Below are 72,089 nucleotides of genomic sequence, written 5' to 3'. Positions count from 1 at the left end.
CTAGGTTGCAGTCAAGGATGTCTTCATCCCACTAATGGCAGTGTGGATGTCTCCAGGGAGTCTACATGGATAGTGCAGCCTCGGACGACTCCTGCACCAAGAGCAAGTAAATCTTCAAGACAATATTGAGAACACAAAACCAGATTCCTTAATCTTTGTCTTCAACTATAGCTAAAGTTATCACATTCTTTAATGTTTTTTTCATTGACAGTATTGCCCATCACACTGAACAACAGCTGGGAATCACTGAGATGCATTATGCTCCTTGCCTCTCACCTGTTTCCTGGACTCCTTTCCCAAAATATGACATAAGACAGGCCCTTTATCAAAATATTTCCTGTAATGTAATGCTGAAGATACTTGAGATCTTTGTGGTTGGGAAAGGGTTTGACCTAAATAAGTGGGAAAGTTCTTTAAATATTAAGAGCCACAGCTGTTTTCCAAACCAATTTCCTGCTGGTCACAATTCTTCTGTCAAAAAAAAAAAGTTTCCTGTGGACTCACAGGAATTCAGAGTACTTACATGCTGTGTGTTTGTGAACTGAATTGCTTGTTCCTGGGAGAAATTCTTTTCTTTGGCAGGCAAGGAAATATACAATCAAACCCTTTTAAAGTCAAAGGGCTACTACAGTGAAATGAAAAACAAAGAGGGATTAATTAAATGTAGCTCTGCTAATTTATCTTTTTTTTTGTTTTGTTTCCTAAGCCATTTATTACATAACATTTAAAAGAATAAGCCTCTTCAGAGCATACAGAATACCACTTTCTTGTACTTGATAAGATTAATGTTTCATCATTGCACAGACTTATACTGAATTATCTATCCCCCCTGTAAAATAAAGAGGTATACTGGTTCCATTCTCTGAGATTTTTTTATCTTGTTTCTGTATATAAATTCCAGCATGTAATTCAAAATAGAAGATGATTAATATAATTTGTGTATATTTGAGACATTCATTCCTGCATGTAAAAATGTGAGAGAAAATCAATCTTGCAGTTATATTGCAGAGAAATTATGTATCTATATATATAAGAGTGCAATAGTGATACCAAGGGTAAGAATATTTTTGAAAAAGAGAAAAAAAAAAGAATGAATGACATGATATTCAGGGAAGTGGCCGAGTAGAAAAAGTCTTTTGACAGATGTTACATAATTAGAAGAACATCTCTTTAATGGTGATACTGGAAGTATATTTAATAACTATAGTCTGTTCTACTTTTTCCTATGAGACCTCCATTAAGTGGGTTCCTGGAAGATAAGGCTAAGATCGGAGAGTTCCTGAAAATATAAAATTGGGCATTTCAGAAAGAGCAGCCTATTGTACTTCAGATATTTGTACCAAAGCAAAGGTTCGATCTTTTCACATAACAGATCCACTAGGATGGATTTTGTGACCTCCACAGGAACAAGGAAAGATTTGGAAACCTATTTCATTTCATCACCTGTCTCTCTCGATAAAGAAAGAATGTGTAAAGGAACATTTTACGTTTATGTATTAATTTCCTTTGTCTTTTCCAGTGTTAGGCCCAAACTGGCATAATTCTTCCAGTATTCTTTCATTTTCTGCACAAAAGTAGTCTCAGTTTTAAAATTAACATAGTGAGACTAACTTATTACAGCTGTTTCTATTTCACCACCTTTTATAATCAGAAATAATAATGTTGCTTTTCATATTCTGATACCTACCAATCCAGGTAAGTCTATGGCATAACTCTCCCTATAGGAGACCGCATCTGGTTGGGTTCTAATGTAACTCACATCTTTCTTCATCATATTAAAAGCTTTGATCTCAGCTTACTGCAAAATTTGAACAATGAAACCCAAACAGACTGCTACTCTAATAGTAACTGCAATGTATTTTCCATGTTACTACTTAAATGCTTTTTGCAAAATTTAAAAGATTCTGCACCAGCTGAAGTAAACCAGAATTTAAAGTTGTTTTTTCTGGTCCATGTCTTACCCATCTTTCACATGGATACTAAAACACTGGTATCCTTCTTCCCTCTACACCATGGAAATGTTGGTACCACTATAAATAAATCCTGTCAAGAGGGAGAGATAAGCAAACACTTTGAAATTCACAAGTCCATGATTGTTTGGCTTGTTAAATCTTAATTTAAACAAATTCAAAAACCAAACCCCTGCACTTTAGAAAACTCTCTGCAGTGTATTTTTTTTTAACCCTAGAACTCCTGTTTTTATACTAAGCAAAAAATACTCCAAAGGGGATTGCTCACTTTAAAAAAATCTATCCCATAGCTGTACTATAAGGGAACCAACACTTCTGGTCTCATTTCCATATTAATGTCTGTGAGAACTGTTTCCTTGATAAATCAACAACATTTGTGTCATAAATTGATATTCTGGACAGGTAGAAAATAACTGTTATTTACTGGTTTCCCTAGATGCAAGTGTGCGAATGTGAACAGGAAGAGCTTGGGTGTGGCAGTAAAAGATGACACAGCGGATGAGAAGCTTATGTTTTGATGTGGCATTTCGGAGCTGCTTTTCCTGCAAACCCCTTGCAAACTCACATGGTGCCTTTATCATCCTTGGGCCCAAGCTGTGCTCACTACAACTGAAGAAACAAATTGATTAACACATTTTCTTTTAAAGGTGATAATTCCTAGTGGTATTTTCAATTAAGACAGAATTCAGTTCAGTGTGTAAATCACAGCAGTACCCAGGGCTTTCTTTGGGAGGCAGATCACCTTTTAAGTCACTATTAGCTCACTATTAGTCACTTCCCTCTGCTTTTCAGGATCATGATCTCATCAGATAAACATAAACACACACACACAGAATAAAGTAAATTTCAATGAACACAAAGGAAATATTAATAGAAAAACTACATGAAGGATTATGCTATTAATTTAATGGGTTTTTATTTTCTAAACAAATTAGAGTATACAATGTAATACAGAAAAATGCTTGACTGTATAGTATCAGTCGCAGAGCATATTATTCTACTCAAAATGGAGGTAATGACAGAGAAGAGAAAATTACATATCCAAGTTTCCCTTAATAGGTAAGAAATTAATGTAGACCTTTATTAACTTTGAGAAAAGACAAAGAACTATTTTCTGTTATATCTGTAAAATGTATCCAATTTAGGAGTAAAGTTTATGTTTCCTAAAATATTTCTGTATCTTCAAATAGTTTTCTTTCATTTTTATTTGCATTTTTTGTTGTTGTTGCTTTTACTCCTGTGCTACTTTTCTTTTTCACTCCTTATATTTTGCATTCCAGCTGTCAAATTCAGAACACAGCTTTTAACTTCAACATATTTAAAAATAACAAAAGAAAGCCTAAATGCATGATGATTGAAAAGTCTGGAACGACCTCACATTTGCTGAGCTTACTTCAGTTTGTGAACTAAAGAGGTCTATAAGATATAACTGCTCATTCTCAGCAGTTGCTCATCCAGCATGTAGAGAAACTGAAGTGCTAATGTTTTAAAATTAAAAAAAAAACGAAACAAAAACAAAAACACCCAACAAAACAATATGCAAAAAGAGAGAGAATACAAAGCTTCAGAATATTTACGTTTCACTAAGTTAAGGACTTTGTTAGATTGATTTCATAAAGGTCTTTACCATTTCCTAAATTCTACAAATTTATACATATAAAAACTGACTGGAAATTAAGGCTTAAGTCCTAGTCTTGTTGAAAGCAGAGGAAATACTTCTACTGACTAAGTCAGTGAGAAACCTGTCAGTTTTCTCAAAGTTTTCTGACAAAATTGTTCTTCCATACCATGCAAAATTCTTTGTAAGTGAACTGAAAAAATTTGCATTCAGTACGTACCTAATAGCAGAAAATAAAATATCCTGTGCCTCTGAGTAGGAAGGTGTTTCAGTTCAGGTTTTGTACATGTCTAAGAAATAAGAATAATAACTGTATTTTTCTTTCTGTTACTTGAAAAATGGAAATCTGTTCAACAAGCATGCTGCATGGTTGAACTTCTTTTATGAAACAGATAAGGAGGAAACTGTAATTGTAGGAGATCTGCATTTGAATTTCAGACATTGTGTTACTGAGACTGACTGAGACAAAACAATGAAGTGATAAATTTTCTATATTCACTTACCTACTGAATTGAAGTCTTAAAATTGAGATGTATTTTGTAAGGCAAACTGAAAAACAAGGGAAAAATGTCTTTCAGTGCCTAAAATGGGATTGCCAGGGGATTTAAGAATTGTGTCAATTTGGATATAGTTTTTCAATAAAAAACTTGGCAATTATTTCATTGTTCTTGTTCTTCAATGGTGTTAGAGTTTGGTTAGTGAAGGATTTAGCTCTGTTAACTGGCACTAGATAAGGACCACTTCAAACTAAAAACTATGAAAAGAGGATGGACTTTACAAAATTATTTATGAGATCTCTGTTAGTACACTAAGACAGCAAAGACTGATGTTACCAGGTAAATTTTCTGTTCTTCCACCCAGTAGAAGTAAGCAAAGATCTATTCCAGTAATTCAAAAAGACCACTGAGTAGTCTCATTTAGGAGGATAACGAGTCCAAGAGAAAACGTCTGGAGGGAGTCCTCACTGAAGCTACTCCAAAGCCCACTGCTTGCTTTCCACTGTCTTTCCATTCATTGATTTTCCTCACAGCCTGGAGTCCTGGACAGGGGTTTCACTGCCACCCAAAAATCTCAGTATTTGCAACCAGAGCAGAAGCAGTGAGTGTAAAGTCAGCTGGTTTTAATCAGAACTGGTGACTGTGAAATAATTTTCTGCACAAAACCTCTCCATAACCTTCCCACTGGAAAATTGCTCATTTTTTCTTTTCTCTTTCTCCTCCTCTTTTCCCTATCTCTTTCTCCCTCTGCAGCCTCCGATCTTCTTTATTCATACACTCTAGCAAATACACAGTTCTATTGCAATGTTTGATATGACAGTGTTTTAGCCAGTTGAGAATTTTCTGCTTTCAAGATTACAGTACAATAGTTTCTAAAACACACAAAGGAGACAGAGTGGCTCTCTATTGGTACTAATGAGCAGTCTACAGGGTTGTGTTATGCCACTGGCAAGCTTCTCACAATGCAGATATTCTGATTCACTTTAAGTTGACTTGACGGATTACTTTTATTTCATGTGCTGGGGTTTTTTGTTTGTTGGCTTGTTCGTTTTTTGTTTTCACAGATCTGACTTAGACCAGGGCATCACCTGTCATGAATATTTCCCCTTAACATCAGATAGCATAGGTAATACATGTGAGTGGAAAGGAGGGAGACAGAGAATTGGGGAGGTTTTCAAGAATATATTTTTCTTCACTGAGGCATGATATCTATTTCATCTTTGCACTTAGTGATTGCTATCAAACTTCAAATGCTACATCTTTCTTCCTTACCTATAGAATATTCAATTGTGTAATATTAAGATTTAACTCTATAAGAGTTTGGAACAGTCACTTTAATCCTTAGCAAAAGCAAAGCAAGGCATCCCAGGAGGAAACCAGGTGAAAATTTCAGAGCATGCTTCCTTATCACATTCTGCAGTAATACATATATCACAGAAAGGCCATTTTAGGTACAGATTGTTCCATATGCTACAGGGTACTATATTTTGGACTGTGTATTTCTATCACTTATTTCAAGGTAAAATTGGGAAAGATACCATGATACCTGTAATATTTCTGAGTGGATTTCGTTGTTGGGATTTTGGTGGTTTTTTTTAGAGATATAGAAAATTCTATTTGGTTTTATTCTGCTTGGTGTATGCCCCCAAAATGAATCATTACCAAAGCATATAGTGATTTGATGACTAATAACATATTCAAGGATAATTCCCACTGGAATCAGCACCTTTAAAATTGACTGCTTCACATTACATCTCTGCAGTGTGACAGTATTTAAATAGCAAAAAAATAGATACAGCAAGTATATACATACATACATACATATATATATATATATACTTGAAAACACAGGAAAGCTTTAAGTGTTATTTTTACATGCTTTTTAAAATCTATTCTATTAATTGAATTTTTCAGTACAAAAAATGTTTTGGGATGAAATGAGGAATATTTCTTCCTGAAAATTTCATGCAACAATAACAAATAATATTTAAATTTTTTTTATTTAGAAATTCCTTATGGCTAGTTCTCATTTCTAAATAAACTATCTTACCCATGGACAGGAGATATGAAGTCCTAACTTATCCAAATTACAAGACTTGAAAATTATAACTCATCTATTTTCAGAAGACATTTCTTATTCACATTTCAGACAAAATGCAGATTTTATTTAAAGAATTTTGCATTTCCAAGGGTTTCTCTCCTAATTTATAATGACCATGTCTCCTAGTGAAAGTGGTTACCTTTTTATTTACAGCCAGGAAGAACTTAGAGTAAATTTTCCACCTACATGGACAGAGTTCTATGTGTGCTTCACATAATAAATAACAAGCAAATCGCCTTTGGATAAAGGCATATACAAAGAAAAGAAAGCAAAGCAACAATATGTCATTGTTTTCGTCCAGGTTTCAATAAACAGGGCTAGTCAGTCCAGGTAATTGACATTAAATTCTATTAATTAAAATGTTAATTAATTCCTAGTTATTTAAGTTGAATCTCTGTGGAAAGACTATGAGTTGTTATAAGTCATACAAACTCAGTGCACCTACTTTTGGGTCAGCTTCAGAAGAAGTAGATTGCATAAAAAGCAAAGCTTGTGCAAGCAAAAATAAATATTTATGAGGTTATCAGAAATTGATGTTAAGAAAATGGTATAAATCTTAGAGCATCAAAATGAACTTAAATAGTCAGAGAACAATTTAGGCTTCCTGCTTCCTCTGCTTAAAAAGATTTTACGACTTCATGCGCCATTGTCCTTTGTTGCTACAAAAAGTTGCATATAATGTCATTGCCCTCTCACACAACACAGCACAGGGAATATTAGCACTGGGGGGAAGGGAATACAGAGGTGTGTGTGGGATGTGAAACTATTATTGTTGCAGATACATGAAAAACATCCATGTTGGTCTTAGACAAGGAATAGGCTGTCATTATTGTAGAGTAATCAAAGTGGGGGATTTGGAAACTGATTATTAAAGCTCCTTTCATGTTTATATATGAAGAGGAGTAAGTTCTCTAGGAATATTGAATATGGATGTAATATTAATCTTATCGAATATTAAGATTAAATGGGAGGTTTAGAAGCTTGCAAATGATCATTCTTCAGTTATACTGTTGTAGCCACGGCACAGCACATTAGTAAACACAGAAAACAATTTTTTTGTTATAGTTCTTCTAGGTGAAAAGCAAAACAACAATAAACCAAACTTCAACAACATTATCACCTAGTAATTAAATGATGACAGTACTCCCAAGGGTACACAATTTTTCAAGATAGAGGACTTCTGCCAAGAATGCCTTTAGAGGCTTTTATAGCTTGATCAGTGTTGTTTGCCAAGCTGATGTGGTCTTTCACTGAACTTTTTCATTAATTTGATGTTTGAGAAATAAATATTTGCTGCGCAGTTATCTGGAGATTATTATGGTCTAATGGAACTTCCCCACAGAAACAGATGCTCAGCCCTATGCATGCATAAAAAGTACACCACACTTGGTAGACAGAATAAAGCAGAATAAAGAAAATACTGTTGAAGACATTTAATTGGGGAACAAAATTGATGCACATGTAATAGTTTTGTATTTGCTGAACTGAAGCAGAAAAGACAAAAATAATAGTTACCTTGTGTGCAGGTATGATATATGTTAAAGCCATACTGGTACAGCCAGCAAAATTAACAAGCATTTTATAGAAATCACATGTCCAAAGTCTCATAGTATTTTATAAAACAAATTATGTCACTACATATTATGATAAACGGCAAGAAGGAAATAACTGAAAAATATTGGCTGAAAATCACAGTACTTAATAGCCAAGCCATTTTTTGAATGACATAGCAAAATAAATATATATATTTACTGTATTATCTAGACTGCAAACCACTGGAAAAAGAAGTTTGACTCTTGCACCTACTTGTCAACTGGGGGATTTAGTACTTTTGGTGATAGTATAATACAAAGCCCATTATTTAAAGGCTATGAAGCTTTAAACTAAAATAAGTAACTAAGTAAATAGATAAAAAATTTAGCTAGTTAGTAGGTAATTAAGGGGGAGCCCTGGATGTAGCTTCTACTAACACTGCATTTTAGAACCAGCACATTTATAAGAAGACTAATGCAACTTACTCAAAGTGGAAATGCATGAATAAAACTGACTGAGAAAATGTCAAGCAGATAAATTGTAATTAATTCTAACTCTAAAATATATAGAAATGTTCAGTCTACATCAAGGTATTTTAGGCATTCAGTTAGGACTTATGGTTCACCTTTTAAATTCTCCACACACCATTCTGTATTTTACATTCATTTGGGTAGTTATGCTAAGTGTGGATAAAGAAGGAGAAACTGTGCATCCAATTCAAGCAAAATAAAGTCAGAACAAAGGTAGCATTGAATCTTCCTAAATATTTTCCTTCAATAGTATGAAACATAAACATTTAAACCAAAATCTAAATATATGCATCTAAATACAAGTCTATATATATAAATAGACATAGATAATATATGTGTTAAAATGAAAATGTTTTGGAATATTTAATTTCTGAAACTTTTCCAAATGTCTCCATCTTTTTTCAGGCCAGGCACTATCACAGGAAGCTCCTTGAAAGTCTCTAGATCCAACAACATATAATCCTTACCATAGAAAGAGAGCTCAAACATCATAGTATAATGCAGCCAGAAAAGAGATACAAAAGTACCTATCCCATAATTTTTGAGAATTATTTTTGCCTGAAAACTCCCTTGTTAGTGCTGTAGGGAAAGTTAAAATGCCAAGCTATGTTAAAATATCAAACTTATTAGGTCTAGATCTGAATGTCAGAGGTGACATAATTCATAAGGCAATTAGAGGTGCCAGTTTTCAAACTTCTGGTAATCTTGCAGCAAGACTTTCCAGTTCTAAATGCTTAAAATTCTTTATTCCTGTTTTTTTTTTTTTTTTCAGTGAGGCCCTGTTGCTTACCTGCTCTGGAATTGTAAGCAACATGCATGCCTCGGGGTACATGTCCAGAGCTTCCTGGGGAGAAGCTCCTTTCCTGGCATTAGCCTAATTTATTCTTAGTCCTGAACTGAGGTCATCTGCAGGACTGAGGCTGGTTTTCAGCTACACAGGAAGTCAGAGGTGACAAAACAGTGAAATCATCCCACAAAACTAAATACTGAGGTAAGACATCATCGAGACCTAGGTGGGTGACAACAACCCAGCCAGGGTTTTATTGTCCCTGGGAGTGCCCATTCAGTTTTGTTGATGTTTCTGAAACAAATCAGGATTACCACACTGAACCTGAGCACAAGGTAAGGTCCAGCACTGAGCAGGAAAGTTGTTGATTCCTGGGTTAGATTTCTGTGGAGACACAAAAGGCCTGATTCACCTTGACATTAAAATAAAGCAGTAATGTCTCTCTGTAGTTTCTTTAGCTCCTCCACAATCAGAATCTTACCCTGAATTGCCTTGCAGAGCAAACAGCAACTTCACAGGAAAGCTCCCTTATGCAAATTATGCAGCAGAGGTACAAGGATATGCAAATCTTAGAGGGCACCTGTGTCTGAAACTGTTCTTGCTGAAAAGGAGAAACAGAAGATTAATTTGCTATGGTATTTGCCACAAAATATTACAGTTTATAACTGATAACTGAACATCTTCAATAAAAAAGATAAAAGAGCTAATAGATAAAGTAGAGCAGATATTATATAGGTGTTAAGAAACATAATGATTCCCCTATAATAGTATTCTGCCATATGACACAATGAAAGCCTTTGTGATGTTACTCATTATGATGAAGTAGCCACAAAACCAATGCTGCCACTTAGGAAAAGAGCCATTCTTCTCCCTGGCTTTTTAAAAGAACCTGTCCTGCCAACCATGAAAACAATTAGCTGACCAATTGACCCTGCCTTTCTTTGAAAACTAAATTCTAAAAACCAGATAGATATTTAATGAAAAATAAGACTGCATACCTAACTGTATTTGAAAAATTTGTTAACTCTTTTCCAGTTTTATTATTGCAGAGAAAGATGGAAAACATAGAAAGACACTTTAAAACATTAAGTCTGCCCTTACTACACAGCACAGACACAGACATTTAAAACTCTATTTGCTACTTTCTTCAGCGGTGGGATCTGGTAATTTCAAAATTTCCCATCACTCTCCATCATGCATAACACACTTCACAATCCTCTCACTTTACTTTCCTTCTACTTCTCCTTTCCTCTATTTTTTCTGCTCTCTACTTCTGGCCCCTCTCCCTCTCCCTCTCTCTCTCCCTCATCTTCTCCTACTTCCTTTACTTTTACCTCCATAGAAAATACACTTTCTAAAGACAAGATCAGAAAAGTAAAGTAGGAATTTTTCACATAGATAATTTTTTGCACTTCAATTAAGCTTCTACTTTTGCAGCACACATGCATCTACAATGAAGTCTAAAATTAAAGACTCTCGGGCAACAAACACCTTTTAACACCACAGAATACAATCACGTGGCAGGAAAAATGTTCAAGATTTTGTCATTCAGAAGTCATTAAATCCATCTGTATTCACAATGCCTCTGAACCATTTTTTTAAATATAAAAATCATAGTGCCTCCTTGACACTTTGACATACCTCCCATCAAATGACGCTGGGGCTTATATTATTTGACTAGAAATCAATAGTCTCATCCTGAGACTACCTGTACTGGTTATCATTCTGCTGATAAAGATTTTTAGACATATACTTAAAGAAAACTATTATGAACAGTATCTGCAAATTGACTTCTAAATGCATAAACCAAACAGAAAGATAGTTTGGTGAATCGCTTGTTATTTATCATATATTTTCATTAAAAGGCCCTTCCGCACTGAACTAACCACAGAGCTAAATAAGCTTTGTCTTATGTCAACAAGACTGTACTAATGCTGACAGGGGCTGATCTGACCTCTGGTTATTAGGATCTGACAGCTGGGTTAGATACCATCTGCCATCATTTAGGGATGTCACCTGAGAGTGACGTTACTGATGTGTCACGAGGGCCAATCGCTGCTGTTTTAGCAACACTTCGGTTCAGCAAATGGAGGCAGAATGTGAATGAACAAATCCTTCAGCTACTGCACCTACTGCAGAAAACATGGCTCCTTGCGGCGTGGGTTTTCGCTCTCCCCGGCTGCACGCAGCTCTTGGGAGCCCGGCTGTGGCGTAGCTTCCACGTGCTGCCGGGGTTTGCTGCCGCGGGTTCCCGGACACGGCTCCGTGTCTCGGGCGCGTGGGCCGGCCAGTCTCTGTTACCGTGCGCTAGGGACCCGGCAAAGAGGAAGGAATTTGTCCATTTACTCCGTGCTTGGCAGGAACGGTTTATTGGTCACGTGGCGCGGATCGATGGAAAGACACGACCGCTCCCGCCACTCGCATGGGAGCAAATGGCGCCTGACTGCCGGCGGGATAGGGCTTTATAGAGGGGCGGGGCGAGAGGATCCACGGCCTGCCGGCCAATAGGGACGGCTGCCGTGACGGTGACGCCAGCAACAGCGACCAACCAGAGAACCCCGCAGGGGCGGGCACCGAGCCAGAGCGGGCTGAGCGGGATCGTGTGGCTCGGGGCGGCCAGCACGGGGTTTCCCGGGGCCGGACGGCAGGGTGCTTACAGGAGCGGCACAGGGGTAAGAGCCGGCAACAGGCAGCGTGGGGCCAGAAACCGCGGGGGGGAACAACGCGGGGGAAACGCGGGATTACAGAACTTGGCTTATTTTAACATAAATTAAAAACCCTAATCTAAACCCAAACTCCGGGATGCAACAGCTCCTTATGTGTAAAGTAAAAGTTCCTAAAATTCTCACATTTGTCATGTGAGAAGAAAATTTAATTCAAGTTTCAAATACAAAAATTTAACTGTTTCATTTATCACTACAGTAACAAATTAAAGTACTATGGCTATAAAATAACGACTTCTAAGGATTTCCTGTAACTCCTGTATCTTCCTGAAAGTACCAGCCTTTTCCCTTACATTCAGTGCTCTGTCTTACAACATGGACATCTACTTTTTTACTATTTCTTCTTTACTGCTATAAGTAAATGGCCATTTATTAAATACAGTTCCTGCAGTACTCAGCAATGATGTTTCAGGAGCTTAAACATTACAATTTACCTGTAATGTTAACAGATTTAAACTTCCTACATATAATATGCTATAATTGCTAATTTAACAGTCTCCTCCCATCCCACAAAAATAAAACCAGCAAAACCCAAATAAAACAGTTCAATAACTAAAAAAAAAAAAAAAAAAAAAATAAAACCAAGAAACAAAAAAACCCTGAGGAATTTTACATAGCTAAAAGACTCAGTGACAGTGTTGGGGCTGCTGGAGAACTGGCTTTTGTGAAAAGCCAGACTTAGCCTGCTTCTACCTGAACACCTTCACAACTTTGTTGAAGTAGAGGCTACCTATAATCTTCAGATGTCTTTGTGACACTAAAATGACAACACACCAAGAACATGAAAATGTTTCTCTCTGACTTTGTATAAGTAAATGAGAGGATGCAGTTGCTGGTCTAACACCCCTTGGGAATCTACAGAATGAAAATAGAAAAAAAAATCACCCCTCTCACTTTACAAAAGGTAAATTAAGATTCAAATTTTAAATGGTTCAGTAAAGATTATGTACTAATTTTTGCTTACTTATTTGCTTATGATGAAATATTTGTATATGCCCTCCACAGCTAATTATCAACATTTCTACAACACGAAACTGATTAAATGAACAAAAAAAAATTAGATGTTTCAGTAAGTATAAACCTCTGGATATAATTCAATATACATGGTAAATAAAAGAAATTAAACAATGCAATGCATTTAGATTATCACAATCTAAATATAGTATATGTGTTAGAACTGTTTCAAAGTGTGAATTGAAGTTGCATGTTGTTAATACTAGGTTTGTTTATATTTTCAAAAATCAATATAATTTAAAAGCTAATTATGTAAGAGACCAGAATAAGAGAACTATGCGCAATTCCATTATTTTTCTCACATTTGATTGCTCAAACAGGACATAATGATCATATAAAAAGTACAAAATGCAATTGAAACAGAGGGGAAAGATGAGGGAAACAGAAATTATAGATTGTCTACATTCACCTTTTCCAATTTCCTCAATCATCCTTCACATGATTACCTGACTTTCTACGGAACAGATAACTCTATTATTAATTGCTATTGAAAAGAATTTCAATAATGCTCAAACTTCCTTTTCAAAAGCAGGATTTGAAAACTCAAAAGAATCTTTGCCTTATCTTCTGAAGCATAAAGAAAAAAACAGATGCTGACAGTGATTTTCTACTTGTGGAAAATGTATGTGTGCTCCTCATAGAACAGAGAGGTATCATTACAGACATATAAAACTTCATCATTACTTCTTCATTCCAGATTCACCCAGTATGACTGCCCTCAAAGGTTCAAAAATTGTATCAACTCTGATTCTGAAACTATCTGCCTACTCTAAAACTAGCCAATATCACATAACAGAGTTTTGGATATTCAGATTTCTGGTGGATGGAAACCCCACTAGACTAGCAGTAGAAAACATCCATTTTCCTGTGGATTTTTGCTAGTCTTAAAAAAGCAAACAAGCAAACCAATTAAAGGAAAAAAAATCCCAACCAACAAAAATCCCCCACATTAAGAGAGCAAATGAAAAAGGCCAAATTTTATGTCTCCAGTCACTACCAGTGATTTAACACACAGCATTTTCACTGTTTCAGTTTGACAGTGTAACACATAAAACAACTGCTGTGTAAAGTAACAACCAACTACTCTGCAGTTCAATCTCATGTGTGTATAAGAATTTGAATTGCCACTCTTGCTATCCCATCTGTTTCTCTGATTGCTGCTGGCTTCTCCACAGGGATAGAAAACAGTCATTTAGTTGCTTCACTGTTAACACCTGTGATTGTTGCTGGCTGAGAACAAATACGCTGGGCTGCTGAAAAAGCCGTACTAGCTTTAAGGTCCTTACTCTTAGATGATCATTAATTGCTGGATGAAGGTAAAAGGTGGCCAGAACTGTAATGTAGATAAAGTTATTAAAGTAAGAGACAAAGGCAGGCTGGGGATTGGAACTAGTTGATCTCCAAGGTTCCTTCCAACCCTAACCATTCTATGATTCTATAATATAAGCCTCTGTATATCACCCTGTTAGGTATTGTTAGGAATCAGAGTCTTTATTCTCATACAGTAAAGCAATCCTCATCAGGTAAAGAACATCTGCATCTGTAAAGAACATTTATGACTTTAACAGGAAATGTTCTGTCTGGGAGCTGTAGACTGAGGATCACTGATACGTAAATGAGTTTGGGTTTTTGCATTTATCTTTAGGATGATCCCTTCCTCTTTTTTAAAATTTAACATTTCCTTCCTCTATCTCCCCTCTTTGAGTTCTTTATTTCCATGCATGAAATATACTTTTTGTAGAGACAGAAGCCCATGGCTTGATACACAAGGGGTAGAATATCTAAATACTAGAATAATGTGAGGGGACTTTGAAGGGCACAAACACAGGGCTTTCTAAGAATGGTTGTCTTGTTATATATTCATCCATCAACACTGACAGAAACACTAGAAAAACTATCAATACTTCAAGGAACAGAGTCATATTTCAGACTTATATCCTGCACCTCAAGTATTTTTTGAAGTTAATGGCAATTAAAAAAAATATTAAAACTTTTAGGGAGTGCTAGGTAATGAAATTGCTTTCTATTGAAAGGGGTAAATTATCATATTCCATCAAAGGAATTGCTCCAAAGAGAGTGAATATGTCTCAAGGTGAAACCGATAAACAGAAAGATCTCATAGTATTTTTATTCTTCCTGCCAACAGATGAAGAACACATACATTAGGCTTGATAAGTGGGTACTTTTGATATGAGAAAGCACCTGTTGACTTGGCAGTGAACACAGCTACTTCAGAAAAGGCTTTGTCTTTTCTGTTTCAAAGGACAGTTCTGGTAAAAATTTCTTTTGTATCTTATGTAAGGACTGACTTATACCTCACTTGGTCTTTTCTCTGACCAGCTGGACTGTGAGGTGTAAGAGTATCTGCTCCAGAGTTTTAACTGTGGTGGCAGCATTCATGAGACTGAAAGACTGTTACAAGGATTCTCACAGTAAAGTTTCTGCAATTTGAAAAGGTAAATTACACTTCCAGATCTGGGGATCTCCATTTTAAATGCAGAAGAGACCCAAGGGAAAAAAGATGGAGAAAAAACAACAAAGGGAGGGTGTTTTGACTCTATAATAGCTTGATTTGTACTGTGTTCTGATGCTTTGTGAAATGCAAAATTTCACCTTGGTAAGCTGAGGCGAGACTGGAGACTGTAGTTTTTATTTCTTAAGCAAGTGCTGTAAAACATCAGGAAAAAACATGTTCATCATAGATTTTTTGAGGCAGTTCAGAGCTGACCACGCACATTGAGAATACTCTGAATGCATATCAAGGACTGGGTCTCTACATGCAATCTTAGAGGATTATATAAGATTAGTAAAACTATGGAATTATGAGTTTCAGGTATCTCCAGGATCAGAATGTTGAACCACTATGCCAGTTTCGGTAGAAATATTTTGATTCATGCAGCCTAGTAGAATTTAGTGCCACTAGCCAGGTTGAGTGGTTTGTTAGATTTAACAACTGTTTTGGATCTCTCTGTGCTGGATTCTAGAAAAGAACCCCCAGGAAGACTTAAGACATCTCAATATATTGTGGATTCCTATGAGCAGGTCAGCTGAAGTGTCTCATAGATTCCCTTACGTGCAGTGCCAGCATCTCCATTGACTGTGGTGGCTACTCAAATACCCTGTACACATGCAGACAGCAAAATGAAGGAGTTTTAGTCTAAGCTTGTTCCATGCCTTCTCAGAGAATATGGAAGAAGCCTCCAGAATGTGGAAGCATGCTTCATCTAGAGGGAACAGCATGTAGATGTGTCCACAGAGAGAAATTAACTGGTGACAGGTTCTACATGGTCTGTGTGGAAAGTATCATATTCCTTATCTCCATCTATTCTGATTAAACCAGCAGCTACGATTCCACCCAGTAATGTTCATTAACAATCAGTTTTCTTACTTGCATAAGATTTATTTTTAAAATTCAATTAAAGTATTTTCTTCTGATGATCTTTGTTTAAACAGTAACTAGTTTTTAATTTATCAGTAACGTGGGGTAGCTGACTTACTAAGAAGCAACTCACTCTAATTTCCAAGCTGCAGATCCACTACTCAAATGCACTACTGGCATCTCTATCCATACCTGCTCCTCACAGAATGGTCTGGGCTGGAAGGGACCTTAAAGTTCATCTAGTTCCAACCCCCCTGCCATAGACAGGGACACCTTTCATTAGACCAGGCTGCTCAGAGCTCTATCCAATTCAGCCATAAACACTTCCAGGGATGAAGCAACTTATGAAGGGAACATTGCATAAATTTGGTTTGCAGATTTCAAATGAATTAAGGGCATTTTTAATTCACAATGGTTAGTAAAGAGATGTATACACTTGGTAGATAGTCTTGTGTTGATGGCATACTCTCTCTTGGCTATAAAAGTTAGAAACTGCTAAATAATTAAAATAAGCTTGTAAATTTGGTCAAGTAAGACTACATGCTTTTCCATATCTCATCTGTGTTTTCATCCATTTTCTCTCACAGCTGGAATGTAGGTTACCATTAGAGTATTTCCTTTTCCCTTCTGAATTTCATTTATACTCCTGTATTGTCCTGTTTTTCATTGAAAAGGATTGTGTAGTGACTTCAACTTCTTACTAGCAATGTGTTGTTATGGAGACACCCAGCAGGAGCTTTCATCCTTGTCTTTAACTGGGGAACCTGCAGGTTTGCTCTGAAGTTTTCAAGAACAGTCCCTGGTCATAAAGCAGCTTTGGAGTTAGGTAGGTTCTCTCAGTCTGTGTTATTGCTGCAACTCTCTCTCACCTTGTACACCCGAGTAGAAAACACAGAGAAATCCTGAGGCCATACACACTCAGGAGTAACAAATCACATCCTCAATCGTCAGGCAGTGCTGGATCCACAACATCTGTGTCATTTTTGCCTCATTTTTCTCAAATGTCTCCAGGATCACCAGAGCAGCTATTCCAGAGGTCTGCTGTTTTTCACCATTAGGAAGATTTTACTGTGTTTGCCTGCTTTGTTGGACACTATAATAAATAAACAATAAACTGAATGCAAGTTATGCTATTTGTTTAACATATGCTAAGGAGATGCCTATTTTAAGTTGTTCTATATTGTAAAGTAGCTGTTTTGGGGTAGTTGTCAAACTATAAGGCAGTTTTATTTCATAAAGCCACATTCACCTCCACTTTTAAAGACTTCATAAAACGCTTGATTACTTCTCACAGACAAATACCTCCAAATGAGGATTGGTAAAGGATACTGCTGTCTGAGACTGACTCATTACATCTTGTTATCCTTTTTCTCTGCATCATTTGGTAATTAGCACAGCATTTATTTTCTCATATCTTGGTGATACTGTTATCAAAACAAACTATGTATGTGTTTTTCATTTAGCCACTACATAACCATGCCACTCCTCCACACTGCAACCACAGAGCAGTGAGGCAGACACTCAGTTACATTCTCAACTATCACATAAGTCTTAGCATAGGAAAATAATGCTGATAATGGAGGGGCTACAGTCTATTCATTACATACATCCGTGTTTTTCTCCAGTCCTGTGGAATGACAATAATCAGGTGGAATTAAGGCCGTTTTAGTATGTATTGACATTTTTTATAAGTCTATATCTAATCCTTCTTTCAGTAGAAAATTAAAACTATACTTTTCAGATAAACAAACTCAAATTTCTAAATTACCTGGAATTACAGTTGAAGCCAGAATAAGAAACCACACAAGGACTGACATGACAGAAAATCTAATTGTGATTGTATTTATATGTTAGCATGTCTTTAATCCAATTTTTATTTTCACCATCGTGAGTTGGTCCTGAAATACATCTATGCACTGATCCCCTGATCCTTAGGTATCTCAAAGTTATGCATTTATTTTAAAGATTTTTAATGTCTTTGCCCATTTCCTAACATGTTGGAAGTTTCAAATCTTAAAATCTTGTCTGTCAGATGTTTAATGCACAGGGAAAATATAAAATATTTAAAGATTAATATCACTTCTGTGGTAGAGAGTAAAAGTAGTTTTTATTCAAGGGCATTTAATAGTTTCTCTTCTATGCCATAAAAGAGCTTTTTTACATTTCATCTTATTTAAACTCTTCTCTACTTCAAATCTGTCATCATGTTTTCTCAGCCACAAGTTTCACTTGCATAGCAATGAAAAGTAATTCTGTAATCTGATTTTTCTTCCTGAATGTGCTTATGCCACATGCTTATCACTCCTATGGGACACAGCTTCTCCTCAAGTATCTTTAATGAATAGAAAAAGAGCTAAGCACAAGTTTGTCTGTAAGTATGAACACAGATCCTGGTGAGCCAAACCTCAAGGTGATGGCAGAATTTCAGTTCATTAGTAGGAGTAACGTTTTTGGATTTTCTTTTGTATTTTAGAAAGATAATACCTACTTTTTGCCTTGTATACCAATAACAAAGAAACTTCAAGCAATTAAAATAGAAATTTTTAATTGTTTAGGTAGTCACAACTGTAGGTAAGCCTTTCTATTTTCTGAATATTCAGCCAATAAACAAATATTTATTTATAGCCTGCAATTCTACTCAGTAGTATAGTTCAACACCATTGCAATTACATATTATTAAGACCATGTTAAACTTTATCACAACCAAATTAATTGAATCAAGATACTAAGCTAAACACTGAGTTAGAATATAAAATAACTTCATTGCTATATCATTAATTAAATTAATTTTCAGGATAAACAAAACAAAACAAAAAAAACACCCTGCTTGTTCTGATACAGATTAGCTGCTTAAATGCACATGTGAATCCCAGACTAGCTTCATTAATTTATTTATGCTTGTTTTTGATCAGTTTTCTTTTCTTTCCTATTCACGTCAGTATCTTAAAGGGCTTTCATCACTGTTTTTCAAAAGATTAAAGATAAAAGTAGAGTGTTATCTGAGGAGTTACTGTCTAATAAGAGGAAATTTGCTGGTTTGCACTTCCTTTTGTTTCTCTATTTAACCTGATTAGTTTCAGATATGATGAATAAAAAGCATAACCGATTAGATATTCTTATATTCAAATGTTGGTAGAAATAATTAAATATATTTATCTGCTGATAACAAAATGAGGTAACACAATTAGTTTTTTTTTCCCCTGGGATGTCTTTGAATGAGTGTAAATTGAAAGAATGTAATTCTTTAAGACAGAAGTGCAAATTATTATTAGAGTATATAATCAGTGATAGAAGATCAGTTTAACAAAACACCTCTGAAAGTTACCACTGAAGAGACATCCTTAAATAGCATCTACTGGTAAGCTGAAGGGTTTGATTGTAGCCTTAATTTTATTTAAGGAATGTGCAATATTCCTGTACCACATAAGAAAGCAGTCATACTGAAAAGATATATTCCAAATAGAAAATCAGTTGACAGGGAATTCCCAGTAGGACTCTGTGGAGGAATATTCTTGAAACTATAAACAAAATGGAGGGAAAAAAATAGAAATTAGATTTATAATCCTGAAAAAAAGTGGTTTTAAAGGAATCCAGCTTTAAAACACAACAGTTGCAATAAATTTTGGTTTTTTTTTTTTTTTTTCAAATAGTATCAGAAAATTATCCTATATAATGTATAAGTATCACCTTAACAAAAAGTGAGGGTGGGTACTAAAGGGCTATAGAGGAGATGCAAAGCCATTTCAGTGATGAGAAGCTGAGGACAGAGCTCAGAATGCAAATTAAGGCACATCCATTCGTGGTGACAGTGACTATTCGTGGTGACAGTGACTAGTCATTGCAGCAGCTGACCATTCAGTGTGTTGACTCTCTATCTTTCAAAGCTTTCAGATCAAAACTGGATATTCCCAAGGAAGTTATCTCTTGGCCAAACCCAAGCATTTAAATCTGTAGGCAGTGAGGCTGGGTAACAAGTTTTAATTAAGCTGAGGAGTAACGTTTTTGGATGAAATTTAATAGTCTATATATAGAAGATGCTACAAGGGCATTAACTAACCTAGTGGGGTCCTGTAAATTCAGAAGGTGTATATTAGGAGGTTAAATACATTGCCCTCTTTGCCATTGTATAGTTTTTGGCAGCTAATGTCCTGGACTGCAGGATGATAATTAGACATTCAGCATCATTTCAGCAAAGAGAAATAATGTTCCCTCTGAATCATTCCTGTAGTACATTTGACTTCTCTCATTGGATCAATACTAGATAAAGCAAAGTCATCATGTGGTGTTTAAGGTGTAAGTGGAACTTTGAGGAAAAGCATCAGAAACTAGGTGTCTATTGCAAATTTTGTTGTGTTACATCATAGGCACTGCTCCCAACCTTAGAGGGTTCTAGCTTTTTATTTTTTTTTTTTTGAGATGGGCAGCTTTCAGAAAATCTGCTATACGAAACCAATCCTATTCCTAGTCATTTGAAGAAAATTCTCAGAATGGAAAAATAATCCCAGTGCCCAGTGGAGTTATATCTGAAACTATATTAGAAGCTAATATGTTGCAATGTCCCAGATGTCTGATGGTACATAGGGAAATAGTTACAGTGAATGAAACCACAAGAACCTCCCCTTAAAAACAAGATTAAAAACATGTTTTTACCACAGCTTGAATTTACTTTTCAGGTACTTTCTGAAAGCTGTCTTATCAATAGCTTCAGCCAAGGTTTTAAAATCTCTGCATTAGCAATCCCAAGAAAATGATGCAATTTGCTATATTAATTATGACAATTTAGTTCACTCACTTTGCTGGTAAGAAGGGATTTTTTATCTTTATTTTAGCCCAGAATCCACCAAGCCCTAAGTGATTGAGGAAGGGAATACTAATTTAATAATCAAGGATGAAAATGTCATTTGCTCAGTTTTACTCCTTAAATTCTTCAAACTGCTGTTTTATGAAGGAAAGAAAAAATAAGAAGGGGCAAAAATGTATTAAAATACTTAAAGAGTAGATAAAAATTAAAAGTGGATCTGAAACAAAATTAAAATTATATCTGAATGAAAAAGTAGAAAATGTGGATTCATATCTATGTTGGTATTTTTATAATTAGTTGAACTCAACAATATATTATTTCAGGGTTTTTATAAAACTGTGTCTTGGAGAACTTTTAAAAGTGTATATAGTCACTTAAACCAAAGAACTTAAAAGAAAAAAAAAGGTTTTTTTTATGGCCTGATAAAAATGCAAAAGATATATCACATATGAGCCATTTTTTTCCCTTCACAAAGTTACCTACCTCTCCCTCATTCAACTGAGATGAGACTGGTTTTCTACAGGCAGTGAAATATTGCTATTGATGTGCTGATGTTTTAAGATATTCACTTTTTGCCCAAATTAAAAGTGAGAACCAGAATTTTTTCTGGATTGTTATTATTATTTTAAAAGGTGTTTCATATTAGCTTTCAGGAATCTCTTTCAACGAAGACCCATAATTTCTGAAAACTCATTTCTTAGTAATTATGCTCAAATTACATGCCTTTTAAAGGGCATGTAGTGATACGACAAGGGGTGACAGTTCTAAATGGAAAGAGGTAAGAGTGGATACTGAAAACAAGTATTTTACAATGATGGTGGTGGAGCACTGTAACTGGTTGTCCAGAGGAGCTGTGGCTGCCCCATCCCTGAAAGCATTCAAGGCCATGTTGGATGGGGCTTTGAGCAACCTGATCTAGTGGAGGTGTCCCTGCCCACGGAAGGAGGTTTGAACTAGATGAATTTTTAAGTCCCTTCCAACCCAAATCATTCTATGATACTATGAAATGACAAAAAAGTCTAAAAAGAATGATTGTATAAAAACAGGAGTAACCAGACATTTAAAAAATATTATTATGTTCTTATATATTTGAACAAAGTTTTATCTGCTCTCAGTAATGACTTTCCAATTTCTTAAACTGCATATAAAAATGCATATGCAAGCCTTAACAGACAAACCTATTCCTTTCAAAAGTAATTTTACAAATACAAGGACATTTACAATGGAAATCTGGTTTTGTGGCTTCTCGTAAGGTTGTAGCAAAACTGTTATTTGCTTCACTGGAGCGTACCTTTCACTGTAGATGCCTGTAGCTGTGGCTCTGTACATCCATGTATTGGCCACACCCATGGGCTCCTTTGGCCAAGACCACCCTGCTGAGGAGAGATTCCTCTGTTTACTTGCATGTGCTTTATTTACACCCCCAGCCAGCAGCAGGCCACAGCTTTCGGTCATGCAACACCCTGAAAATGCCAGCGTGCTCCTCAACTCCACGGTGTGGATGCTCTGTGTGTTTGAGTACCCCAGTGAGGAGAACAAGGAGCCAGGGGTGCACTGGAGGAAAGGTCCTGAGTGGTTTGACTAAAGCAGATCAGCATGAAAGAAGCCTTTTTTTAAAATAGCATTATCTACTATTGCAGTTCATGTTGGAAGCTATCCTCTGTACAAGTGAGAATGAAAGTGGGCGAGGCACAGGTTACAAAGGTAACTTCTTTCAGTTTTACGTGCAAAAATGCTATCCTAAGGTCTGGCAGTCATGCAAGCTATCCTGTCTATCACTGCCACTGTATACAGAACCTCACGCATTTAGAAACAAATGCTGCTCTAAAGTGAATGTAAAGTGCTTCACATCAGTCTTTTTTATTTCTTTCACTATCAATAACAGTAATAAAATAATTCAATCCCTGCACATGATTCCTAGCTACATATTAATATAAATCTGGTGGTTACTAGGCTTTCAAACAGCTATAAAAGATTTTTTTCTTAGTCACAGATTTTTCAGTTTTTCAAAACTCTAAAATTTCATACATGCTTTTAGAAATACATGTTTTTAGAAATTCTAAAATTTCATACATCCTTGATTCAACCTCCAATTTTAACTTTTTTTTTTTAACTTATTAATAAATCAACTTAAGCCCCACACTGATAAACCAAACACTTTGCTTTTACATAAACAGTTGCAGATTTTAACATCTGGGCACTGAGGCTGGAAATCCTGAACTTAAGGTAGTCAATACCACATGAATGTTAAAATAATAAGGTATGTGAATCTGAGTTCATTCCCCACTGACTCTCATCAACTACTCTCCAGTAGACTGATAGTAGATAATCAGATCATTACAGCATCCCAAGACACTTGTAAATAAACTCTTGACAGAAGTTTCAAGAAAATATATTTATTCAGTTTTGGCAGAGGAAGAGAAAACATAATAAATATGACAATTTTTACACCCTTCTTTACAAGTTATTTTTATATCACATTTCTGCTAAAAATTTCAGGTAGTATTTAAAATTTTAAAAGAAGACATTCACTGAAGAAAGAACTTTTAACATGAAAAAAATACGTAAGAGTGCAAATGTTTTATCGTCTTGTGTCTAGTACTTAATTTTCAAGTCCTTTAAAACAGTGCAAGTTACATTTTAGTTCAATAACACTGCAAGCATCCAATTAATATGCAGAACTAATACACAGAATTCTGTTACTTGAATAATACAGATGGTAATTTTTCATTATATAACATCAATTCTCCTCTTAATTAACACTGAAAAAAAACTTTCCAAATTTCTGTAATTATGACACTTTTTACAAGCTTTTTACAAATCTCATACTCAAGTCCCCATCTGAAGCAAAATGAATCTAAGTGGAACCTCCTTAAAACAAGACATCCACCAGGCACGTCCAGCTCCTGTTCTGACATGTTTATACAGCTCTGTGGAGCGCAACTGATACTTTCTCAGCAGAAGCAGACACAAGTCCATTGGGATGTTTATTTTCAGGAAAAGGAACTGGGGAGCAATCCCTGAGATTCTCTAGGATGCCTGTAGGTGTGTTTTGACATCCCTCATGTTTTGCTAATTTTCTATGAGCTGTCTACTCAAACCAGTTTTCTTTCAATAAAAAGCGTACAGCATCGTCAAAGCCATTTTGGTACAACGATTCCATTTTCTCCTGGTCTGGTGGGAACAAAGCTTGATTAAGCCTTACTAGGTTGGCCAGAGACAGCTGCAACAGAGCAAGAAGCTGTAAATTAGTTTATTAATGCAACTCATCTAGATGTGACTGTTCTGTCATCTGTTTCATGGAGCATATGTAAAATGAAAAGACTGGCATGGCTGTGTCTCCACCAGGAAAAAACCACGTCCAGGTCACTGCTGAGTGCCAGGACAAACTGGCACAGTCCACACACACAGAGTTAAACTCACAGCATCCAAGACAGACTGACTGTAAAACTGTCCAAAGTTTCTGAAACACTTTAGCTTTGGAAACACTCCCAAAACCATCTCGCAGAGTGGTTGTTGGCACATGTTAAACTTGTGCAAGGAAATATTTTGACAATTTACTAGTGCAAACAACCACATTCTTGGGAACATTCCCAGGAAATGTTTAACATATAAGTATAAACGTAGCTTCTACTACCAACAAATTAAAAACTACTCAGCATCTTAAGTGGACACTCTGATCATGTAAAAGGATTTTGGAGCTTTATTCTTGAATAGAGATTTTATTAAATTGTTTACAACAAGCTAAAAACATAATTATATTTAATAATGTTCTGAACAATTTCTTTATATAATTAGTACTTAGCCACATTATTATAAACAATTTTACAAAACAATATCAGAATCATCTTCATTATTTGAAGTAAGCAATTATTCAAATTCTGACACCAGGAGATGGAGAGACAGAAAACTATTCACATTCGCATAGAGATAAATGAAGATGTACAACTCTTCAATTTATGCAGATTAAAATATTGCTGAAATGAAATTATTCTTAGTCATCATTTTTACAGCCCTAAAAGCAGAGGCACTTCAATTTGAATAGTTTTAAATGTTGCCTGGGATTCTGCACAAGTCTGCACATGACCCCAGAAGTAATGTAACTGTTCAATTAATTTTCTGTCTCTAAACTAAACTAATCACCAGCTCATTTTTCATCCTCTAGACACAAAACACAACCAAGAAATATACAATGATTGCATATATTTCCAAGATACATGAGATCAATAATTTCATACTTTATGATCTTTACCAAGTACTACCATGCTTAGTATCTCTCTGTGAAATATTATAAAGATTCAAAAACTGGTCCAATTGAGAAAGGCATTACATAACAGTAATTTTAGTAAAATTAAGAAAACATTAAAAACTGCCTAGAAAGAAAGTTCTACACTAATTATTATTGTTAATCTTTCTTTCTAATGAAATATCGTTGACCACTAGGTCAATCACTATTCAATATTTTCTTTCAGCATGTTGAAGAAAGGAAAACTGTGGTTGAAAGTTTGTGAGACAAAGGTTGCAAAGACAGAAATGAAAATGATGAAAAGGAGGCAATAAAAAAAATCAGTCTCATATTTCAATATACAGCAATGTTTTTGCAACTTATAACAAAGCTTCTGGAAAAGCATTGTAGTCACAAATGTTCACAAGTTCTCTTGTGCAATGCAGTGACAAGTCACTGTATATACCATTTTAAATATACAACTTAAATTTGTATTTTAAATTCAGTTAGAGCAATTGATTTCAGTAAGTATGAGGAAATGTCATGCAGCTGTCCTCTCCTGAGGTATTCTACCTTATTTTTTTCTATAAACATCTTGCATAGTCAAAGACACCTGGTATTTAAAGCAAACCTAGTATTACTTACACTGAACAGCCTGATGTAATTTGCTCTATTTTGTACTGGATCAATGCTTTTCAAACTTTCTTCCTTCTTCTACATTCTCCTTATCTCGTGTTTAAGAAAAGGTTTAATCTCCATTTGCAAAACAGAAAATGCCAAAACTTTACATAAGCTAATATATGAGCACAAAATAGATACTTAAATATGAACATAACTGCAGAAGTACTTTTTAGTGTTTTTAAGTTAATAAACAAGCAACTTACCATCATATCTTGCTTTGCTAATTTAACATACAGGTCCACACGCCCTTTATCTTGTGGACAGATATCTAATCGACCGCTGAAAGGGGAGATTGTCACCGTTCTTCCAACAGGCAAGATAGGAAGGCCATTGGTAAGGCCACCATCAACCCACTTCTATAGGAAAACAGAAATATTTTCAAAGTAACACCAGTACAGTATGATCACAATGCAATACTTTACCCTTATTGACCCTGCCTCCTTCACTCTCAAGAAAACTTACAAGCTTCCCTCTAAGAATACAATGAAAAACTTCAGTTATGTGTCAAATATCAAGGAACTGACAATGTAAACACAGAGATTTTAATCAATGAGCATTTAACATAATGTACAAATTTGCATGTAAGGTATTTATCAAGCTACTTATAAAGACTTTTTTAGTTAATTAAAAAATAAAATGCTGCATATGGAATTTTTCTCAATGCATACATGTAAAGACAAGACTGTTAATGCTACACATAATGTATCAGATATTCATCAGATGATGTATACTCCTCTATAACATTACTCTGATTGACAATAGGAGCTGTACAATCTGTATGTGCAGGTACTCCGACTGCAGAAGCTAAATCACAAATGAATCCTCTCCTCTTCTGTCATTCTTCTTCCAGAGCCTCATTTCTTCTTACATACACTACACAAGACAGCAGTAGTTGGAAAGTGGAAGGTTAAGGTGGGAAGGAGCTGAACAACTATGACATAAGAGGGAGCAGACCTAACTCTGCCGCAGGACTTGAGCATAGTGAAGAATGAGATCTGGGCGCCAAATTCCATTCCAATATAAACAGGATAACTGTGACATTGTTGCATCGCTCTGGGGAATGGTTTTCCCCACCGCCAGAGACCACTGTAGCTGTAACCATGTTAGTTTAACCCTTCCTTCCTTTCTGGACCCAATTGGCTGGGAGACAATTGTCCTTTCGTGAGCAGGAGGCTAGAAAAGGCCATGCTCTTCCATTGTTTGCTCTCTTTCCCTCTTCCTCCCATGGAATAAACGTCTTGGACCACATCAGGGGTTAGAGCCTCTTTTGGAATCTTTTGCTTTAACCCTGAAATATTTCCCCCAAAGCTCTCTCAGATCTGGGCTAGCCTAATAACTCCAGGGGGCTGTGGGGGTAAGTATTTCATGACATCTCTTGTTAATGTATTTATACCTTCCTATTTCTTTCTGTGTTACAGGCATAGCCCAAAATTCAGCATGGGTCTGCTGGCTAAATGGATTCACTAACATCATACATGAGGTCTGTTGAAAAGATGCATCACACTGATCAGCTGATATGTATTGCTGTATCTATAATTCTAAAGCTGACAAGCTTTCTGATATAATGACTACCTAGCTAGCAGCAAATACATATGACTTTGTGGGACTTTTTAGCAGGGGATCTGTGAAAGTTATAAACGTTCTAGAGGCATAATTCGTATGAGTGGAGAACTAAAGTATCATGTATTTCTCATAAGAAGAAATAGCCATTTTCATGCTTTTAAAATTTTTCTTAAAGTGTTAATATATTTATGTAACAAAGACAAAAAAGTTGTAGGAGCTAGGTTGAATAAAGACAACTGTAAAAAGGTTTTCTTATAAGAAATACAAAATATAGTACTGAAGTTGCTTTCCCTTAAGATGAAATAGTTACACGATAAATGAAAACATATAAAAAGAAATGAAAAATTACCTGTCCTTTAAATTCCACTGGCTTAATTCCTGCATACAATGGTATAAAACTACTTGCTAGCAGGACCTGGAAAGAAAAAAGCAGAAAGAATAGGGAAAAAAAAAAAAAATGGCAACAAAGTAATTTAGAACCAATACGTATTTCCATACATATCTACCAGTCAATATACTAGTTTTACATAAATCTATTGTCATCCCAAAATGTCTTCTTGTTTTGGTATGTCAAAATGTGATTAAAATTATTCAAAAGGGTTTGTTTTTTTATGACTTGGCAGTGACAACTCTCAAAATAAAATATCAAAAATTAACTCAATGATTAATGTGATTCAAGATTATGAACTTAGTTTTGCACAATGTAAAGTAAATCTATAGTTTCCAAGAAATTAAATATGCCTATGATGAAAAAAAACCAGTTTATTGTCAAAGAAGAAGCTGACCAAGTCATTCTGTTAGCATATTAATACAGTGTTTACTTTTCTAATCAGATTTTCAAAGTTTCAAAAATACCATGAACATCCTGGTAATACACATATGTATACCTTTACCAATGTTTGTATTTATACATTCAAGTATCAACAAACTACTGTTTCCCCTACTATAAGGCTTCGTTGCTGTCTAGAGCCATTCTTGATTTTTATTTCAATATTTTTTAGCCCAGGACACCTCTTCTGTCATGTATAACTGTGCACATATATATACCTTTCCATCCATTCATAGCAACACCTATGAGACAGTGTGGGTATCTCTATACCTGTGTATCTACCCATACGCATTTAAGCAAGCAGCATACAGCATTTCCAGGAGAAAAGGTAAATGCAGTATGTCAGAATTTTTCATACAGCTAAATACGGTGGATATGCACACACTTGTGTGGTGGCATGGACAACCAATCTGGGGAACTGAAGCAGGTCACAAACTGGTGCATACACTGTGTGAAAGATGAACAGGTGCAGAAAAAAAAAAATCACAATCCATAGATATTATGAAAATAGAGAAAATGCCTGAGCTTTTTTGGCTGGAATTACATTTGCTTTTAAAAATGTTAAGCTATTTAGTGTTAAGCCCTTCTGTTTCCCTAACAAATTTTAATGAAGACTGTATATGTACATGAAGTCTTCAACTTCCACTTTGAGAACTGTTTTCCTGCTTATTTCTCTTCCTAGTCATGTAGAGATTTGTCTGAGCTCAGATAAAAAGGCTTTCTCAGTTTTCTAAAGTGAAACTGCAGCTATTTCTCTACCAAACAGGCCTTTCACTCACAACAGTCTAAAACAAGATACCCAAGTTCCCAACACCAGCTTCTTGCTGAGCCCTGCTCCTTTTCTCCTCTCTTCCTCAACTCCATCTCATTGACTTTGGCCCTTCTACACTAAGAGAAATGCAGAAAAAAGATTTAGTGGAGTCAAACCCAGGTGACTCCTGCAAAGTTTGAGTTCTTTTCAAGAGTACTGAAGAAAGCAGTTGCTCTTCTTATAAAGTCACTGAGATCTCCTGAGTGAGGAGAGGCAGGACAAGTTTGATGAACAAACACTTTCAGTATTTTCTACCACTAACAGACCAGTGGACCAGTGTGGACTTCTAGGCACTACCTTACTATCCCAAATATACCAGTGTTCTGTGCCTTGCTCACTCACAAACACAAATAGCGCCTCTCTCTCCACTCAACTCCAGTCTGGGAACTGCAACTCTACAAATGCTGATACAAGATGATTGTCTTCACATATGGCAAGACTAGTTCAAAAATGGGAGATTATTACCTGCCTTTTCAAGTCCACAGGGAATAGAAAAAAAGATAAAAGCTTAACATTGTAGCAACACACATTGAGTTTAGCCATTACGAAAAACTTTGGAACCGTAAGGCTTGGTTGTTAAGCATTGAAGTTGAAAGATATCTGGCAGGGGTTACAGATGTTTTGCTGTTTATAAAATAATCTGCCTAGCAGTACCTTTATCCATGCCTTGGCTGTAGGTCATGCCTAGGCATGATACAATAAAATAACCTAACAAGCTCTACCCTCCCTGCTCCTGTGGCAGCCACCAGCACTCAGCTGCACTCATGATACAGGCAGAGCTGAAGGCATGCACAAAACCAGCTATTAGGAGCTGGACTGAAAGATCAGACAATATGAATATATTCCAGTGAGCAGTTATGTGTAATTTTATTACTATTATTCCAAACCAACCGACTGCTACCATAGAGAACAAAAGAATAGAACAATGGCTAAATCAATGAAAAAACTATTGAAATACTAGTAAAATGTACATATTTCCAAGGTCATCCTGATGCTTCTTACTGTCTCCAGGTTAGAAGATTTCACTGCAAAAACACAAAGAATAGAAATCTCCATGCTTGCTACCATTGCATACTATAGCTAGAAACAACAGTGCATAACTTGAGCTAAACTCTTCACGTAATTATATTTGCATGACAAAGTCCTGTAAATTTTGAGACTGTCCATGTAGAATATAATGGGGTCAAAATTTTAAAAAAATATACTTTGAAGGCAAACTCCCAATGCACACTTTGAAGGTTTTGTTAACAAGTGTCATTTTTTAAAGTGATAACTATAAAGAATTTGCTCTAAGCATCCACAAGGATAGAGAAAGGAGTTCCTTCTTACACTATTTCCTCCTCTATATTGATACATCTTATTATGTCTTCCACTAAGATACAATCAGTTACTAGAAAGAACATCTGCTTCACATGCATCTGAATTGCTCCTACCAGCTCTTACCAGCTTATGCATACAATCCTGATCCAAATTTAAAATGTGGCATTCAGATAAAGAGAAGTACAGTGAAAGATCTATTTTCCAGCTACAGTTAAAATGCAGCTTATATACAGTACTTAGGATTACATTATAACTAGTACCCATAAGCACCTGTAGGAATTGCTCCATTTTTTTTAAACTTCCTTTACTTTCTTTTGTGATGCAAAAATCGTATCAGTGAACTAAGAGATGCAAACATTTTTACAACATTTTGAGATTCTCTACTGTGTTCTCATATACTGCAACAATTAGTTACTTGTTACTATTAGAAACACTTTGCCTACAAGGTAGAACTTGAATAACCAGTGAAGGAAACACACACAAACACCTGGTAAATTTTGGCAAAATTTGTGAAGCTATAGGATCAAATTCTGCTTTAAACTTTGTTTATATTACAGCTGTAGCATCACTGGGAGTAGACATGGTTACCTGAATAAACAAGTGATTTTACTGTACAATTAATAATATACTCTTAAGCCCTGAAGAAACTTCAGAGTTTTTATTTACAACTGACATATTCAATACGATTACCTTAATGAGGTCCTCCCTGGAGGCAAAATTTGAAACCAAGTGATTTTCCCCACTCTTGGAGTTCGTGACTGACACATATAGCCGGTTCTCAGCTATCTCATGAACATCAGAAGGAAGAATAGACTCTATGCCCTCCCTAGAGGAAAGAAAACGCTCAGCATTACTCACCACTATTATTTAAAAACCTTGCAAGTGCATTAGGGGTGAGCACCCCACAGCATCACAGAAATATGCACCCTCTCCATTTGCATTTGGAGAGCTTTCTAACACAAAAATGATCTTACAGAAGCATTAAGATAGGTACCTAAGTGTTTTCATAAAATCATAACCAGGTGTTACAGCACCAAAGTTCAGTCTTCTGACTTCCTCTGCAAATCCATAGGCAAAGTGCTTACATTTCTGGAAATAAAAAGCATTAACCATTAAGGATGTTTAAGTGATTTAACTGCAGTACCTAAAATATAGTAGAGGCTAAAGCTTTAATAAAAGAGTTATTATATCAAACTGAAGGATTTTCCCATATGTGCTTGGTTTGTAACAAGACATGCATAACAAAATGTTGATCCTTTCCTAACGATTAATTTGTAAGGAAAAAAAAATCCTTAATGTAAAAAAAAATATATAAACTCTGATGATACCACTCCAACAACCAAGCAAAGTTAAAGGCTATTTTTCTATATACTATCACTGCTAAATAATCAGTTCCCTAGATCATGCCATTACAAGAACAATCATTAAGTTCAAAGTCTAAAGCCACCTTTTATTTTAAGGTCTACTTCAGAACTTAAACCAGACACAAGTACCTTAAGATATTTATAAGCAGTGAGAAAAATAAAAATTACAACAATTTCTTCTCACTAAAGCAAAAAACAAGCTACTAACAAATACACATATTTAATTAATAAAATATTATGGAAGTATTTAATTAATGGAAAACTATGATGGGTGACGTAAGAAGAAGATACACATCAGAAGACCAGTTAACAGATCCCTGTACAGAGAATCTTTTACACAAGCTGAAATGCCCAGCATTAATGACTGCAAAAAAATAGCTTGAAGTGTGAGTCACAAGAACTCCAAAGGGACAGTAACGGAATTGGTATAATTTGTTTTTCAGCCATAACATTCTGAAACAATGAATTATGATCCTAAGTGCTTAAGACTCACTATTCAATATTTGTAATCCTTTTTTTATCCTTTCATGCAGGCTTTTCTAATGATTTTAGGGACTACGGAAAAAAGCTAAATTCAATCTTATGCAACCTTCTGAAATTGGTACTTTATAAATTCACCCACATTCACCCATATAACCACATGAATAAAAGACAGTTCGGGTTTCCTGGATTATTAGGTCTGTGCATAAAGAACAAATATGTTGCTAGTAACAAAATCAACGAGTGAGTGACTAAGTAAAAGAAAGAGAAAAAAAAAAAAAAAGGAGAGACATGAATATATCCCATTGAGGTGGAGAATACAGAATCCATTGAAAGGCAAACAAGGAAGGAGGTAGGGTGAGGATTAACATGAGATCAGAGCCAGCTAACTGAAGGAGTTAAACTTCCTCACATCACTCCTATGACAAAGCACTCATCTAAGCAAAAGACAGAAATGTAGCTCTTGCATCCACTTTCTTTATATGGCCTTTGAATAAATGTATCCAAAAGTCCACTCAGAGGTTCATACCTTTTAAAGAAACAATTATTTGTGCTACTTAGCTTCACATTGGTTACATTTGCACCTTTACCCCATGAGATACCTGCCATTGCCAGCTTGAAGACAATTAAAATACATACGGCACATTCAGACACTTCTTTCTATAAATGCAGAATAAATCCACAAAACCCTACACAGAAGCACCTCACAACAACTTTCTCTACTTAATGTTATGGGGAGCTAAGAGTACCAAACTAGGGAAATGACAGAAAACTACTTTCCATATTACTAAGAATGGACTGTACAATTTCTGCTCTCAAAAGGGACAACTTCTTACAGCTATGAATTGTTTTAGAATCTGAGTGCTAGAAGCTTTAAACAATACATCTACATTTTAAATAATGACTGAGGCCATGTTTAGAAATTGTAACTGCTTGTATTGAGTTAAGCAAATTTGATATCAAATATAACCAAGGTAATTTTAAAATAGTTATTTACCTACATAGTTAAAAAAATAGTTATTTACCTATTTACCTATAGTTAAATAAGCCAACTTAGAATTCTCAAGTCCCACACCTTTACAGACAGTGACAAAAATCCAGTATATGACAGAAAAACATTTGGAAACTGCCTTAGAACAGCAACAGTCAAAACAATACATCTTCAATGTTACTTTCTCTCCAAGATAAGGACAGGTTGCATTACAGCTTTGAGACTAGGAGATGCAGAAAGTCCTAATTATGGCTTACCTAATATTGCCATCTCTGGGGGGAAGGGGGGTGGGGGCGAGGGGGGAAGAATTAAAAAATAATTAACTGATTAGGAGCTACATTTGTGGATATAAAATATTTCAAGCTAGAAACACAGTAAAGATAATAATATAATTATCCTGATATGAAAAGTTAATTCTATTCAGTACAGAACACTGCCTTTACTTAAATTCCATGAGATTTAGAATTATTCCCACTGACAAAAGAACTCCCAATTTTCCATTTAAACACTGTAACAGAATCACTAAAAAGTACACAAAAAATGAAAGGACTAGAAAGTTTATGAAGCTTTCTTTAACTTGTAATAGTATGACAAATACAACAGACTCAATGTAATATAGACTTAGATTCCACAAACAAAAACTAAAAACTGTTCTAATATTTTTACTTAGAAAGATCTTTGTAAGTTGGACCAAGCTGAGAACAAGGGCTCATACCCAGGGTCTGCAATAAGCAGAAAAATTTCCCTGGGCTAACAAAGGGCTGCCATGCTCACCACAGAGGAAATCAAAGTCAGAGGTACACATTATACCAGGCAAACTTGAAACTGAACTACCAGTCAGAGGTGACAGAAGGGGAGTAATGCCTGCACAGAATACAATGAGGTTCTCTCCACAAGAGAGAGGAACTTGTGTAATACCAAGTCATATAAAGAATGCTTGCAGGGGTGTGGGATGGGAGAAAGAAGCCAGGGAAAAAACAACTGCTGAAAGCAACAGAACTATAGTTAATGCTGCAAGCTGAGTTCATATCCCAGCAGAAACAACCAACAAACAAACAGAAAGATCAGTGGCAAAGTGGGGTTTGGCTGGGACTATTATTTGAATCAAATGAAATGAAATAAGCAAGGCCTAGAGGAATTATCAAATGCTCACTTGGAACAAAATGTAAGTGTAACTCAGATGAAAAATCTAACATCCTGTATTCCCCACAATAATTAAAAATAGTAAAGAAATCCTAACATTTTGGCAATGTCCGGTCCTCTACATTTATTAAGGTAAAGTTGCTACGGACAGTTCAGGAGGGCAAAGCACTGTTAACCTGTGGGGAAAACCAAGCAAACAGACACCAAATTTGTATTTACACAGCTTAAAATATAAGGTTCATATGAAATATTTTTATCGTTAACATTTTTGCTCATGAGTCACAGATGTGGTTAATGAAAATACGATACAAGAGTCCTGTTCCCAGCGAGTAACAAGAAGAAAAAAAACAAGACACAAAACATTTTAATAAACTTAATGGAAGATGATTATGTAAAAAAATGTCCTTTGAAAATTATCATGGCCTATACCTATGAGTTTATTAAATTACCTCTATATTTTCTGGCACTGCTAACAAGACAGCGGCAGCCAGAGATCCCGCAGAAGCTCCCGCAAAAGCTTTCACATCTCTCAGTAACTTCTTACCATGCCTGTGAAAAGCAGCTGCTGCCCCCAAGTGGTATATGCCCAGAAAGCCACAAGCTGCAAAGGACAGGTTGATGTGTCTCATTTGGGCTGTGGAAATAGTGTGTCACAGTCAGTCTTTTGCCATTTGTCTTACAGTATACATTTTTTTTTTTTTTTTGCATAACATACTCTAACTATATAAAAAACCCGCAAGTTATTTGAGACCAGTAGAAGCTTTTGATTACTAAATACATCAAACAATCAGCAGTTAGTTTAGTATCACCAAAACTGAAAACAACTCTAAAATAATCCTTAGTGCAAATCCCATTTTAAATCAATCAAAAATATATATTTTATATATAACATAACTACATATTTTTATCTGATTTGTCAAAGAGTAGCTACACAAAAGTGATGAAAGAATACCTTGGAAAAACATTCTTAGCCACCTTTATCAAAAAATCAAATTAATTATAAAACTGCTGGTTATTGTCTCATCATGTAGTGACAGGACTGGGAAAATGGATTCAAATGGAGAGAAAGTTAAGATTGGATATTAGGAATGAATTCTTTACTGTGAGGGTGGTGAGGCACTGCAACAGGCTGCCCAGAGATGCTGTGGATACCCCATCTCTTCAAGTGTTCAGGGATGGAGCTCTGAGCAACCTGGCCTAGTGGGAGGTGTACCTGCCCATGGCAGGGGAGTTGGAATGAGATGATCTTTAAGGTTCCTCACAGCCCAGGGCATTCTGTGATTCTCTGATCATCCTCCCCCTTACACAAGCAGAGCCTTGAATCCATTATAATTCTCTAAGAGAGGATTTTTTTTTTTCTGTCATCTTGGAAACTTGTTTGCTTACTAGAATTATTAATAGGCAAATTTTTAAAGTAATTACTAGTTAATTAGTAAGAAAAACAAAAACGTATTTTTGCTACTATTAAAATAAGAAGGAATAATAAAAAAACAAAGTAAAATACAAAGACTAAATGTAGGAAAACACACACTCCAAAGGTGTCTAGGGTAGAAATTTTAAATTAACAAAAAAAAAACCACAAATGGGAAGCATAAATTCAGATTATTAGGGATAGTTAATTAAATACACAAAACAGAATGCTGTGCAATTTATTAGCTCTTCCGTTTCTGCAAATAACTACATCATGAAAGCAAGGTATCCTGCAGATTGTATTTTACAGATGTAAGAGATATTGTACACATAATCTTAGTATTGAATTAAAAATAACCCCCTACTGTACTTGGGTTCATCTCAATATGAATGGGAATAAAAGACAGAAACTGTTATGTCAGTCCTGATGAAGAGAGGCAAACACATACAGCATGACATTTTTGTTAAAGATAGCTCTTCATCTCTGAAATGGGAAGGCCAGGAAAGATGAGGATAAGAAACAGCTTTCAAAACCATTAGATAAGAAGACATGCTAAACCCAACTGCTTTACCCACAGCATGATTAATATCAGACCACATGATCTGACCAGGTTTGCTATTTTACTGAGAGAGCATCTCATAGTGCCAGGAAATATTAGGTGCACCAGTCAGTCTGCTAAAACACGTAGTTTATCAACTATGCTGGAAACGTTTCCATACCCACTTGTAAGCAGGAATACTTGTAACAAATCTAACACATTTGTCCTGATAGAAAGTACTAGAGGTTGGCTCTTGATGTGTCAATAGGAGAGAAAGACATTTAGAAGGAAGAAAGTGATAAATTGATTTACTATTTTTGTAAAAAAGGATCTTTTAATTTAAACAAAAGTCCTGTGTACTGAATAGAAGGTAAAAAAAAATATTCAAGATGCTACTGGAAAACAACAAACACAACTCTACTTTGGTTTTTTTTTAATAGAGTAGAAGAAAACTAAAACAGTCTTTGAAGTATGATGCCAGGATATGCTTCCTTTCAGGATAGTTAAACTCTTGGGAGTTTAACCAGATGCTGCAGCTGTCTCCATACATTCTACAAATTAGGAGCAAAGATGCATTTGCATCACAGGCCACTTTGACAAAAAGGTGAAGCTCGTTAAAGCAACTGCATTATTACATAGGAATGGAAGAATCAACTCCCATTTCTGTGCAAAATAGATCTCAAGATCAAGATGCTACTAATATGGAGCACTATATGAAATAAAGATTATGTTTACATAGCTTATTGGTCAAGAAGTACGCAAAGTACCAGTTCACAAATCCAAAGAATTACACCTAAGGAAATTATGAAATGTAACTAAGAAATGCAAGTGTAAGATAATAAGATTATGTAAATCAAAATAAGTATATGGATGCTTACGTACATGTATACACACATTTCAACCTTCTACAAGGCTCTTACTCCAAAAAGTATCTATCTCTGTAGGAAAATAATTAAATGTTCATAAATAAAAAAAAAAAGATGAGAACTACAAAGTGTATCTAAAGTGTGGTTACGTAAAAAACTTTAGATTAAAAGGTTTTTTTAAAAAGAAAAATTCCTTACAAATGTGGGAGAAAATATCACACTTAACTGTATAAACAGTTCCTGGTACATTTTCTCTAAAGCAAGAACAGAAAAGGAGGTTATGTGAACAGAGGAAACTATTTGAATCTCAGAATCAAAGCTACTGAACATATCCCACTAAAGTCAGATATCCATACCTTCTCTTACACACCTTCATGAGGAAATTGTAGTCTCTTAGACAAGCTTTAGTCCTATCTAATTTTCAGCTACTGGGAGTAACCACTATTCTCTATTCAGTGCCTGGATACACGACATTCACTCTTTCATGTGAGTTAATTTCTTAACACTTAGATCCCACACTTTTCTGAGTCCTTCATTTCCCTACCCAAGAGACAGAAAGAGAGATTATTGAATGAGTATTCACATCAGTTACTTGACTGACAAAAGGATTCAGTGAGAGAAGAACAGACAAGAATAAAAAAACAGCACAAAGATTTCAAGTCAAGGAATACTGTTCAAGAATGCTGCTAGTCTGTGAATGCTGTGAAGAGCAGACTAATTTCAAGTCAAAAAAGATTACATTAATACAATGTAAAAATAAGGTTAATTTTTTTTACTTTTAGTGAACAGAAGTACTTGACCCACTGGATTTGTATGGCTTGCAATACAATACACTGTTTTACAGATTCCCCAAGAGAACCTCAAATTAAGAGTAGCAATAGCATAGCTGTGTTACCCAGACACTACATTTTTATTAATTAGTATCAATTCCCAGGTATACATTAAGAATTTGTCATATACACAAAAAAAATTAAAATTCCTCATTACAAATGTTAATTGGCAGATGACATTCAAGCTCAAATGACCCACTGGTTACATCTAGTTTCATGACTGAGAAATGGGGTATGCATATATACCCAGCAAACCTTTTAATTGGGTAAATAATGAGTAGGAAAAAAATCAATGAATCATTCAAGTGACTTCTTGCCCAACATTCTTATGCTTAAAACATGGTTAGCTATCAGATCAAATTTGGTTGCTCAGGGCTTTACCCAGTTGTTAACTTGAAAATCTTGCAATGTTTAGCTCCTAAGCGATACCTAGCATTTGTCTGTTGCTGGGTGAAACAATGAGGTCTTCTTTCATTTGTTCAGAATATTAAAATCAGTGGAGTATTGCAAATACCCAGCATTACAGAGAAGAAACAAAACATTAATATCTTCAATCCTGCACCCACCTGCAGGAAAGTGGGTGGAACTGAGGGCTCTTCAACAAATCTGTAAAAAAGCACTTAACCTACAAGGGATGCAGATGATGAAGATGAAACAGATAAATAAGAATCAAGGCTCTATAAGGAACTACTGCTTCACAGATACAGTTAAGCTATGTAGTTTCACCTTGCAAACAAATCTCCGAATAAGAGGAAAAGGTAAGAAAGCATTTTTTAGATTAATGTCTTGTAAAATCAGAAAGGAAAGTAATAGGAAACCAGACACTTTTAAAAGAATTCTTACAAATACGTCAAGGCATCACTCAATTTGCAAGTTATAATGGTGTATTTCAGTCAAAGCATGATTCAAAAATGCCTTTTGCTTTGATGATATGATAGATCGCTGCCTTTTTGATCAAAAAGTACAGTATGATTATAAATACTCCAAAGAGGAAACAGAGAGAAATTTCATTAAGTATACATTATGACTATTCCCTGACAATTTCTTATAAAGTAACAGAAATGGGGTATAGTTACATATGGACACAAACCACTTCCTTCAGCTGCTGGAGCAGAGAGCAGAAATCTTGCTATCTTAGAAATAGTATGAAACACCTGTTTCACAAGACTTCAAAACAAATATTCTTAGAGAGTTTAACATAAATTGTGACTATTAAGGATATTAACACCTATTAACACAAAATTGTCATGTTGGCATGTCTTAAGAAAACATTTCAATGAACCTTGAAGATGCACAAGTACATTTCAGCTGGACAGTGCACATAATGTATGACATAAACAGGACAGAACAAACACTTCTGCCACTGCTTTTCAAAAAATGTCATCTGACATGATTGGCAAAATTCAAACCACAAAGATTTCAACTGGCCAAGGGGATAGAAATGCTTCTGTTGTCTATAAGAGAAAAAACAGAAGTGTAAGAAAATATATGTACAAGAACACGGGGGCTGTTCAGTTTCATTATTTTGCAGATAATACAGGAGCATTCAGGAATAAACATAAACCTAAGAGTTCCCTTTAAAAGATTATCACATCAGCAGGAAAAAAGCAACCCACTGGAGATTAAAAATCGACTGAGGGGTAGAGGCATTTCTGTTTACTCTGCAGTATCTCATCCATTTTGTAATGCAAACCTTCAAGAGAATGTATGGAAGAAGACAAGGCTGTACAGAAAAATTATTATACAGTACCACACAGCTTTCTGAGGACAGGTACTGTCTTCCTGATTGTCATGCACATGAAATAGCACAACAGTTTCTCATAGGGCCGTTTCCTGAGCAATGTAATTATATAAACATAGTACCATCCTAGTGTCTTAACCTGTCAGAACTACCTCCCTGTCATCCCCCTTGTAAACAAAAGCTGAAAATGCCCAAAGCAACTGAGTACAAACACCTTTACAAACAAAATCTACATATACATAGAATGCAAATGACCAAGCACCCTGAAGCACAGGAGAAAAAATGTATGATGCATCACAGCACATCTGAGGATAAGTTACTAGCAAAGAGTGACAAAACAAGCAAAGTCACAGAAAAAACTGTTTAGCTTGGCAGCACTGCTAAAATAAAGGTCATAAAGGTAACTATGAATTTACCTGAATCAAAAATCACCACTGGCACAGAAATGTTTGGTTTTTCACATTTCTAATGGGAAAAGAAGTGCACTAGCATAACAATTCACAGCCTTCAGTGAATATAAGAATTTGATGAAGTTGAAGAAAAAAAATAATACGTACTTAATCTAACCAGGCATTAAGAACCTCAAGAAAGTCGTGAGTCTCTGCAAACTATAACATTTGCATATAATTCCCTTAAAATTAAAAAGGGAAACACACTGCATGATAGAAAACTTTCAAATTAAGATTCTAGACCTTGACCCTTAAGAGGTCAACAGAGGGGCAGGGAAGGCTGACTTCTGGACTCCAGAAGAGGGTGGCAACAGGTTCAATACCTTGTAATGAATGTTGTCTTCCATCACATACTCCACTGGGACTTTTTCCAACAGCTATTTTGGTTCCCTCTGCACTAGTAGCCATTTTTCTATCAACTACTGATTGTTTATCATTTACCTTGGAAACCTACAATCAGAGTCAGACATATTAAGATTAAAAAGAAAAAGAATGGTAATATGACATTATTTGACACTAATGGTTGAGTCATCTAGATTAATTTTGCAGTTGCTTAGCCAACACAAAACAAGTTCAAACCTCAATGTTCCACAACTTATGCCTGGAGCAGTTTATATATTAAAGATGAATTTAACTAGATATTGAAAAACACTACCATTTGGATATGCCAGTATCAAAAACAAGCTTTGTGTCCTTTACCACTATTTTTACTTATATCTACAGATTTTTTTATAATCAAACTCTTCTGTTTTTATCCCCCATTAACAATACATTTCCTCCCTACCCTCTGTTGCACAACATTGCATCTGTAAGTAATTTTTCAGAGAATTCTGGTCCTATTCCTCACTTAACGATTGTCACTCTAACTAATCAGCCTGTCAGTTATCCTGCACTACTGCTTAGAGTACAGTTGGAAGAAAATTAATATTTCTCCCCAACTTAGAACTATCAGACTCAAAAATTCACTCTGAAATACTGGTACTTTAGCACTTATTGCTGGCTGCCCCTTTACCTTGATAAACTGAAGGCATCTTCAATTCATAATTAATGCTGCAAATTCAAAAGCTCTGTAGAATCGAAAATAAATTATTTTATCACTGTATTTATGCACACCACTTATATCTTTAGAGAATCTAAAATACTTACCTGGAATTTAGCTCTGTTATGTGGCACTCTTAAAGTGAAATAGCTTGGAATTCCAATCCAGAATTGCCAAGTTTTGGGAAACATGCAACTACACAACTGGCCTTCTTTCATCTGGAGCAACAGTATTTGAGTGCTACAAAGCTTTTTGGAAGTCCACATTTTAGTAAAAGTGATCTCTGGATCCAGATGATGTGGTAATCAAATAGATACTTGCAGAAGCTCTTTTACCATGAAGTTACAAACGAAGTCATAAAAGCACTCGGCAGAAAATCTCTTTTAAGCATAACCTGTTTAAAAGACATTATGAAAAAAAAAAAAAGTAGTTGAAAGGTTCACATCAAGGCCTTGATATTGTAACAGGGCCCTCCTCACACCCATCCAACCCGAAAACACTGAGGCATTAAAAGCTGATTCACTTGACAGGGAAACTGTTTTGTTCAGTAGCTCCTCTCTCTCCCTCTCACCAGCCCCCATCTGGTACCCTGCTGTTCACGACCGACTACAAAGTCAAATGTTCATTTCACAGACAGGAAGAACTAAAATTGTTACTAATGGAGAACCCCAACCGAACAAACTCTCCCTTAAGATTAACAACATGAATACACTGCTCCTTCTACCTCAGCTGAAAACTGTGGATGCAGTGATCCAGCAACTTCAGAACTTGTTCACTAAAATAAAGTGCCGATGTGAAGATCCCAGTAAGAGACACTCCAGCATGCTGGCTGGTACAAGGCAAGCCTCGTCACCTTCTCTGTTAATAAGATAGCACAGGGGTTACTCACATACCCGGTGCAAGCGTGGTTTCCACCTTGACCATAAAGAAAAATGTATGGAATTGTGCTTGTTCAGACGAAAAGCAGGTTCCTGCCTGACCACCACTGCAAACAACCCCACTGTGACCCTGTGCCAGCGAGGTCTCGGCGGAACACCACCAACTTCCAACTCAATCCCGAACAGTAAGTGACTTAAAGATGCTCTGTTTTATCTCGTGCACCATGAGATCAGGCCTGTGGTGTACCTGGATTTTTCCTGCCTCCACTTTAGTTCAGCAAACAACCAAAACAAACAAGCACAACAGTCGAAACGGCGAGACAAGTTCTTTTAAAGCTAGCAAACACAGAACGTGAAGGACAACCGCGGGGCGCACAACGCCAAAGTGCAGCCACTGCTCCTTCTAACCTTGGACACTTACAGCAAGCGGGCGATTCCTACGCGGGACACGGCCCTTCAGAGGCCAGTCACTTCAACCCCGTCCCGATCGCCCGCTGCCTCCCCGCAGGCCCGGGGGGCTAACGCGGCCTCCGCGAGGCAGCAGCGGCGGCACGCTGCCCGCCTCGGCCCCACCTCCCCGCCAGCGGCCCCCGCGGCAGCGCCGGATCGCGATGGGGACCGGGAGGTCACGGCGGGCGCTGCCCGGCCCTCACCCCCCCACCCCCCCGCGCCTGCGCAGCGCGGGCGCGGCAGCGCTGGGAGGAGCGGCGGGACCGGGGCCGGTGAGGCGGCATCGCCCCGCCTTCGCCACCCGGCCGGCGGCGCAGGGCGTGCGGGAGGGCCCGGCCCCGCCCGGGGTTGTCGCTGCTGTCGTGTGGGTGGATGCCCGCACCCTCAGCACCGCCCTTGCGCAGAGCCGCGCCCCGTGTAACCGCGTCCTGTTGCTGACAAGGTGACCTCAGGGCAATAAAGATTACTTTTTTTCTCCCTTTTAATTTTTTTTTTTAATCCCCCCCCCCTTATTTTTTTTCTTGTCAATGTTTCCGTTTTACGAAGGTGAGCCCACTCACCTTCTGTCAGGCCTGAGCCACAGCAAACAAGCACGCAGATTGAAGATGCAGATAGATCCTGCGGCCAGCAGTGAAGGAAGAAAACATGCTGAGGGAGGGCAAAGATGCCTGTGGAACAGAAGTGTGGACTCTCCCTGAAGTCTGGCTGACTGGGCTTCAAACTAAACTTGCGAATAGATTTCACACAGATTTGTCTCCGTCACCTGCGGCATCCATTATCCCTGCTTTTTCTAGTATCTGGGAGATGCTGGAGTGGATTTGGGATAGAACGAGGTGTAGCTGTGTTGGTGGGACCTTGGCACCTTCTACAGGTCTCTTCACAGTTTAGCCAGCCTTTCAACTGCTAAAGAGAAATAGTTACAAAACAGAGCCCTTGGACTGTCTTACAGCAAAGATCCTCCTGTGGAGTTACTGCCTGCTGATTTCATCATCCTGTACTCTTTCCCCATGTTTACAGGATGAGATTTTAGATGAGAATGCCAGATGAGACCCTGTGGTGAAAAAAACCCACTTGCCTTAATTATAGCCAGAGTTCCAATTTTTAGAGGTCAGTACTATCATTAAGACCACATTTGCGTCTAAATTAATACTTGGTTGACAGCTATGGCAAGTCACAAACATGTCAGGAGGACCGTTCTTATTCTTTCAGATGTGGACTCAAGTACATTAGTTAGCCTCTTGGTCCATCTGTGCTTTGTCTGATCTATTAATGAATTGGAAAATGTGTGCTGTGGATGAAGCTTTCTGAGTTGGTGACAAATCTTAAATTGAGGTAAGTTACAAGTATAAACACAGCAAGTCATTATGAAGGACAACAAATGAGATGGTGTCTCACATATAGCAACTCAAAGTCACAGAATTGTTGGGGTTGGAAGGAACCTGTGGAGATCATCTAGTTCAATCCCCTTGCCAAGGCAGATTCACCTGAAAGAAGTGACACAGGAACAAATCCAGGTGGGTTTTCAGAGGGAGACTCCAGAACCATCCTGGGCAGTCTGTTCCACTGCTGTGTCACCCTCAACGTAAAGAAGTTCTTTCTCGAGTTGAGGTGGAATTTCTTGTATTTTAGTTTATGGTAATAAAAGAGAAACATTCATGTCTTCTTTGGCTTTCAGACTTCTTAAGGGCATTGAGGTGCTGGAGCATGTCCAGAGAAGGGCAACGAAGCTGGTGAAGGATCTGGAATGCATGTCCTATGAGGAGTGGCTGAGAGAGCTGAGGTTGTTTAGCCTGGAGAAGAGGGAGGCTCAGGAGAGACCTTATCACTCTCCACAACTGTCTGAAAGGAGACTGTAGCCAGGTGGGAGCTGGCCTCTTCTCCCTGACAACCAGTGACAGGATGAGAGGAAATGGCCTTAAGCTGTGCCAGGGAAGATTCAGGTTGGACATCAGGAAGAATTTCTTCGTGGAAGGGGTTGTTAAGCATTGGAATAGGTGGCCCAGGGAAGTGGTGGAGTGAGTGTTCCTGAGGATGTTTAGGGAAATTCTGGGTGTGGCAGTCAGTGCCATGGTCTGGTTGTCACACTGTGGTGTTCGGTCAGAGGTTGGTCTCAATGATCTCAGAGGTCTTTTCCAGCCTCATTGATTCTGTGATTCTTTAGCTCCCTAACTCAAACTCAGTCCATTCTCTTTCCCATGGCTAGACATGATCAGACTCTTATCCTTCAAGTGTTAAAGATTATTTCACCTGCTGCATTTAGATAAATTCATCCATATTCAACCTTTTTATAGCACAACATGCATCTTTCATTCTTTGCTCCTTTAGTAGTTGTTCTTTGGAATTCTCTAACATTTTCTTAAGAATAAAGTGCACAAAAGAAATCTGAGATGAGCTACATAAATGTTTAAATGTCTTTACAACATGGTGTTTGTCAGAACAGGTATTTTGGAGCACCCATATATTTAAGGAAGAAGGCATTTAAAAGTGTATGTAAAATCATTTCCTGAAACAGATTAAGCTAAAGGAGCAAAAGGAGCTTTCAGTAACAGCACTTTAACTTAGTTATATATTTGGTCAGCACAATTAAGCTGGTTAGCTTAGTCTACTACAAACTACTGCAGTAGTTAGACTACTCTATATCTCTTCAAAAAGCTCTGCAGAATAATTTTTAATGGAGAGGATGCAAGATTCATGTTTCACTAAAGGATTTAATGCAGTTTTTTACAACGTTAATTCAAATTGGCCTTTATCCAAATACTGATTGATGGATTGAAATGTTCGAGGAAATATGATGATTTATGGCATTATATTAAGATTTATGACAGAAATGTATAGTGGTGCATCACAAAGAAAAGATGAGATTCTTTTTTTAGGATAAGCATAAGAATAGTGCTGAGCAACTGATACTCAAAGCTACGAGTTTGACTGGTGAGCACTGAAAACTAATTCCTTTCCTTATCACCCTTGTCACCTTCATCCCAGTGCCAAAATAGAGTGTGAGTCCTTTTGTCTAGAAGGACATGAAAGTGCCTGTGCTTGAGGATACCAGGTCCATTGCTGAGGTATACAACCATGGCTCAGAATTCCGAGGAAAATGCTAAGTTGCGGGAGAAAAAAAATAGCTGTCAGAAGGTCTGAAAAGGAGATTCATGTGAGATGAGAAAGCTGAAATTTCAGATGGGGTAAGACAAGGGAAATCACTGACATGGGCAAGTATAAAATCATGAAGAAAATACAGAGTGTCAGAGGGAGGCATGACTGTGGCTGTGCTCCAGGGAGCTGTAGGAGCTGCCCTTTCTCCTTCCTGACTTTTGCCCACCTGGCTAGCAGAGACTCTGCATATAAAAGGTGGTGAGCACATTAATGCCTAACCTAGTAGTGATCGTTTGGGTGTGATAACCAATAAATAATTTTTAAATTTCTGAGTATGTCCTGCTCACAAAATCACTTTATGCTTGGCTAAGGTGTCCAAACAGGAACACAAAGAGGAATGATTAAAGGACACAAAAGTTGACAGTTAAAGCATTTGTGGCAATTTTACCCCCCAAAATTCAGTTCAAAAGAAAATACATACTCCCAGATTAAAAAAAAAAAAAAGATGGTTTTGGAAGGAGACTGGTGACACTTGATCCAGCCAAGAAGTCAAAAAACATATTCAAAAAACAACAGAACAAACAAAACCACAAAACAAAACAGAGGCACAGTATTGCCAAGGGATTCATTGGGGAAAAATAATCAATGAAAAAGTTCAAGGAATCATTATAAATCTGAAATATGAAGCAGATTTTTTTCATATGTTGAAAATTTTCTTTAGAATTTTCCTAGTAATCTTATGACCTATTGAATATAACATGCGAATATTTAATAAAATTGGGAACAATCACAGCAGGGATAGTGTGTTTGTACTTTTGTTCTTTTTCCTTTTTTTTTCTGTTTTTGCTTGCTTTTATAATAGCTGAAGCCACATATCTAATTGAGAATGATTATTTTTTTCAGGCAATCTAGAATTGCTCTTTGTTCTTTAATAGCCCCCAAATAAAGAGGGGGGGGTTTGCATCCCAAAGGTATGTATGTTATTTGATATTGAGTTATTTTCCACAAATGTTCATATAGCTCATTAAAGGGCCAGCAATTTTTTTCCTTGTTTCTTCTCATATAACCAGACAGTTTGATATTTTCCCTCTCACTTTTTGACATCTTGGGTGGGATTTGTCAAAGGAATGCAGGCGTGGGATACAGTCTAGACATGGCTATTTGAGCTAGTCATTCTAAGCTGCTTCAATGGTCAGCAAAGAGAAAAAGACACTTTTGGAAAGGAATTAATTTCAGCACAGAGTACACTTTTAAAATATGTTAGATGCATCATTCTCTAAAACTGCTTATTTTTCTTTATTGACATTGAGGAAAGTCTGAGAGGACCACCTTAGAGGTAAATGATTGAAGTTTTGCAAAAGGAGCCTCTGTCCTGGCAACAGTGTAGACTCTTTCGGCTGCCAAATGCTGAGTCTGCCATTACTAGAAATTCTGAGGTGAGATGAATTACTGTCTGGAAGCCAGAGAGCAAAACCTGAAACCATCCATTAAATAGAAAACTCAGTCAGAAAATGGACATTATAGAAGGGGAATGGCTCAGTGCTTTTAAATTACTCCATCTGCTCACAGTTTGTCTCCTTTCATTTCCTAACACTTCGTTTAAAGTGTCTACTTTTGCATTTCATCTTTTTCCTCTTGTCACAGCCTTTGGGGATGCCTGTGTTCAGATTCACAGCTGCCATGCCCATGAAGAGGTTGCCCAAAAAAATGTGGATGCTCCACCCTGGAAGTGTTCAGGGCCAGTTTGGATGGGGCCCTGAGCAACCTGGTCTAGTGGAAGCTGTTCCTGCCTAGGGCAGGGAGGTTGGAACTAGATAGTTTTTAAGGTTTTTTGCAACCCAAACCAGTCTATGATTCTATGATTTTGTTGCTCTGAAAATCCTCTTGGAGATGTTAGTTTGTTATTTCTTCTGTTAAATACAAGCTACTTGGGGTCAACACAGGCATGAAAAGAGGTGTGTTTGTAAACAGGGAGAGGACTTAATCATCAGAATTAATGTGTAGTTTCCAAGTTCCAGTTTGATGTGCAAGTAGTTGAGGTTTTTTTGCATCTTTCAGAGTTTGTAATACTTCAGCTTTAGGAGATTGATAAGTTGCCACATTTTTGCCTGATTCCATATAAAATTATCTTTTTTTCCCCCAGTCCTGTACTAACTTTGCAAAAATAATTTTTATAGGGCTTGGTAAAGATTTCAAAATCTTTATACTAATAATAACTTCCCTGTATTGCTTAATCTGTTGTATATTCAGTTACCAGGAGTTAATATATTTCATGTAGTTTTTTTTAAATCTTCTACCATCTCTCCTCTTTTGAGCTGTTATCTCATCTTTCCATTGCTTTATATTGCCTTCTTTATATTTTAAATGTTAAAACTATTGAAAGCATGGATAGTAGCAATGATAATAACTGTGCTTACATCATATCTGTATATAAGTATGTCCCATGCATCCACTACATTTAGCATGAGATGTTTTTAGTGCTTTTTGTAACAACATTTGTCTTTTAGTGACTCATTAAGCAAATTGTCACTCAGTTTATTTTTTGTAATATGCCTTCTATCAATTTATTAGTCATTGTTAAGCTTATGAGAACATAAGAACAGTAAAGAAAATTAATCTAAATAAATTAATGGTGTGAGTATAGAGTGAATTAGTTAGGCCCCATTAATTCTTTGTACCTACTGATTCAGAATCAAAAAGGTCATAGCTGAGTTTGTAGACATAAATGTTTGGATATTAAAATAGAGCTCTCAGACACATTAAAGCATTTTCTTTTTTGTTTTTTATTTCTATGCATAAAAAGGTAAAAAGAACAGATAAGACTTTGATTCCTGTACTTAGATGGGAATTTGATCTTTGAAGAAATTTTTAAAAAAGTAATTGAGGTAAAAGACAGACTCCTGAGTGAGGACATAAATGATTGCTTTGGCTTTCTGTGGGGTGATTTTTAATCTTCCTATGACCTATTATTTCCCCTCCATATAGGGAAGCTCCCCTTCAGCTTTGTGTTTCCATTTGGCTGTGTGTGATGAGTCCACACAGCCTCAAAGGGCTCACAAATGGTATTTAGCAACTGATGGGTTGTGTCCTCTCTTTCACCCCATAACTCACCTCAAGTGCACATAATCTCTTTTTATTATCTGCAGATACTATTAATTACACCATCATTGACATTTACCTGAAACAGCTTCGTTTCTGCCTGAGACAGCATGAGACTGCAGAAAAAAGGTATTTGTTGATTTGCTATGACAAAATATTCTTTTTTATCTAAAAATAGCCTGTTCACAGGAAATTGTGGCAAGTTCAGTGCGAGATGAGAAAAATTACTGAGCAGAGCAATAGACAAGGGCTTTGAGCAACTGAATAAGAATTTCTGTTGGCAGAAGGCAAGAGAAGACAAAATCATCTCATTGATGATTGATGATATGATCAATTCATATTTTGATCTGTTTTGACATGTATGGTGTTGGTTAATTTTTAAAATATTAGATTTGTCTCTTCTGTGGCTCCACTGCTGCTTCAGCTCTATGTTTCACTTCATATTTTATGCTTTTATATTTTAACCTTAGTAGCTAATATAATCTCCATCACTGTAAAATGTATAAAGGACATTATTGTATTGATAATTGGCAGCATCATTAAAAGCTATTGAACAACATTTGCATAAGGCAAAAACTTGTTAATTGAAACTTTTTTACATTACTGTAGTACATAAAGGTCAGATTTGATTTGTACTCTATGATAGAGTGAAGCTATAAATATGATGAGTTTGGATGACCTTTCTTAATAATCTACCACCAGTTTCATAGAATAACTGCAGATTTGTAGTAATTATCTGGTTAAATTACTTGAAGTTCTAGTAATAGACACATGTGCATAAATACAATATAGTCATACAAAAAAGTGCTTAAAAAAAGGAGAAGAGTAGATGTGATATTTCTGTCCTTCAAAGCAACCTGCCTGAAGTTCACATGCTGAATGATTTGTGTATGTCTTCCACTTCCCAACCATGACTCCAAGATAATAACCATTACCAGATTCAAAGAAATTTAATGAGGGGAAAAATAGTGAAATATCACCAGTTTAGTCATGTTTACTTTAAACTACCTAATGACTCAAAAAATGGCAAATTGGGTCTGAATCTGCCACTCTGAAATATCCTTTCTAATCAAGACTGCTGTAGTCATATTTTCTGACAGATTTCACTGATTTTTCCTGAAAGGTAAAGGTGAAATAAGTGATTATTTTGATAATTCTGTCTACAGGGGATCAAGATTTATAGGCAGGGATTTTGAGAAAATATTACCCAGTTTTCTGCCTGACCAAGTATAGCCTGAAACAAGTGGCAAGCTTCCTGCTGGGGAATATAGGCATGATGAAGGTATGACAGTTCAAGTCAGAAGTGTATGAAAAGGATAAAAGAACATTCTGCATCCATAAATTAACTTGTTTTGATATTGTTTTATAAATATTTCTAGGATGTGAATTTTAGACATAAAAATTCTTGTTTAGTCATATTATTTTTGATCTCACTTATGTGAGTTTTAAATGTGAATTCAATTCAGTAGACATTTAAATAGCTTAGCACCAACAGAAACTGTGGAAATATACCTATCCTGAAATAGCTAAGTGATGAAAAGCTCATCTGAGTTGAAATCTGTTCCAGATGGGGAAGAGCTAGGTTTAGAATTAAGACCATTATCTAAATATGAAGTCACTTGGTGGGAGGCCACTCTATACTACAGAAATGCCATCCTGAGAATTTTTTCTAAGGAACTCTTCATTTGAATAGTTTATCTCCTGTAGGTAAAAAGAAATTGTTGGAAAAATTCTGGTTCTATGCATGTCTGACTATAATTTCTTGCTGTGTATCCTCAGAAGCCTTTGCACCGACTTCAGAGGTAATGCATAAGGGTCATCACAGTTTTCCACTGTAGTGTGGGGAAAGGGTCAAGACTTCCTGAATCCAGGTTACATGTGGCAGCAAGCAGCTGGAGCTGCCATTGAATGACAAGTCTCTGACGCTGCTTGTTTGGAATCCTAAGCAGGAGCAATGAGGTGAGCCCATGAGCTAGGACTTCTCACTTCTCAGCCCAGGCCCTTCTCATACTAGAGCAGGGCTTGTCCCTTCTGTAAAGTCTGGGGGAAACTGCAGAAGTTTGGGAAGTATAGAATAACCATAGAGTGCAGGGATTCTTACAGGTGAAATCAAACTAAAAATATTTCTTTCCTAAAAAGCACACTTTAAAATATCATGGTACTTTCAGTACAATTTACTCTTTTATAACAGTTTTAAGAAGTGCTATAGATAGCTCCTGGTGACTTTTGGCATCAATGTGTTCTAAGCACATGATTTCTGAATATGACTTAATATTGGGATATTTTGCTCTAACTGGCAGTCATCCTTTTTAATATTTTTTTCACATTTGATAGTGATCCAATTTCCAACTTTTTGCCTGTAGTGTTTAACCTGGATGAGACCTTCATGGACAGAGGTAGTGATACCTCTGTTTAAATCAGTGTATACCCTGACTGATGTTTTCATAGGAATTAGACTATCTAAAAGGAAGAGCATTCTCCAGTTGGTATTTATTTACAATTTCATAGTTGTCTTCATCTGTAGGTCTGACACACTTACTGGTTTGAATAGCTTTGGTTATGACAGTCCCATGTTCAGATTATACGTATGCTTCTGGAAGTTTCTGAAGCACAGGTTTACTGAAACACTGTAAATTCATCATGTGGCCATACAGGCTTTGCACTACAAAAAGCTTAAGCTTGTTCAGCAAAAATCTGTGCCATTCTTGCAACTATCCGGGGCTGAAATCTTCTTTTTCTGTATTACCTTTTTTACTTAAAGTAATCTTAGTTATCTTAGTTCTTTTCTCTTTGGGCTTTTTTTTTTTTTTTTTTTCTTTTTTCTTTGCTACAAAAGGATTTTGCTTATCATCATTTAGAGTGTGATTTATTGCATTTTAAATTAAGATTAACAGATTGTATTTTGACAGTTTCTGGATATTTATGCTTTCTAATCTGGTGAATCCAGGAGGAAATCATTCTTATCTTCTAATTTTGAGTTGTACAAAATGAAGAAATTTGCATATTTTTGACTCATTGAGGGTTAGCCTCATTTGAGGATTTTTGTACCCATGAGTTACAAAAATCCTCAAATGGGATAACCCTCAATCATTTTATTCTGCTTCTGGAATAGCTCAAACTGTGTGCTAGTGTTCTTGGGAAAATTTGATTGCAGTTTTGAACATCTCTATTGTATTTAACTTCTCTGTAAAATTAATCCTGACCTGCCTAATCTCTAATGTGTAGAATGGAAGAACTTTTATAACACTATAAATTTTAAAGACAAAAGAGAATGAAACTTTGAAGAGAACCAGAACTGAGATTAAGTTGTAACATTTAATAAGTATCTGTCAAAAAAAATTCTCCCTTAATAAGAAGGTCAACTAAGAGTAGAAATAACAGCAATTATTTAATTTTTGATGTCAGAAGTTGATCTGGGTATAATACAGTGCAAGACTGCACTAAAAGAAAGGAAAGCTAGTTTACTTGAACATATGAGCTCAGGGCTACATCACTGGGTATTCTGAAAGGGTGTAACTGAGTATAACCTTTACCAAAGTCTCAGTTTTCTCTGCCTTTCTATTTTGAAGAAAAAAAAATGCCTATAATTATAAATTAAGCCAAGGAAAAGTTAATATAGTACTAGATTTCTAATTTTTAAGAAATTAACAAACTCCCAAAGGCCAATACTCTTGTATCATACTAGAGCAAGACTAGTTCTTATGCCAGTTGTTATCTTGTAGCTGCTCAGTCTCGATATTCTGTACTTATAAAGCTGGAGTGAAAATTTTCTGAAGTGTTTGATTAATTTCTAGCAATTGCAGTCAGAAAGAAAGGATTTAGGCTAATTTCACTCAGACATACTGCATTTTTTGCTGGTTTTTTTTTTTTTTTTTAATAAGAAACATAGTTAAGCATCATTCCTCTTTCAGCTTATGTAATGAAACAGCTCTTGAGCTCTTTGTAAGGAACAAATCAACACATACGACGTAACAGAATGAAATTTTTTCAGCTGTGCCCTATCTGTTGTGAGTATGTTCTAATTACTTCATGGAGCTTCTATTTAACATACTGGCAGAGTTTAACAGGTAGTAAATATGACACTTAACTAATACAATCAAATATTACCTGCCAACAACTGTGAGATCTCCCTGCTTTCTCTTTTTATGACATGCTTCCTTAGTCAAGCTCTTAGTCTGTGAACAATTACCACAAATCCTTCAAATTACCTAGTTTTAATAGTGCACTTGGGACAGACCAGCAGTCACTCTGATCATACCACCACAGCTGCTGCTGAGGGGCACCAGGCCCACACCTGAGTGTCAGAGATTCATGTGTCCTCAGACTTTCCGACTGCCTGAAACCTGTCAAAGAGGGATGAGCATCTGCTGTTTGTCAAAGTATCTTCTGCAGGATAATGGTAATCACATAGGCAGTGGGTTTTTCTTTTTCCTTTATTCTGCTGTTTTTTACATGCAGAGTTGGTTTTGTTGTTTTGGGGTTTTTTTTTTTGGGTTTTTTTTTTTTGTTTGTTTGTTTTTTCCTGTGATTCAAACACTATTTTCCAATTAGCAAGGGTTTTGAAAATCATGGGTTGTTCAGATGAGATGCTTCCTCAAAGGGCTAAAGAATATGCTATGGAGAAACAGAGAATCTGTTATACCTGCAGGGGGCATTGCAATACAAAGAAAGGAACTATGAAAGCTTCCAACCGAATTGTATGATAACATTTTATGACATTCAACTGTCAGATTTGGACTTTTTTTGTCTTTTCTTTCAAAAAGTGTCAAGTTTTTTGAAGATATTAATGAACTTTTTTCCTAGTGGTTTTGAAAGGAGTGTTAAATTACATTTAGAAGGATATTTTTCAGTGTTTTTGCACTTCACTGATAGTGATGAAGAACATTGGGATAATGGCATTAAAATGGGGCATAAAATGCCAGTAATTTTTTTCTGTAGTGTAGAAAAGGAGTTTACAAATGATCTGTTAATAACCTGTAAACTTCTTCACTAGTTTAATGAGTTTAATTAGTCTGTAAATATTACGAATCTCTCTATTTTTTTTTTGTACCAGTACTTTTATTTATTAAAGGAAATGAGGCATGGCATCTAAGCTCGCCAGCAATTCTAATATGAAATCTTATCTATTGTGTTATGCACAAATATGAGAATGATGTTGCCTATCTTGTCACTCCTCATAGAATTTATTAATTATCTTTCATGAAGTCTTGTCTGTAGTAGATTTTTATAGTTTTATAATCTATGATGAGTAAAAGAAGGCTGATATGTAACTTCTGCTTCACACATGATAGGTGGACACTTATAGACATGAATGTTGGGGATTATGGAATCACTCCTAAGATAAAATATGTACGTGTATTTCTGTGTACAGCAGAATATGATTTCAATCCTTTGTCAACATTACCTTAACCTTTCTCTTCTTCTCAATTATGGAAAATCTTTCTCCTTAGAAGCAGGCAAAGAAGCTGTATCTGTTAGCAAAAAAGGAAGGTGACCAGACTTGAGAGCTGTCACTGGGAGGAAAAAGATGATTAGATGGAGTTGCTAACCACTCATAAGGAAAAGACTAGCCAAACTCAAGTAACAGTAGAATGGCTGGCTTTGTAACTGCATGATTGGCAGTAGTTCTATGCAATTTCTGCTTATATTTCTCCCTTTCACTCCTAAAATGACATTTTTCATGTTTCTTCCCTTCTCCCACTAGCAGTCATGTTGTAATGAATTACTAGGTTTAGTTGCAATGTGATATATGATAGTAAACTGTTATTTTTTCAAAATGGAGTCAGTCATCTTTGCAAATTTCTTTGGATTCCTTTATACCCAGGGAAAATGGAAGACCATTTTTTTGGTAAAATATTCATAGATTAGAGGCTTAGCTGAGAAGCCATCATTTTATTTCCAGGATTTATCAGCAAAGTGCTTATGAATGCTACTGATCTGTTGGCTGCTTCTTTGTAGGTTTAAAGTAAAGATTTGACACCATGTTCCTGATATTCTGCATTTTTTGATAGATTCCCACATTGCACTAAGCAATGTGTTCTTGTAGCAGATCCTTATCTATAGCTTTGTCAAAACTGAGTTCAAGGCCATTAGCATCCACTTACTGTATTTTTTCCTGCATAAGTTTTCAGTACTTTTGTTACACTTTCTGTCACACTGTAAAAAGAAAACAGTGATCTGCTTTTTTATCCATTTTCTTATCTCTTTGATATTGTCCTAGGAAAAAGAAAAAACAGCATTTGTGTTGAATTGCTCTTAGGTATGGCAAACCATTTTAGTTTCATATAATCACCTCAAAAAGGAAAATACTTTATCCACACTAATAATGTGACATTATCTATTTCAGATGTGCATTTAATTTATACAAATTTCTTAACTGACCTAACTTCCACATTTTTCAGCCAGCTGTGGAATTTTCTTACATATTTCTTCACGAGTTTGTTCAGGCAAGACTGTATTCTATGTGTAAGTACTTAGTCATCTGTATTGCATTAATAGCAGTCTAGAATGAAAGCAGATGTATTTTCTTTATTCTTAACAGAGCAACTGGTAATTCTCATAGTTGTAATTCTCATAGTTGTAAACGCTATGATGACCAAATATAAGGTTTCTATGATTATTTTTAAGGTATCAGTTCCAAAATGAGAAAAATTATCAAGGATCTCAATAGCATTCACCAAATAAAAGCTAATCAAATAGTGAACACTATGAAACAGATTAATTCTTAATTAGTTGAAGATTTGATTGCTTCATCTGGACATCACTTGTTATGGATGTAATAATGCTTGTGCTTGTGAGGCTACAGATACTGCTAAGTTACTTAACATGACGGAGAGAAGAGTCATCACCTTTTGACACATATTTGTTATAGTTTCCCTTTTGGTCTAGGAAGTGTTAAAGGTCAGGACCCTGGCATTCAGACCAAATCCCAAGAATTCGTACCTGAAATTTTGACTTAAAATACATTTTCCACATTTACTGCAATTTGAAAACCTTTGCAAGCTATAAAATATTTGATCACTTGATGTGGAACCAGATATGTGCATTCTTTGCCCTAGTCACAGGGGGTAAACACACAAAGGCAGCTGTGGATTTAATTTTCTAGTGACAAGTGGTTTGTTACTTCTAGATATTGCTCTAGTATAATGTATATGTTGAATAACGGTGTCAGACAGAAACTTTGGGAAAAGTTGGCTAAATTCATAAACCTTGAGTTAACCAGATTAAACGAGTTTAGTTTAAATAACTAAAATTCTCCTATTTTAATACTGCCAGGACTCTGGGACAGATTCCTTAGTGCCATCACACACAAAGATCTCTTGCATTTAAAAATTGTCCTGTCTCACATGAGACTGAAATATGAATCTTATTGCCATTTTTTAAACACCTTATTTAACAATTTCCATACCATTGCTATTGCTAATGACGCAAGTATTTGCCACAGGGGTGAAAACTGATTTTCTGTCATATTTTTTATTGACAGCACATTCAAATAACTACTCTGTCTTGGTGGTAATCACAACCTGGTAATCACAATCCTTACTTCTGCTAGTTTTCTGCATGCTATGAAAGGTAGCTTTCATTCCCAAGGTAGGGACTTAGCAACTCCTGTTTTTTTTTCTTCATCTTTTGTGAGAATTCAAGACAGACTTGATGCTGGAAAATGGATTATTTGTGCCTTCAGTCAGACTCAGTACACTGAATTTATTACTTCCTTGTTACACTGCATTGCACTAGGTGGTGGTGGAAGCCAAAACAATATCTCTATCTCCATTTAGTATCATAAAATAGCCTAGTAACTTGTCTGAAGAGGAAGAACATAAGTGAAAAGATAATTTTATACCCACAAACTTTCTGCTGAAAGATTTCATGTTGTTTCATGTTTCATGTAAATTGTGAATAGAAGAGGTCTTCAGGATGTGATAAAGTTCTGAGGACTGAGCACTGAAACAGGCTGCCCAAAGAGGTTGTGGTGTCTTCCTCACTGAAGATATCCAAGAACTGTCTGACTGCCTGGATTAAATTCTGTTCAATGTTCAGGGATGACCCTGCTTGAGCAGGGAGATTGGACCAGATGATCCACTGTGATCCCTTCCAACCTTGCCAATTCTATGATTCTGTGACCTGGCATGAGGAAAGGTGAGAACTACCAAAGGCTTGACAAGAGTTAGTACATGCCAGATCATGAGAAAGAGAGAAATTCTTTCTTCATCCTAGTCTCTAAACCAGGTGTGGAATCAAGGGACTGAATCATTCAAAAGATTCTCAGGCACATAGTTGTTACCATTCTCTTGGTGAAAGATATTACTTTGTAGTTTGGTGCTGATGAGAGAGACAAGTATAGACATTCCTGGTAATCCAGCCCCTGGTATCTTAGACCAGCAAGGAAGGTAGCCCCAGACTGCACATCTCTGACTATTCTCTAGGCAACTATGCCCTGCAGTCCATCAAATTCTCTCTCATTCAAGGATACAATAGAGTATCTGGTTTTTATTTTTTTTTTTAAAGCATCTTCATTAATTTCTCTGCTCTTCTTTTCAGTTTTCATTTAATCCATTCCTTAGTGTACATAAAGCAGGATCCTTTCTCCCAGATGGAGTATTCCCTGCTGAAAGCACCCACTACCACGATGCAGAGTAGCGGAAATGCTTCAGAAGGTCAGGTACAGGTCCAGGCATCAACAAAGTTCTTCCAGGAAATCTGAGCAGTTGTGTTTGGTGAATCACTTTTCAAGGTAGTAGTGATTCCTCCATTCCACCAGGAAAAGAAAGAGTAATTTGTAACCAGAAAGTTAAAGGGTGTATTGCAAGGAGATTTGCTACTTTGATATGAGACATATAGTCCTCCCTCTTAAAAAACATAACTAGATATTTCATAAGATAAAAAAGAGATTTCTCTTGTTCCTGGAATATGTAGTCCCTTGTTGGCCTTAAGAGCCTACTTTAGAAGGAGAACTAAATTATGATCACATTTCCAAAACACATTCTTAAAACTTACAAAACTGTAACAGCTTTGTAGTATTTCTTTTCCATGCTAAGAATTTATTTACTATCGACTGGTGACAATTTTCATAAAGAGCTGACTTATGACAGGTATATTATGAATAAATTTGCCTGTCTATGACTTGATCTTTTATTTTAAAACTGCAACTACTGTATCAGATTGTGAAGGACAGACACAGAAGAATACAGTCAATTTGTGACTATTGAGTAGGAATAGGGTATTCAGAAAAACAGGATGATCAGCATTTACACATTTACATGAATGGTGTCACCTTCCCAGTCTAATTTTTGGGAAGATTTTCTCTTGAGAAAGGAGTTAAAACTTATTGATTACTAGAGACAGACATTTTGGCAGTCCCAACTCATAAAAAGTATTTCTTAAGCATAAAATTATAGAAATAGCAAAATTACTTGCATTACTTTTGGCTGAAATGAAGAAAAAAATCCTTATTTCTGAATCTTACAATTGTTATAAAAAATGTTATAAAAATATCTTACACACCACAATTAATTTAGAGAAGTGTTAGTTTCTTTGCATTGTCTAACTTTCTAAGAGACTTCTCAGGATAATGGTCTTTATTAATGTTAAACACATATCATACATACATGAAAGAAGAGAAAGAAACTTCCAGTTAGGATATGACTGGTTAAATTTGGAAGGTGTATAAACTGTAGCAGCATTTCTTCTCTGAGATTATTTTCACAAAATAAAAAATACTGTACAGTTCCAGAGATCTTAAATTCTTATGGACATTTAGGCCTTTGAAGGCTTTGTTCTTGAACCAAGTGAAACTATAAAAGATTTGAAATATATTGAGGACTTCAAGTAACACTGTCCTTTCAATTGGCTGCCACATGACAAGAATTTTTTGTCATTTTTAAACCTGTGGACATATCCTTACCACTATTTCAGTGCAACATAAACAATGTTGATAAATAAAAGCTGCATCTGGCAGCTGATATTTAACATGAATGATGTTGAGAACACCTGCATCCACCTTAAGTCTTTTTCTAAAGTGCTGTCTTAGATTCTCAAGGCAATATCATGCGCAATAACTTTTGTCCTTAAGAAAGAAGGAAGTCATCTGACTGCAATCAGAGGACCCCACTGAGGCTGCGGTGACTGTTCACACTCATCTGTGTTTAGTTACCTGAAACAGCCCTGAAATAGTTAATTCAGTTATAATAGTTATAATATTTATATAGTTATAATATATATATAGTTTTATATAATATATATATTATATAATTTATATAATATATAATTTATATAATATTTATATAATATATATATAGTTTATATAGTTATAATAGTTATATAACAGTTATAATAGTTATATAACAGTTATAATAGTTAATTCTCTCAGTTTCTTTTCCTAACAGGTTTTATGGCAGCCAAGTGAGCTGAGGTTGGAAACAGGAAGTCTGGGTCCTCTATTATGAAAGCCCCATCTCACAGTACCCAGTGAGGAAGCTGGGCTGGGTGTAGTATGGTTGCCATGACCAGCCTAGAGCACTGTGTCCATCCAGAGAGGTCATGGTAACAAGGAGGGCTGACTTCATCTCTCTAAATCAAATTCTTCTCTGAATTTAGCAAATTAGTCTTTAACTCCCAGTAATATTTTTATGTGCTTCAGATATACCTGCTATATGAGCAAGTGATGAAGCAAATGATATGTGGTATGTGCTTTATGAGAAAGTTTTGGGTTTGGATGTTTATCTTTTCTTGCATTTGCTCTGAAAAATGTTTCATATACATTGTGGAAATTATGTTGTCTATTTAAGAGATGGACGTTTCCATGATAAGCGCATAGTAGATAGCTTATTTTTCAGGAGGTTGCATTTCTAGGCCATGGTGGTTGGTTGAGACTTTGTTGACATCCTGATGTTGCTGAAGAAGTAATACAGTTGTAATACGTGAACGTGTAATACGTGAGCCCTAGTTAGAGTGGAGTTGGTGGGCTCTAAGGATGGGCTTCACTGTGCAGGAACCCCCCCAAATTCTCATGCCCTCATGACCTCCAGCCACTCATGCACCACGGCTGTTCTTGGGAATCTTTCACAGATTTTGCAGCCATACTCTTCAGGTTGGTAACTCTTTTTTCTCATGACCCATCGACCTTTGGGTCTTCATGCGTTATGAGTATCCATGGGAACTTGACAGGCTGTTATCCTCACACAACACTTAGCCTACAAGGTTTCTCTGAGTACTGTTGAGCAGTACAATGTGTTCAGCACTGAAGATTGACTTACTTTTCAAAATAGAATTATATGACAATGATAGGATTAATTTTATCATGTCTAATAAATCGATAAGATGAATTTAAGGCAATCCATATCCTAGAAATCTGGTGTTCTCTTAAACAACATTGAATCTCCGTTTATCTCCCAAGAAAGGAAAAAAATTAGTTTTCACTTTGCAAGAAAGAAGACTCATCAGCATATTATCAAATGATGAAAAGAAGAAAATAATTTGCTCCCTCTCCAGTTTTTCAGCCATCTTACTGAATGTTATAACATGGAGAATGAGCCATACTACACTTTCAATTAACTTTTGTGGAGAGATATTACTGTCTTGGGGATGCTTAAGAGTTTTAAAGAAAAAACAAAACATTTTTTATACAAATTCTGAGAGAACTACCATTTCTACTGTCTTACGTGAAGCTTTTTAAGCTGCTTTTCATTAAGCATTTATGCTATCTGCAAATTGTTATAGGTTTTGTTAATCATCTCCACTTCATTGCTTATTTTCACTCCTGCAGCATTAATTATAGACCAAAATACCCATATAATGAAACTATGGTAAGGCAAAAATTACTTGTTTGGGGTTATTGACCATGATATGTAGATCTGAGCTTTACTGTTTCTTCACTTCCACTTGTAGAAAAGGTTTTGCATTTTAACAATGCTGTTTCTTTACCCTGATTATTATGGAATATATAAATTTAAGCTGCCCTTTATGGCCCATGTGCAGTTGCATGCAATCTAATGCTATTACCAGCAAATAGATTTTCCCACATTCTGTTGCTTCAGCAGACAATGTTAGATTTATGTTTACAAGACAAAAGTTCTGCACGTTTGATTAGGCAAGAGCATTAAAGATTGTATTCTTCACTGCTATATCCTGCAATATTGCAACATCTGTTGCCACTGGCTTATCAGTGTAGGAAAATACGTGTGGTTTTTTGAAACCCACTATTTTTCAGAGAGAAAGGACAAAAATGAAGAACACTTTCTATTTGAGAATACGGGTAGTTGTATAGTGTTTTAATTGCCATTAGCAAAAAGAACTCAGAATCTCTGAAAAAACTTATTGTGTGAAATATTAATTGTAGAAAAAAGCATCTTGTACATTTTTTTTTATTATGAAGGTGTTTATTGGTTTCCTATCACTGCAATATTGCATATGGAATCTTTCATCCAGCTTCTGATCTTGAATGTTCATTGTGTTAAAGACAGGCAGCAGGTGTCCTTTAAGGTTGTCAATGTTCACAGAAAAATGAGGTCCAGTCTCTTCAGAAAAATAAAGGGGATAGAAAACGCAAATGCTTGTAAATTATTTTCTAGATTATTCTGTTCTGATCCTGTATTCAGTTTCTCTGAGCAGCAAAAATTATTTAGGTGCTAGTGTCTACAGAATCTGGTCCATCATGTACAGTGAAATTTTTCTTCCACTTTTCATTGTTAGCAGGAATGTGTAAGAGGAAGATTTGGGAGGATTGGTGTAAGCATGAAGACAAATGGAAGGATATAGAGTAGAGATCCAAAACCTAAATCCAGTAGGTGTAAATCCCCCAGCTTCGTGCAATTAGGATGAATGACACCAATGCCGATTTTCTATTTTTAATTTTAGGCTATACAAGGTTAAAGTGGTTGAAAAATGGTCCTGCATATTTTTCTGGTTATTTAATTTTCTTTCCTTCTTGGATTTTCTTTTATATTGAACGCATTTTCCTCATATAAATGACAGGTTTTTTTCAATGTTCAGGACAGTAAAGTTGCCTAAGAAACTTTAAAAGATGGTTTTAATAAAGATTTGATGTCTCTGTCAACAACCCTAATATATTGCTAATAGGAAGCCATTACATGGCTGAGATGTTCCATTTTAAATACTTGTTTGCTACTCTCTGATATACCCAAATCAACATTCAATTATTTTTTCTTGTTTGTTATTTAAATACTTTAAAAAAACTAGATGGTGTTTCTCTAACTTATTACTGAGGAAAAAAATCATTGAATGGAGAAAAAATATTCAGTAAAAAATAGTTGAGCTCCTTTAATCTATAATCATACTCTTAACTCCTGGTGTGTTGAAAACTGTTTAAACCAATAAAATGCAAGTTTCTTGAGTAACTGTTTCAATTATGTGTTAACAGTCAATGGCTGCCAGGTAGGAAAACTGTGAAAGTGATCAGACACTGTCTCAGGCCTAATAAAGCTTCAAAGGCTAACCACATTATTGAAGTGATGAGGTGTTTAGACTTTAAAGCCTCACTCACAGCCTTCATCAGTCTCTGTATTAGATTTCTAATGGACCTTTCTGTAAAAAAAAAGGACCAAGGAAGCCAGGTCTAAAAAAACATTGGTAAGAGTGAAGTAAGTAAGGGAGAGATCAAAATATAAATGATTTCATCAAAATTATGTGAACTACAGATCAATTTTGATATGACATAGGATTATTTATACCAAAGAAAAGAAGAAGAAAACTATAGGAACATTTGAAAATAAAACATTGTTTTGTAAGTTCTAAGGAAATCAATCATTTCATTAATTGTTGCTATTCTGGCAGTTTTTAACATAAAACAAGCTCATCAGAAGCTTTGCCAGATAACCTCTGGCTCTTCTCAGAGATTTTTCAAAAACATGTATAAATTATACTTCATGTGCAACTCTGACAGTCAAACATAAAGAGTACAAATCTATAGCTACTGCTTCTTCAATTGGTATACTTTTTCACTAACAATTTGGTAAAAATTACAAAATTACAGCTATTTTCCTGTTAAAGTTATTCAAAATTTCCTTTAACTGCTTCTCACAGAAGACTTTGCACAAAAGGAAAGTTCAAACAAGATTTTAAAGAAATCAAGAGGCTGTTTCTGTATTAGACAGTTCAGAAATATTATGTTTCCAGTTCTCAATTTTTTTTCTCAGTTATCATTCCACACATAGTTGGGTTTAAAAGTAATTTACTGAGTAATCACTACTGTGTTAAAAGGGTGGGGATCACATACCTGAGATAATTTTAGACCATACCTCCTTTATTATTAATCATAACAAAGGAAGCAAATAATTCAGGATAGGCTAAAAACTCATCAGATTCAATTTAGCTTCACTCAGTGTTTCAATCATTTTAATTGTTGAAAAAGCAGAGGGATATATCTTATACTGCAGGATCAGTTCACATCTGAGGTGTAATTCTGCTTGCCATTTGGTGGAAGTCAATAAAGCTCTTTGCTGTCAGGATTGTTAAGAGACAGAGAGCCTGGAATAAAAATAAAAGGAGTTACTAAGTCTCTGAAAAGTCATATGAGTGGTTTGATTGAATACCAGGACTAAAAGGTCCTTCTGAGTAGAGGTTCTGGCTCAGAGAATGTGGTGGAGAAGGGCCTGACCTTGAGATGTCATGGGCCATCATCTGCTTGTAGGTTCTGGACATAGAAAATGGGAGAGGAATAGGCAAGAGACAGAAAAAAGATGCATACTCTAGAATATGCTATAGGCATGATAATGTAAGAAAATCTATCTATTCAAAATTATCACACATATTCTTTGACAAATTCAACCCACTTTCTTCCCAGGTGACCTCAGAAATTTTGTTATAAATCTAGTTTCACTATAACATTTGACCACATCCTCCATTTCAGTTCTCACAATGATTGTCTCTTATATTAATTATCTTACAATCACATTAGCCACACACATTTCTTGACTGATCTGGTAGCAGGAATATACTCACTCACAACTCCAGAGAATAAGGTGTTAATATATCTAGTATAAAATACAGATCAAGAGCCATAAGCAGCAATAAGTCTATTTGGCTCCTTTTCTACACTTTTCCCCTCATAGCTCAAGCTCAAACCAACTCCTAAACTGTACAATTGTAGTTACAAACTGTAACCGTGTCCTCTATTCCAAAGATGGGTCTGGATGCTAGAATCTGGGCTTAATTACAGTGGAGCCAGGAACCTTAAAGACTTCGAACACATTGTACTGTGTAACTCTCTACCTTATAGACACTCCCCCTCCTGCCTCCCAGATGATCCTCAAACACTATAAATAAAACTTGATATGGTTAGGACATAACACATGGATATGTTACAGAAAGATGTCTTGCTCTGCTTCACTGGTTTCTTGATTGTCACACTCCTGAAGCTTACTTGTGGCTGCACCAAACCACTGAATGCCTCCTAGGAGTTCTGCACTAAGTATGCTTCCTTTGTAATTTAAGTTAAATGTCATAGATATACATATGTATACATATAAAGGAAAATATTTAATCCAACCTTAATAAACACAACAAAGGCTGTTTAACACAGGTAGATCACTCAACCAGGTTTAAAATGTTAAGTATCAATCATTAATCAGCCACTTTAAACATGACATATTATTCTTTTCAATGTTAAATGTTGTGAGGAAGTTAACCAAGACTTATTAAATTATTTATTTTTACTTACTCACTTTAGGTCTTGCACGTGTTATTTCAAAATCCCTTGAGTGTGAGAGGAATTTAAACCTAATTATGGCTTATTTAGTTTGTTTATAGAGCTAACAATTTTCACTTCTGTGTCTTTACATTACCTGTGTAAGAAATTATCCTTCTGTGAAATTAAAATTGTAAAAATAACCAAGTTTAAAACAAATAGCAAAATTATTACTTGCAGTATGTTACAACCTAAATGCTGAGTGAAAACTATACTCTCTCATGTACATTTTTGTGGAAATAAATTACTTTCTTTTCCAAAGCCAAATTTTACTGTCATCCACACAACCAGTAAGCTTCATATGAGTAACCTATACATAGTAAGCATCAGGGTATTTTTATTTGGAATTTTTCTCTCAAATGTGTATACAGGGAGGGACAAGGAAGTAAGCTTACAAATGTGTAGTTTGACTATGTCATGTAAAAGATGAAGATGCTGGTTATTTTTTTTTTTCAAATAATATACAATTCCTACTTTTTATTAGCTGTCTCTTTATTAAGCACTCTCTACAAATACCTGAAAGGAAATTGCAGCCAGGTGGGGGCTGGTCTCCTCTCCCAGGCAACCAGCAGCAGAACAAGAGTACAGAGTCTTAAGCTGCACCAGGGAGGATTTTGGTTGGATGTCAGGAAGAAATTCTTCACAGAGAAGGTGATTAGCCACTTGGATGGGCTGCCCAGGGAGGTGGTGGAGTGATCATCCCTGGGAGTGTTTAAGGAAATTGGGGATGTGTCACTTGGTGCCATGGTCTAGCTGACACATGGTGGTGTTTGGTCATAGTTTGAACTACATGATCTCAAAGATCTTTTCCAGCCTGATGGATTCTGTGATTCTGTCTTATAATGTCAAAATGAACTTGCATGACCCACAGTGTTAAGTAAGCTCCACCACACTCTGCAACCAGGACACACTGTAAAGAACAGAAGTGAAGGGAAATTTTTACTTTTGGAAGACTTCTTTTAATTCACCCACTGGGGTTAAAAATTAAGAGTTTGTTAGAATGTCACAGCTTTGAACTGTATGGACATCTCTTTTTTTTTATAGCTTTTCAAATTTCCTTGCTTATTTAAAAGACTTTTTTCTCTTAAGGCAAACAGTAGAGATACCTTAGTTTCAGCAAGACTGTTTGAGAAGACTCCGACTGTCACCAACCCACTGAAAAGAAAGTGGGTTTTGAATAAAGGCATTCTTATGTGTCCTTTTTATCTTCAGCCAGGAAAGTTTTAACTCACATGACAGTATTAATCTTTTCACCAATATAGCCTCACAAGTGTGCTAGTCTAACCAATAAATTAAACAGGCTGAAACCTAGTCTCTGGCAGCAAGGCCAGCTGGCATGCAGTGGTCTGTACTCATACAATTAAACTTTGTTAGCCTCCAAAAGAGAGTGGTGGCAGGCAAAATAATTTTTTGGAATCATCCCTTGCATGTGTTTATCCCTGAACCTGGCACATAAGTTCTTTGAGAGTGTAATATTTGTTTAATTTAAAAGTCTGGTAAGTCTCTTCTATCAATAGATGGTCAAGTTAGAGGACTCAAATCTGAGCCCTTGCTTTAATTACTTTGCTAGTACAGACATAACTGCAAAGACAGAACATAATATTTCCTTTAAAGCTGACTTACAAAATAATGAGTTCTGAAAAGCAATCATTTCAGTCAGTAAAAAGCAGAGGTTGATGATGGAATAGGGAGGAGGAAAGCTGCTGTGTTGGTTTTAGCTGGGGGGAAATTGTGTATATGTGTGTGTCAACACTTATCTCTTTGAAAAACAAACCTTACATTTTTCCTCTGAATCAATGGGCTGTTAGTATGTGTCAGGTACTTTAGCCAAGCACTATGAAAACTTGCAAATGATACTCATATTTTTAAATAATCCATATTTCGATCCTATTTTGCAGTGTCTTGCTTCTCTAGTAATCTTCCACTCCATTTTGGTAAACAATCTACTTGAAAAATGTAATAAAAATCAGCACTACATAATAAAATTAACCTAACAAATCAATTTGTAATCCATGTAAAGGCCTTTTAAATATCTTTCCCCAAAAGAGAGCTGGGAGCTGGGTGGAGTCTAACCTATTTGAATCAACTGCATAATTGCTTGGAACATATGAAATTGTTCCCAAAGTATGACTTTCAGAGAAAATGTCATGCCTTAAAGAAGTACGTTATCAGACTACATTTTTGTATGAGTTGGTTTTTGGGTTTTTTTAACATTTAGAGCATCAGAGTTATCTGATATCAGAGATATCTGGTATCTGAAAACTGAATCTCTGACTGAACTGTTTCAATCCCTGACTGAACTGTTAAAAAGAAGGCCTCTTGCTGGTCTTTATTAGGAGCCGTTTTTGTCTAAGTAGTCTGTTTAAATTTCTCAAATGCTGCTAATGAAGCAGAACTGCTAATGATCACACTTTGGTTTTTCTTTCAATTTCAAGAAGGAGCACAGAATACAGATGAGTCAAAATCATGGTGTGCAGATACAATAAGCCTGGAGTGGTAAGGAAAGCGTATCTTTGCTTTTCCTAGAGGTGACACAAATCACCTTAATACTTCTGATTTGCAGAGAAGAGGAGAGGGGAGAATTTCCTGGGTAGCACTTCCCTGAGGAAGATTTAGACTGAGACTGATAGAAGGTCTCACCAGCTCTGAGTACCCTTCCATTCAAAATCTTTCCATCCCAATGGAGTGCCCAAGATTTTTAGGGGTAAATATGTAATTAAAAAGAGATTTTTTTTTTTTTTTTGCTTTCCAGTGATAGCTTAGGTTTTGGTTTTTAGAGGCAAAAATCCTTTACTAAAACCATGGACCTGAATTCCAGCAATCTCTCTAGACAAGGTAAATATTAGAGCCAAAGTTATTCTGCAGTTGGTGCCCATTGGGCTGGATTTGTGTGGGATCCTCATCTAGCTGATTCCTATTTAGTGACAAGCTTTCTCAGTCTGGAAGTACATTTTCCTACATTTTTCTTTGCACAAAGATGACTATCAAGTTTGATTGCTAAGTTTAGGTACAGATTATAGAGCATAAAATACAATCATCATTGTAGAGATTAGAGTTATTGTGATAGATTTTTAAAAATATATAGCTTCAGTGGTATAGTAGTTTTAATATTTATAATTTTTTTTTTTACCAATCTAATCTTTGATTTGCTGGATATAAATTTAACTGTTTCTTTGGTTTGGAAACCAGCAGAGGTTTTGGGTTTTTTTTAAATATGAAACTCTTTTTTTCCAAATATGAAATTATAAGGTTTTTTTTTATTTTCTCTTCTGGGAGAGAGAATTTGTAGCTTTATTCTCATTAATATCCTTTAAAAATGTCATAGAATTTTTTTATCACAGCAGCAACAACAAAAAAGGGTGACTACAGTTTTCATGCATCATATATCAACCTGAAAGTTTCTGTGAACTAAAGCTAAATATTAATTTAATCTCTTACATAGAATAATTTACGTAAATACAAATCTTAATTAATACTTTTTTCATTTGGAAGAAAGAACTTATCAATCTCTGATTAATTTTTTTTTTAAATCCTATACCAAGTACTTGGCAAGAGCCTGTATAATAGCCTGGAATCTAGATTTCCCACAAGTTTTAATGCCTATTTCTGTAACTGTGTGCAAAAGCCTAAAGTGATGGAAACTATAATTTGTATGGCCTATAAATTTTAAGCATTATAAATCATGACATTTGATAATGTGTTGCATGACAATCTACAGTGAATTATTGTGTGTTTGTACTTTACTCCATGTTTTGTTTTCCCTGCCACCCTGTTACCACTTGCCTTGGGATTTCAGACCTCTTGTCTTACAGCTCTGCTGTAAATATTTGACCTCTCATTTGTCTGTTTTCTCCTGCTGAGCCTTTTCCTCTTCTCATAAAAGTCAGCTGGGGAGACAACAGGCCATTGAGCTATGGCCTGCCACGGGCAGCTGCCAAAGTTGTGCTGCACAGCACTGCCCCTCTGCAGGTCATGACAGAGGATGCCGCCAGTGCGGCAGGCTCCAGACGGAGGGAGATTTCTCCAGCATTACTAAAAAGGACAAGGGTTGTTTTGCAGCCAGCTTGTATTGGGGAAGGACTAGTGAAATGAGGCAGAGGGTGTAGCACATTGTGTGCTTGGCCTTAAAGGCTCAGTGTAAAATCTGCTTGTGACGCTAGCTTTCTAAATTTGTTTTCCCCAGATGAAAAATGTACAATACTTCCAGCCTTCTAGGTATATTAAGAATCTTTCATTTCCCCCACATTCAACTCTGTTACACTGCAGGATGTTTTGACCTTTAAAAATAAGATTATGAAAACAGTAGGCCAATAGCCTAGAGGACTTCTGCAATCCATATGGGTATTTATTCTGCTTTGGTTAATGAAACAGTTGGAAAAATACTGAAAGTTAAGGTTCAGATAGTTTCTTACCAGCTTGAGACATCACATCAGTTTCTGGAAGACTATAAACTGAAGTAAGTGACTAACATAAAAATACACTACTGTACGGACGGGTATATTCATTATTACAGATTATAGGTTAGATCACAGATCTGGTAGCTCTAACACAATAAAAATTTTCAAAGTATTACACATAAGGAAAAAGCACCAGGGAAAAAAAGAAAAACAACAAAAGAATCCTTTCCAGAAAATAAAAACAAAAACCAAACCATTTTTTTTTTCAGTATAGTCTTTAACACCATAAATTTCTCTAAACTCATCTTTAAGTGGCTAAGATTGATTTAGCCCTACAGTGCTTCTCACTGACCTTTGCACAGCCTGGAGACACATTTGATAGGTGCTAGCAAGGGCTCTGCTCTTACAAACCCTTAGAGAACATCCTGCCAAAGATGGTCCCCTAGTTTAGCTAAACTGTTTGTATGACCAAGGCATTACAGGTCTGTTCCCGAGCCAACTGCTGGCACATTTTTTTATCTAATGTTCTCATTCGCTCCTTCCTGACTGTCTTTAACTCCCAAACAAGAGAAAGCTTCTTATCTTTCTCAACAATATTCTTACCATGGTTTCTTTGCACTCCTCAGTAATTAATGAGGACCTATATTTTCTTTTGTTTCTCTGGCTCCTTCTCTTCAGAAAGAATTGTTTTCTCCAGTCAACACACAGGCTTGGAGAACATGACAAAATGGTTGTCCTCACTGGTCATTGGATGCCTGGCCTTTTATCATAAATTCTTATTACTTGCCTGGACTAGCCACTGGTTACTTCCCGAAGAAGCCATTTGGGCTTTTTAGTTTTTACCAGACAGTTATTCTTTACCACGGCCATGCAGGAACCACTTCTGACATGCCTGGGTGAGATGGAGAATATCACCAGCCAAACCATTCAGCTGAGTGAACCTCACTTCACTTACCTGGAGAGAGCAAGGTAAGTGTTGACTTATCAGACAGACTCACCATGATTTATTGCAACTCCACCAAAGTGAGCTGCCAGGCACTCTAACACAGGTACATACTAATAATGTTTTTGTGATCTCCAAAGAATTTATAAGAATATTTCTACATAGCTTTTGTGGAATATTTAGTTGATAATTGGCTTCAAGTAGGCATATACTTTTTTGCCCCAATAAAAGAGAGACATTAAAAACTGTAAATAGAAAGTTATCATGAAGACAAATTTTCTATTACAGCATTTGGCAGAAACCTTCTTACAGCTCATCCCAAGATCACCATGCAAGTAAGGCTTCAGAAAAATTGGTTAAATAAAGAGTTAGTATATTATGATCATTTAACAAAAAATATTCAATGTTTCTGCTAAATGAAAAATTTCTTTCCAAATGATTTTTATGTAACTAGGGGATATAGTTAAGATTAGAACTATGGAAAATTAGAAATCCATGGAAAATCCTAAAACTAAATGAAATGCTAAAACTAAATGAAATTTTAGTATATGGCTCTAAGTGCTTTATGACTGTGGTAACAGAAATTTGGATTGTCAATCAGGCTATAAGCAAATCATATGTTTCTATATTTATCTTTATTTATAATACAAATTTCACTTGATTATTGAAGCAGAAATCTGCAATAAAAACCACAGGGCTTAATTAATCCACTTACCTGATTATAATCTATCGAAAGACTTAAGATAACAAGTAAAATCAATTTTTTTTAGTTGCATTTTGTTGCAACATATTTGATTGTAAGGATTATATATTGTTCTTATACAAATGTGTTTTCCAGAGTTTTGAACTCAGTGAGAAGCCATTGACTTCAGGCACTAGATAGAAGTTTCTGAGTAAGCTTTGAAAGCAGATAATCATAATCTACCTCAGCTTCACTCTGCTATTAGATTATTGTTAGCATGAAAAAGAAAAAACATGAGGAAAAGGCATTTGACCATGAAACCTGAATGTTCATTGTTTTAATACCACCTATGGAAATTCTGGGTGTCAGTAACCTGGAGCCACTTCTGGAATTGCATTTGATCATATTTCCTCCATCAGTATAGGATTTTAAAATAGTTGTTTCTAACTTCATGGCCACTTGCATCTCAATTAGAAGAGATGATTAAGTGGATATACAGAAGAAAAGTCCATATGTGGGAGGATAATTTTGCTGAAAGTAGTGTTCAGTACTGAAGTGTCAAAAGGACTTTAAAGGCACAGCCGCTGTTCCACCATGGAAGAAAAAAAAAAACAACTAAAATCTTCACGGAGCATCTGTGGCCAGAATGGAAAATATTAATGGGGGACTGAATTTATGAACAGATAGATTACTGCTTGGAGATAATCATAAATTACAAGTATTCTTACAATTTCAGCAATTTTCATTAAAGTTTTAACCTTTCCCCCAAAAAGAGTTGCTCCTGAACATCCTGAAAGGGTGAAGCTAAAAAATGTTTTTTAAAGTCTCTAAATGTTCAGAGAGGTCTTCAGAAAAACTGCTGTGAGTGCCCTCTGCCCTAGTGTTAGGACAAAAGTGGAGTATAAGCACCCAGGTCTGCTGCCACAGGGCTGAGCACAGGACACAGTGAAACCCTTGGCTGCACTCACTACCCAAAATGGCCGTGTTGGATGGACAGGAGGAGCAGGGCTGTGACTGAGCACCAGCCCTCAGTCTGAGTTGGAACAACCTGGTGGTAAATGCTAAAGAAGCCTAAGGCTTGTTATTTACATGGTGTACCAATTGCTTTAAAGACTCGAAGATCACCTTGGGAACATTTGAGTTCGTAACCCAGGCTCCCTCAGCACATGTCACAGCTGGGAGAAGAGACTGCATTTTTTTCCCAGAAGATTTTTCCCAGATCTGTTACAGAAGTCTGATACTGCCATTGCCAAGTGTGTGAAATAACATTTTGCTTTAAACTATCAGAGCTGCAGAAAATTAGCTGGAACATAGCTAAAAACTGCAACAAACTGATTTTTCACTTTGCTTTTTAGATGCCAACCACAGCAGATGGAAAAAGGGGTAGCTAACGAGTTTCATGTCTAAAACACAGCTTGCTCAGCCCACTGGTTGGTGGCCAACCTACTAAAATTGTTTCTTGTCAGTAGAAACTAAAAGACATAAAGTGATGCAGAACATAAAGTTTGCTGCAGTGGGTCGCTTGCTGTGCAAAGCTGCCCTCCCAGGGTTGGTAGCCGCAGTTCCAGGATGGAGCACCTGTTAACATCATCTCTCAAGACAAAATGGGC

General features: G+C 36.1%; 1 protein-coding gene across 4 annotated transcripts; it reads right to left on the bottom strand.

Moving 5' to 3' along the window:
• Positions 1–23,329: 23,329 nt before the first annotated feature.
• On the bottom strand, positions 23,330–42,725 carry PNPLA4 (patatin like phospholipase domain containing 4). Of its 4 annotated transcripts, XR_008429561.1 has the most exons (10): positions 42,534–42,725; positions 41,342–41,628; positions 40,519–40,645; positions 34,810–34,994; positions 31,377–31,471; positions 31,073–31,208; positions 27,772–27,837; positions 26,063–26,215; positions 25,824–25,931; positions 24,106–24,176 (listed from the first exon to the last, which is right to left on the bottom strand). XR_008429561.1 is itself a non-coding variant. In XM_053936440.1 (9 exons), exons 2-9 carry the CDS (start codon positions 41,498–41,500, stop codon positions 24,045–24,047), a joined length of 1,053 nt encoding a protein of 350 aa, XP_053792415.1. In that variant the 5' UTR covers positions 41,501–41,628; positions 42,534–42,725; the 3' UTR covers positions 23,330–24,044. The 4 variants fall into 4 exon arrangements, 3 of the variants coding, with proteins under 3 accessions (XP_053792415.1, XP_053792416.1, XP_053792417.1); XM_053936440.1 differs by lacking the exon at positions 25,824–25,931 and having other exon boundaries at positions 23,330–24,176; XM_053936441.1 differs by lacking the exons at positions 25,824–25,931; positions 42,534–42,725 and adding an exon at positions 41,208–41,262 and having other exon boundaries at positions 23,330–24,176; positions 41,342–41,407.
• Between the last annotated feature and the right edge of the window lie 29,364 nt (positions 42,726–72,089).

Source organism: Vidua chalybeata, chromosome 2 (assembly GCF_026979565.1).
Source record: "Vidua chalybeata isolate OUT-0048 chromosome 2, bVidCha1 merged haplotype, whole genome shotgun sequence".
NCBI lineage: Eukaryota > Metazoa > Chordata > Aves > Passeriformes > Viduidae > Vidua > Vidua chalybeata.
This window is presented reverse-complemented; position numbering and strand designations above follow the sequence as displayed.

What these genes read in the sequence shown, in the direction of transcription:
- PNPLA4 (XM_053936440.1), bottom strand. Translation starts at nt 41,500, where the DNA reads ATGTGGACTTCCAAAAAGCTTTGTAGCACTCAAATACTGTTGCTCCAG. An exon ending in ATAACAGAGCTAAATTCCAG is followed by an intron (nt 40,646 to 41,341) that starts GTAAGTATTTTA and finishes CTCTGATTGTAG; the next exon opens with GTTTCCAAGGTAAATGATAA. An exon ending in CCAGGGAGGACCTCATTAAG is followed by an intron (nt 27,838 to 31,072) that starts GTAATCGTATTG and finishes TTTTCTTTCCAG; the next exon opens with GTCCTGCTAGCAAGTAGTTT.